This window comes from Mesoplodon bidens (assembly GCF_964165515.1).
Source record: "Mesoplodon bidens genome assembly, chromosome: 1".
In the NCBI taxonomy this organism is placed as follows: domain Eukaryota; kingdom Metazoa; phylum Chordata; class Mammalia; order Artiodactyla; family Ziphiidae; genus Mesoplodon; species Mesoplodon bidens.
The window spans coordinates 37071765-37138699 of NC_138176.1; the positions used below are offsets into that span (position 1 = coordinate 37071765).

Genomic DNA, 66935 nt, shown 5'->3' on the forward strand with positions numbered 1-66935 from the left:
TTTGCAGTGATAGAAGCACTTATCTCTCACCCCAAGTGGATGTCCTATGTAATTGAATGTGAAGTAATTCCAAAGTTGCATCAAAATCTTTTCAGAGTGTTACTATGACAATCAGACTTCTTTTTAAAAAACCACTTCAGTGCAAACTCTCCATCATCCCACTGTCCATTCAGTACAATTTCATCGCATGAAGTAAGTTTTGCTTTTCAGAAAGCTTAGGGGCAGGAGGGGGAATCATTATGCATTCACATTAGCTGCTTCTTCCACACACCCATTCTTCTCCGAGTGGTAACAGGCAGTCCACTCATCCTTATCACCATCTCAGAATGTTGGTTGTTAAAGGCTCTGCCTTCCTAAGACTGGGAATTAGTACAGAAGCCTAAAAGAGAACACACTGAGGAAATAAAGTCACTGACAGCGCTTCCTGCTTATTGATACCTTTCCTGCACAGACTCTGGCAAAAGCAAGAACCTGGGCAGAGATCCTCAGAGGGGAAGGAGGAGGGAAGGAGCTTTATCAATATCTCTAAGGCCTGGGAAACTTTGGAAAAGCATATTACCATTTCTTTCATTGGTTTGGGCCCCAGGCTGATCTTGACATTTCTATTCATGTTAACAGAGGGTGTGAGATCTTTATGTTTATCAAGTGGGGCATGTCTTAGAAGTGGTTGAAGTACACTGGGCAAGTGAAGGATTTACCAGCCATTTCCTGTTTTAGAGGTTTTGGAGAATCAACTTTGTGGTCTGCATGTGATGCTTCACACATGAGTGTTGTTTATTTCTATCTTTTGATTCAGTGGTTTTGAGACCTCAATAAAACTTTAGGGGCCCAGAAATCATTTTGTTCAAAGCTCTCCTTTGATAACTTGAGGAGTTGAAGGGACTTGCTCAACTAGTCCCAGGGCAGAGGCAGGATTAAAAGCCAGGTTCCCTAATTCCTCATCCTACACCCTTCATCCTTTACAACTTCACATATATACAAATGCTGCCTTCCCTGACCCTCCTTGGCTTTGTGCCAGAAGAAGCATATTATATTGCCTGCAGTTTTCCTTAAGTAGCTCAGTAAAACTGAAAACTCCACAAGGGCAGGAGAGTTTGTCTCTTGTGTGCATTGGTATATCTCAGGTCTAAAAAATGCCTGACACATAGTAGGGCCAAATAAATATTGATGAGTAAATTTTATGTGTGTGTGTGTGTGTGTGTTTCCCATAGTCGTGGTAAAGGCAAAGCCTTTCACAATCAGAATTCTGAGACTGGGATAAGGATGGCTTGACTGCTTTCTACATCTTCAAGGATATACGTATGTATATTTATGTACATATTCATTTAAATCTATACCCTGGAGCGGTGTTCTCAATGCTGGGTGGAAATTAGAATCAACTGGAGAGTTTTGGTTTTTTTTTTTCCAAGACAATACCTGGATATTAAAGCAAAGGTTCAGATTTCATTCACCTGGGTTGAGGTCAGGGCATCAGCACCTTTTAAAAGCTTCACAGATGATTCTAAGATACACCCAGCCTTGGAATCACACCCTAGGAAAGGGAACTTCTGAGGTGTCCTAATGGGGAGGTTACATTTGCTGTGGTTAGTTGGCATATGAAAGATGCTAATAAGTTGCTCACACTCCAGAGTAGCTCACCCACTTTAACTACCTTTACCTCTAATTAGTATTAGCAGATTATTTGTTATTTAAGAAAGGAGGATTTAAGATATGTGGTTTGGCTAGAAAAGAATGTAAGACTCCTGCCAGGTGTCAACTAAATATTTAGCCTCACTATGTGTCAGGCACTTTGCTATGCCCTTTAGAATCCTAGGCCTATATTCAGTAATAGGAATTGGTCAGATCTTGTGTTGGGTCATACACGAAAGGTTCTGTCATCTGATTAGACTAGAAAGTTAGCTGAAATCTACTGCTAGAATGGTTTCATTTGCCTCAAGTAAACTTTTTATGCCGGGCACTGTCTTAGGATCTAAATGGCCAGGGGCTGCTTCATTGAGTTTACAGAACAGCCATGTGGCTGTGTGTACCTGTTGGCTGACATGAATCCATATGTGTGGCAGAATTTGGCTAGAGACAATTTACATAATTTACAACAAGGCACCTGCTGCTGTAAGGTGTGGAGGAGAGACCTACAGCCTTCACCTACATCTACCAAAGGAGGCCGCCGATATCTGCAAAAAGGCAGCTTGTACTGGGTTGCTTACAGCAATGTGCATGCACTTTCTATACAGAGCCCTGGATACAGGAGGACTTTGGTCTTGACTCTGTCCTTTGAGAGGAGATGAAGGCAGATGCCACAACCCTGCTCAAAATGTCCCCAGTACGTGCGGCTTTTCAAATGCAGGTGATTCCATCCCTGGTTGGCAGGGGAGGGCAAACAACCTTGAACCTCCTTTGCTTCAGCCTTCTGACCTCCCTTTGGTATTTCTGAGTGTGTAACTGAGCCTGGGCTTCCTTGTAGGGATACTTGGGTTCCTAGTTGCGCAAAGTCTGCTATTTCACTGAGCCAAGAGTGGTGAGTAGCAGCTGGGACTGGGAAGGCAATTAGGAGGGATGGCAAAATGAGCAATTACAGGTGCAACAGCAGAACAATGTGGCTTCTGAGTCAGAATCTGGCTACAGTCCTCCAAGTCCTTCCTTTTAGTATCAGGGTGGGTGCTCTAAGGGCAAGGAGTATTAATAACAATAACATTTTACATGCTATAAAATACCTTGGATTGTAGCAAATAAAAGGACCATTTTGAAAAACAGCCTGAATGTCCATAAATAGGAGCATGGTTAAATAAGCAAGGGTAGGTCCACACAGAGAAATCCGTATAGTTGTTGAAGATAATGAGACAGACTTATCTGTGCTGGTAGAAGATGAGCTCTAAGACAAGGATCAAGTGAAAGAAATCAAGTACCGAATCAACACTCAGCAAGATCGCAATTAAGCAGCCTTCTCTCTGTGTTGTTTTAATTTTCAACAACATATTTATATATTACTTACACAGTCAAGAAAATATAGTAAAAATAAAAAGTCTGAGTAGAAGTATAATATCCTAAAATTTGGAAAGACAAAATTGTCCTTGGAGCTGAGCTGTGGCCCACGAACCCTGGTGGTATCTGGGCAAGTCTCTCAAACCCTGGGGGACAGCAATAGGTGCTTTAGGCCCTGCTTCTCTACCTCTCACTTTCCTCACCTGTAAACAGGGTTATAAGTCTGGTCTTGTTGAAATGCATAAATCCTGAGGGGAGGGGAAAGATTCGTCACGTAACTCTGGCCAAGCTCAGGACTATTCCCCTGCTCATTCCGGCCACAGATAGTTGCCACTGGGTTGCTAAATCATTCTAGAACCAACTTGCAGGTCTGTTGTCTTAATTCATCTTGGTAAGGAAAGGTTATGCCTAGTTTGAGGTTATGATCAAGCCAAATATACAAATTTCAGAACTTATCCCACTAGGGGAACTTTTATGGGAGGGAAGCTCCTGAAAAACAAGTGACAGAGAACTCTCCTCTAGTTGCAAAGTTTGGTTCTCAATTTTGATGAATAAGAATGATTTGAAAATACAATTTTGTCTGATGTGTTGTTAGGGAGCTAAATGTATCTAGAATTTCTTTCTGAAGAGCAAAATCCTCTCATGTTTTATAATGACAAGTTATGTTTTTCCTCGTCTGAAGATACCCGAGGATCTGGCCAGCTGGCTCCTTCTCTAAGTTCTGCCCATTCCATCAACCCTTCCTCAAGCGTCATCCTCTGCAAAGTTTTAATACTTCTTGGACTCTCCTGCATACAACTAGTCAGGTTGGAGGGGATGATTAATTGACCAGAGGAAGGAATGGGCTTGGTGAGCCATCCCACCCACTTTCACTTGCATTTTTTGAGGTCATCTGAACACAGAAGAGCCCTTTAATCAGTTTTGGTTGGGCCCCGAGTGGGTCTAGATATGAACCACCATGGGAAATCTGCTCTGGCCTCAGTGATTCTCTGCTTCTGATGGATGGAATCCAAACTCTTCAACCTAGCATCCACCAACTAGCTGTGTGTCTGCAGCCAGTGACTTAACACATTTCTGTGCTTCAGCATCCTCTCTGTAGAATGAAAGCATTGGTCTTGTTTGAACTTTGAGGGCACTAACAGCCCTGGGATTCTATATACAAGATGCTTAAACAACACACAACCCTTCCCTCAAAGATATCTCCTAAGGCTCCCCTCAGTTTGGGTCAGGCCTGGAACAAAAAGGCATAACACAAATGGTAGGAAAACCTTAAATGACCACTTCTTATTTAATGAGACCAATGAAATTGGTTATAGCTGTCTCCACCTCAAAGAAAATGCCAGGAAATTTCCTTTAAGTAAAACCTTTTAGGATAGAACATTAGGAGACCAGAATAGATAACAGGAGTTATTGGGAGGGTCCCTCTTTGCCAGCACCTTGGTTTTGGGGTGTGTGTGTCAATGTCTCATTCTGAAAGTTCCAGAAAATCCATCAGTTCAAGGGGGAAGAAGAGATTGGCAGCCATGTTTGTTGTGTGGGCACGTTTGAGGGAGTGATAAACACAGGTCAACATAACATCCTGATGAACACACTTGTTCCATTCAGACTCTCACTCCCCCCCCCCCTTTATTTTACTGAGAAAAATTAGGTTTTAAATGGCTTTGGAGATAGTAATCTCAGTTTCTCCTTGAACTATAAAGAGACCTAAGTATTTTCACATAATTAAACACCTCAGAGATGAGAAACCAGAAACAGAGGTCTTTTCACCCCACCCCAAAGCAAAGCTCTTTGCTCCTCTGGCAACCTGTCTCAAGTCTTCATGCATCAGAATTACCTGAGTGTTTTGAAAAATACAGATTCCTAGGACTCACCATAAATCAACTCAGAATGCCTGAGGTGGGGCCCAGGGATACGCATTTTTATTATTATTATTTTTTTAACTTACTAATTAACTTTATTTTTTTCCCAGGAATTTTAAATTTCCCCCACAACTCACACACACACACACACACTGTATTTTATTTTTACAAGAGATAAATAGACTGACACCAAGCATTGTAAATGGATGACCACAACAAAAGCAACAATGATCGCAATTACCAAACACGAAACACCCTCATACTATGTCATAATATTGACATTCAGTCCAGGAATCCTCCACTGTAACAGTTCCTTTACTTTGCAGTGAAAATTGATTTGTATATTTTTTGCCTCTGAGTCCTTGTGGGATTTTTTTTTTATTCAAACGGAAAGTCACAAAAATTATAATCATCCTCATCAGTTCACTCAGTCCCATGTAATTAATTTTTTTTATCTTGATCTTTTGTTAGCACTTTTATGAATTCATCAGTTTTCCATTGACCAGCTCCCACAGGTTAGTCTTTTATCCACAGCACCTGAGCACTTTGGCTCTGACCTAATCAAGGTTATACTGTTACTAATAACCAGTCTCATACAACCTATCTTGGGACATTTTGGAAACTTTTTGAATAAAAATTGCTCCAGTAAGCATGCTGTTTTAGAAGACAGTATGCATGTCATGTGCTAATTGTGGCCTGTGACACCATAAAATAAAAGTGCATTACTGAATGCTTTCAATTTCTTATAATGATGGGAAGGTGGCATGTCATGGGGCCTTTTTAGCCCCAGACATCACTCCAGAGAATTCCAAACAGATATAGACAAGGGCAATTAGGACCCGGATCCTTTCCTCTCAGGCTGTTTACCGATGGGAATAGGATGTCCCGAAGCAACACTTCCCCCAAGTGACGTGTGGATAAGTCTGGTTATCAGAAAGATATTATTGGTGGTGTGATACACAGGGCATTTACATTTTCTTGATAGGGTTAGTCATATGAAAGCTGACAAAGAAGGAAAAGGAGCAGTGGTGTGGTGCAATGTCAACAGACAGCTGTCCCCTGGCTTCCCGATAAATAGGATGACTTGCATTGCTGAGCGGTGTGGTCACTGCCAAAGGAATGGCCCTCTCACATTTCTTCCTGATTCACATATTCAGTGGGGTTACTTGTCATCCCCTCCCTCTCCTGCTTCCCAGACACTGAGTCTGGAATGAAACTTCACCTGCCTCTGAGCTGGCCCCGGGTGGGGGGCAGGGGTGTTACTTGGGTTCCCAGGTTGGAAGATTAGCTCACCCGGCCCTAGCTATATAAGCTGATCAGAGCAGGGGGACTCCCCAGGGCCGACTCAACGTTTCATCCCCCAGGAGGAAAACAGACAGAAGAACTTCAGGTCAACATGATGGTTCTGAAAGTAGAAGAGCTGGTATGTAAAGCACATTATTTCTACGCAGTGAAAAATGGGGCAGCCTTGATTTTTATTTGAAAATTGAAATGCCCTTTTCTTTCTTGCATAATGTGCTGGTACTCTGAAAATGTCATGTATGGAAAATGGTTGGTTTATGTGATGAAATAAGTGAAACTGGAAAAAGGGAGCTGGCAGTAATGAATTCTCTACATATTTCCTATCTATTATCTTCTCCTTTGCTTTTATTACTAAAGTGTGTAATCATGTATAGTTATCAAAATGCCTTAGGGGAGAAGTTCTATTGCAAGAATATATGTCTGGAAACTATAACTCAAGGCAAAGGATCATCAACCTAAAATGAAAGAATTTAAAATAATCGGTGGGGATGGGGAGGACAGATAGTGATTTTCCTAGGAGAAATGTGATTAAGTAGATTAAAAGTAGATTTAAACATTTCAACCTAAGCTAAACCTTGATTTAACCAAGAGAGGGGGACAAGCATCTGAAGGTTATCCTGGAACACTGCAGCAACTCGTTGCTGCCTGATATAGGAGAAGGTGCTGCAATGGAGGCCACTGTCAGCAGGGAGGGAGGACCGGGGGCTGCCTGCAGCATCCTCTGTGGAGAATGACCCCAGGACAGGCCTGCTACTTCTGACCCTGCCATCTTCCCTTGTAGGTTACAGGGAAGAAGAATAGCAGTGGGGACGCTGGGGAGTTCCTTCCTGAGGATTTCAGAGATGGAGAGTATGAAGCTGCTGTCACTTTAGAGAAGCAAGAGGACCTGAAAACACTTCCAGCCCACTTTGTGAGCCTGCGGGAGCAACAGTGGAAAACTGAGAAACAGCGAGAGGCAGAGGTAAGACCCTTCCATGAAATTCATGAGTGGGAGGTTGGGGACGGGGCAGAGGATGGAGGTGCCAGACAGGAAGGAGAAGAGAGAGAAACCAAACAAATACAACCATTCCAAAGCTGTTTCTTTACCAGATTCTAACCTATAAAGAGGCAACTTCTATGGGACAGAAAATAATTGCAGAAAATAATTCTTTGGCAAGACTATGACCTCTGGATTCCGAATCAATCACTGTATGTTCTGTGACTGTGTTTTGATTGAAAGACTTGGAAAGAGAAATGTGTCCAGTGAATTTCTGATGTCTTACACTGTCTAGTTAATCCCAAACAAGGGAGCCTTCTTTTTCTTAGTAATGTGGTTTGTGGTCCATGGATCATTGTTTGACTGTGGCCGCTTTCTGTGTTGACAAAATGTGTTGCTGGGTGAATTTTCATTACTTACTAACCGCAGATAAAACATGCATTTGTTAGCTGTAGTCCAGGATAGTCTATTTCATGAGCCCTGCTTAGTGGGCCACCTGAAAGACACTGGCATTGAAATTTTAGAGCTTAAAACTTATTAGTGGAGTCTTTTGGGTAAAAAAAAAAAAAATTCATGAGCATGATACAAAATTCTACAGAAATCTGGGGTTTGTTTATGGAAATAATTACAAAATCATCACTTAGAGACTAGATCCTATCTCCAGTGAAAAGCTGATGCTATAAGCAAGGAAAGTGAAGATGAAGGCAATTAGCAGGAAAATTTGACCCCTAAGTACTTGAATAAGAAATCACTAAATTCGAGTCAAAGATTTATTATAAATTTTTTATCTTTTTGTGCAAACTGTTCACATACTTAGCTCAGACCTTGCAGATTCTGTTTTGACACAACCAGAATGCATGTCAGTAGAACTCACTGTATTTTGAAACATGGATTTCTTTTTTAGCTCAAGAAGAAAAAACTAGAACAAAGATCAAAGCTTGAAAATTTAGAAGACCTTGAAATAATCATTCAACTGAAGAAAAGGAAAAAATACAGGAAAACTAAAGTTCCAGTTGTGAAGGAACCTGAACCCGAAATCATTGTAAGGGCTGCTTGGTTTTGTAGTATTACACCTCGGCATTAGGCTACAGGGGAATAAATATCTGTGGAGGGTTTGATTGAATGTTGGAAAACCCATGGTAACTCTCACACTGTTTTTTTTGGCTTTAGACAGAACCTGTGGATGTGCCTAGTTTTCTGAAGGCTGCCCTGGAGAATAAACTGCCGGTAGTAGAAAAATTCTTGTCAGACAAGAACAATCCAGATGTCTGTGATGAGGTAAGGCTTATACAAAGCACTGCAAAATCCAGCTCATTAATTTTGTGTTTCTTATGCTTTGCTGCAGCCTTGCTAATCTGGTGCCAAAAATCAATCCACCTGAAACAGTCTCCCCAGCTGTTGCCACATATGCCAATAGCATAACAGGGGAGTGCAGTGGTCCGAAAAAAGAAAATGCTGGATTAGTGCTATGGATTGCATTATTTTTTGCACTCTAATATACTTCTGACTGCTTTTTCAGCTTGTCTTTAATTTTTCGATCTTTGGGATAGACTCTTAATATGGCAGGACCAACGAGTCACCAATGGAGAAATATATTATTAGCATTATCTTTGATTGGACTCAAATACATCAACTCTGCACAGGGAATCTGTAGACTGGAGTTCAAGTGCTAGCTCTATTACTACTGGCCTATTTGATTTTTAGCAGCCAATCTGCATTTTCTGGACCTCAGTTTCCTTATCTGAAAATAGAGGGCATTGGAGTGAAATAATGCCTAAAAGGTGTTCCAGCACAGTCTATTAGCCCATTTATATGAAGCCATTTACCAGAACTCACTAATCCTTTTTGTATCCTTTCCCTCATGAATTGAAATGGGGAATCATTTCTGAAGTTGAATGAAAAATGTCTCCCATTTTCTTAAAAATGAATTGAATGCTTTTTGATATTCAACCTATCAACCATCCCAGATGGAAGAAAACAGCCTGAACTGCATGGCAAATACTATAGACACCATGAAGGCACAAAATACAAGAAAGGGAAATGTCAGCATTTAGGTAGTTTTGAATCTTTAAGCCCATGTGCCTCGATGAAGACCTCTATGCACTTAGAAATGTATGTTGCAGAAGGCGCAAATCCCAGGTGCAGAATAATTGTCCTAGACAACAATTTTAGTAAATTTGACATTTCTAACTCATAAAGAAGCACTCAAGTTTCTATCAGCTAGGTCATCAGAGTCCCCAGCTTCATACTTCTTAGAAAGGATTTATGCTCATTTTTATATGCATTGCTCCCTCTCTCTTTCTTAAATCTCTATTTTGACAGTATAAACGGACAGCTCTTCATAGAGCATGCTTAGAAGGACATTTGGCAATTGTGGAGAAGTTAATAGAAGCTGGAGCCCAGATTGAATTCCGTGATATGGTAAATATATTTCTTTGTTTGGAAGTGAGCCAAAGTAAGTAGACTATATGAAACTTGAGAAAACCTACAATGGAAAAGGGGGCTGACTGTATTGAAAATTGATCTGCAAGAACTAGGCAGAAGCTCGTTTCTCCATACAAAGGGAAGTTGGGAGATGGGACTAGGTCATGTGGGAAGTATTTTCTACACATACTGAAAGGAGAGGAGTGTTCCAGGGAAACGAAGGAAGTGAGAGCTGCTGGACAGAATTCAATATCCTCATCGAAGACTTGGGTCATTATCAAGTCAGTAGCCTTACTGAGAAGTAATACAGTCAACACTTGCCTTTCAGCCTCCATGTCCTTCCACCATATGTGGCCGCCTGCTCCTGGCCCCTTGGCTGCCAACAACATCTCAGAATTCTCTAGCTGCACACCTTATATGATAGATGCTGATTGCCATCAGTGAGGTTTGGGGATAGACTGCATACAAAATGAATTGCATCTACGGAAAGTAGCTGCTATTCAGACCTCAGTAATTCAACCACTGTGATTTCTACACAGACTGGTACACAGCATATTTTATGACCTGAAGATTGAGCTGGGAAAATGCTTTATTTAAATACAGCTCAATTTGACTTTTCAGCAAAGTGGAAAAGGGACTGGAAAAGTCCAAAGGAACTGGACAAAATTGAACCCAAAAGATGTACACACAGAAAAACAAGAAAAGAAACAAAATATAAAGTTTGTATAGAAAGACACAAAAATGCACGAGCATGGGATTTGGAGGGCCAGGGATATACCAAACTTACTCTTATGAGTAAGTGCAGTGGCCACGAGTGATGATGGTCAAGGTACAGAGGGTGTGCTGGCACAAATGGCAGGAGAGAACCAGCGAGGGATGATGAAAAAACAACAGGGACAAGGGAGAGGTGTCAGATCCAGATGAATATCTTTTGGAAGGGACTACTTTTATTCTGCCAGAATTTTAAAATACATTTGTCTAGAACTTTTGAGTGTATCTGGCAAAAGTGGTTCAAAGTTTCAGGCAGACTGTGGGTTGGAATATCTCTTCTGCCACTTACTAGCTGTGTTTCCTTGGGCAAGAAACTTGAATATTTTGGAGCTTTGTTTTTCTCATCTGCAAAACGAGCACAGAATACCCACTTCATAATGTTGCTGGGAGCATCACTGCGTCTGAAGTATGCGGCACTATGTTGGCACGAGGAAATTCCCAATAAATTGTAGTTCTTATCCTCTTTTAAAAAGATTTATTAGGTTTATTAAGAACCTCCTAATGATGCAAACACGCACATAGATACGTACACAGGAGCGCATACACTCACATTCACACACTTAAGAGTTTAGCCAAAACATTTGGCAAGAGCCTTCGACCACAATAGTTACAATTGGCAACCTAGACGAGGACAGCCCAGTGTCACCCACGGATGCCCTAGCAAACCTGGCGTTCCTGGGCTTTAGAAACGAAGTACTAATTCCTCTGTCTAGGGTCTTCTTTCACTAACTCCTGTCCTTTTACCTTCCCGGTATAGCTTGAATCCACAGCCATCCACTGGGCAAGCCGCGGAGGAAACCTGGATGTCTTAAAACTGTTGCTGAACAAAGGAGCAAAAATCAGCGCGCGGGATAAGGTATTTCTCCTCCTCCTGTCCCCCTCCTTCTTCCCCTCCTCCACCCTGTCCCTCCTCCGCTTCTCCCCTTCACACATGCCTTGGGGTCTGGGCAGCCTCTGTCCTCAAGTCCAGGGACACAGCAGGCTCTTGCATTTTGCAGTTGCTCAGCACGGCGCTGCACGTGGCGGTGAGGACCGGCCACTACGAGTGCGCAGAGCATATCATCGCCTGCGAGGCGGAACTCAACGCCAAAGACCGAGTGAGTAGCCCCGCAGAGTTTGGCCTCCTAAAGCTTCACTCATTGACATATTTGGAATAACTGCCCCAGCCGGGCACCCTTGCGGGACCCACTTCCTGGCCTCAGGCTCACCTCGTCTGTTCACTCTGCTTCTCTAGGAAGGAGATACCCCCCTGCATGACGCCGTGAGGCTGAACCGGTACAAGATGATCAGACTCCTGATCATGTATGGCGCCGACCTCAACATCAAGAACTGTGTAAGTGCTCAAGCAAGGGGCCCTGCTTGCCAGCTTTCTAATGAACAAAAATATGGCTCACATACTTGAAAATATTCTTACAACGGTAGATATTTCAGGGGTCTCTTGATGGTTTAAATGCCCCTGGTCACTCCCATGAGGACATTGCTGAGTTTGGCAAGGACTCAGATCACCTGGTCAGAGGTGGGGAAGCCATAGTGCCTGCTATGACCTCGGTGCCTGATATAGCCTGTAGTAATTCTTTAACAATTTGGACTTGAAGATAAAAGATGGCCAAACCGCCCATGCTTACAGACATAAGTACAGTCTGCTTTGGCCATCCCTGGCTGAGCAAGGTCTGGGGTAGTCAGGAATAAAGACACCCACCACTGCTGAAGTTGTCAAAAATTCCACAGTGGTCAATGCAACCAAGGGCCAAGGAACTCAAAATAATCAACATCTAATCCAAGTAATTCTGAATAGTCCTCACCTCCTTACAGCAGCATGACAGGCTACCACTTTTTCCAGGGGGAGCCATGCTTTTGCCTATTATTTTTGAGATAATTTCTGTTCATCCTCCTCTTTGGTTTATCTGCACATCCCTCAAGATACTTTCCTATATTTAGGCCCTGCAAATGCTTGTATAAGTCCCCTTTACAAGTACGTATTAATTAAGCTTCATCTGTAAGCCAGGGAATGTAACCAAATTTTCCTCATGGTCCCAATTCCCAGTCAAGCATCATCTAAGCTTTAAAAATATCACTGGGAAGGGGCTTTCCTGGTGGCGCAGTGGTTGAGAGTCCGCCTGCCGATGCAGGGGACACGGGTTCGTGCCCCGGTCCGGGAAGATCCCACATGCCGCGGAGCAGCTGGGCCCGTGAGCCATGGCCACTGGGCCTGCATGTCTGGAGCCTGTGCTCTGCAACAGGAGAGGCCACAACAGTGAGAGGCCCGCATGTCGCAAAAAAAAAAAAAAAAAAAAAATCACTGGGAGGAATGAGTGTAAAGTACTGAAGAAGTAATTTGAAAGAAGCTTTTGGAGAATCACTTTACAAAGAAGGAAAGAAAACCCCAATCATCTTATACTGTGAATAATTTCTTCCTCTTACTGTGTTACTATAATACTGAGAGAAATACTTCATCATTCAAAAAAAAAAAAAAGAAGTCTTGGTGACAGGAACAAAAAATAAATGCAATAGAGACTGCGTTAACAGTCAGGTCCCCTCATTCTTGATATTGGGATTGGTCTTATCAGATAATTTAAACAAACTATCAGAAAGAGTAGATTCAATGAAATCCCCAAGGCTGCAGAAAATATGATTTTTTTTCAGGCAGTGAGAGACACTACCTGCAGAGATAAATAGCATACAGATTTGGGGAGACTGTGTAAGTAGCCAGGGAATCACGAGATAAATTTCAATACAGAGGAGTTGGAGGAAGTCATGAAAGAATAGCCTCAAATATACAAATAGGGTTCAGGGCTCTGAATTATCAGTAAGACCCCAGCATAAAGGTTCTGGAACTGTTAATGTCACTGACCCAATGGATGGATGTTCCCAAAAAAGATCACTAAGCTATTGGACACCATCTTGAAGGGAACTGGAAACAATACATTACTGTATTGTTGTCCAAAACTCTGTCTTCATGTTTGCTGATGAGTGTCCCTCAAGGTAGGATGCTACAAGGTGAGAAGGTCCAGAATGAAGGTTACAGGGCCACTAACTCAAATCCGCACAGGGCCCAGGCAGATGGCATAGATGACTTACATGATGGCTGCTGGTGCCATGCACACAACTTACTTAAAGGTAGCAGCCCTTCCCCAACTCAGTCCATTGCTGCTCCATGAAACCACGGGAATTGTGCTGCCAGGTCTCCCAGTTTTTTCACAGAGATCACAAATTCAGTTGGGAAATCTCTTAATTTCCAACTGCTGCCAATTAATTCCAACTTAAAAAAAAACACCTAAGCTCTGTTTGGGCCAAAACAGGTCTCTAGCTTTATTTGCATCTCAAAGCTGCCAGTCTGCAATCTCTGGGATAAAGAGAGACTTCTGAATGAATAGAGAAGGAAAATTTTAGGACTTCTCAAATTCAAGGACAAGAATTGAGAGGTGACACAGTTTTAATTGTTGTAAATATCTTGAGATGTATGCTTAAGGTAAAAAAATTTTGGTCTCAAAAGTTATTTATTCATACATCATTGATATCATCTCATTTATTCATACATCACTGATATCAATGTCAGTTCTGAGCAGCTGTGAAAAATATACCCCTTGGAGTAGTACTTGTGTACTTAAACCAAGGTGTTGAAGCAGCTCATTCCCCACCAGTTTTTATCAATCAGGAATCATTTTCCAAGTTGATAGGAAGTGGTGCTTGACCAAGAGGGATACTACTACTTCCCTACACCCATTTTGCAGGATACTGGGTAAGTATGGAGGCATTTTTTTGAGTTTGAAAATGACTTGGCTTACTCTTGCTGTTTAGTGTCTAGGGACTGGGGATTTTTACCACCACCTGGGATATCCCACAGGAAAGAAAACCATTGCTAATCTGAAATGCCAAAAGCATTCCCGTGAGAAACAGTGAAGGGCTGGTTTGAATATAAACTGCAAATCACTCATAATGGAAAACATAAAACACTTCAATAACAGACACCTATCCATTACCTCATTAAATACACACACACACACACACACACACACACACAGGAGATGAATTTATAGATGCCTCCGCCCTGGAAGTAAAATTCCCTCCTCTATTTTGATTAGGCTGGGAAGACCCCGATAGATCTGGTGCTACAGTGGCAGAATGGAACCAAAGCAATATTTGATAGCCTCAAAGAGAACTCCTCCTACAAAGCCTCTCGCATAGAGACGTTCTGAGGAAAACGACGATAGAAGCTTCCATTGGCTGCTCTTCACCACCCCGAAGAGCAACTCATCATGAAAACCAGCTTCTCTTTATCAACCTGTTGTAAAGCGGCACCTAATTATGTTTTGAGAAAGCACAGGGACGTAGGTATTGACATTTCCCTTAGTGAAACCCACTCTATTTATTTGTATTTATTACTGTTTATTTATTTATTTACTGTGATACCACTGACATTCAGATCCTTCGTGATCACCCATTTGGAGAACAAGCTTAGTTTGTATGGGATGCGTCAGAGCCTCTTCCCAATAGGTAGCCCTTAAACCGTGTTAACCAGAATTGCTGTCAGTGCCGACTTACATGTCACCTCGCTCATGGAAGATGTTTCAGGGTGTTTTGGAAAGACAAAAGGGATTGTTGCAGCCCTCTTTTCTCCTGAATTTTTCATGCTGAAGTGTGAGGCCATGGAAAGCCTGTAGCGACAGGAAAGGAAACACAATGAAAGTGATTCTGTGAGGACAGTAAAGCCGGTTATTCGACGCCTGGGCCTGGTAATTCTTACTAGGTCACACGCTGTGTGTACCAAGGTAAAGAGAATGTCTTGAGTGTAAGTGGAAGGAGCGGGCCGCTGGGCAGTGCAGAACTGAATGAGTTCAAAAGAGATGAAAGTAACTGCGAATTGTAAATGTGTAAATGTATATTATGCTGTATGTATATTTTATGTTCATAATAAAAGCAAATCCTAACCCTCTTTCCTCCTTTTAGTGGGAAAAGAATCATGCAAAAAGGCCATTTAGATGGGGTTTTCTTTGTCTTCCAAGTTTTCATATTAGGAGTGTCCTCTAGAACCGCACCTCTCAGTATTTAACGTGTACACAGATCACCTGAGGATCTTGTTAAAATGCAGATTCCGATTCCTCCAGTGTGGGTGGGGCCTGAGATTCTGCATTTCCGACAAGCCCCCAGGCGATGCAGAGGTGGTGGTATAGCATAGCCACATTGAGCAGCATGGCTGTGAAAACCATAAGGATACCCAGGAGTTCAAGCTTTTTTGGCCCCAGTGATGGGGAGAAAGAGACCCCTGCTGGGCAAAATGATTACTGCAAGTTAAGGTGTTCCCTTAAGATGTTCCCCTGGGGCTTAACTAATCTGAGATTTAACAATTATTGTGCACACCGGCGGTGATGTCAAAGACTGCCCACGAGAAAACACACCTGGCCAATGATTGTTGACCTCCAAGGGGAGCTACTTTGCCTCCACGTGCTGGGCCAGGTGCTATGACCTGTGATGAGAAAACCAAATTGTCCCCGTCCTGCCTTCCTGGAATAGATGAATATTAAAGAAATAATCACATAAATAAATATACGGTAACAATCTGCAGTAAGTATATAAAGAAGTAAAAAGTACAGAGTGCTGAGAGTCTAAGCTGTGGAGGCCCGCCATTCGACGGGGAGGCAGCGGAGAGGGTTTCTACAAAGACTTCTTTGAGGTGGGAACCTTTCAGGGGAGTCTGAAGGATAAACTGGAGTTATTCAAGCACAGTGTTCCAGGCAGCAGAGAGAACACAGAAAAGGGCAAGGTTATGGGAAAAGTATGAAGGCCAACGTGAAACACTCGCACTAGTACCCCTCCCATAAAACACCCCAGATAGGATAAAACTCATAACCTCTTTGCTATGCCTCTAACACTTTGAGAGGGCATGTAGGCACAATCCATAGCCAGAAGATCCTCCAGTCAGCTGATCATGGAGTTGTGAGGATGGTTTGAAATATTTTTGTACCTTTTCTATCTAGACTCTGAACAATCTGTAGAGTCCACCTCCTGGGCGTCGGGAGCTTCATTCTCTTTGTTATCTCCCTCTCAATCCCCTTCTGCCACCCCCTGCTCTCCCTTGAGGGTCCTGGCTCTAACCCGTCAGATCCTTAAGGCTTGGGGTCCTTCCGTTTCTTCCAAGTAAAGCACCTACAACACAGACAGCATCTCCACTGCTGCAGTGATGTCTCCCACAGCATAGCTTGGGTGTGTTATTATTTACATGGCTAAGTTTTCTGTTGATGTCTGCCTCAAGTTCTGCTCCCCACAAGAGCTGGAATGTAAAGAAGAGAAGGAAGTAAGGGGTTAAAACACTTTTGTGTTTCTGTATATAAAGATTTGCACTAGTACAGAGGTAGGGGGCACGAGAATCCACATGGAATAAGTCCCATTATAACAAGGCCAACTCAGTGACCTTTGCTAACGGAAAAGATAAACACTTCAGGCAAAACCTTCAAGTTTCTGTCACACTGGCGGTCAACTTTTTTTTTTTTTTTGCGGTACACGGGCCTCTCACTGCTGTGGCCTCTCCCGTTGAGGAGCACAGGCTCCGGACGCGCAGGCTCAGCGGCCATGGCTCACGGGCCCAGCTGCTCCGCGGCATGTGGGATCCTCGCGGACCGGGGCACGAACCCGTGTCCCCTGCATCGGCAGGCAGACTCTCAACCACTGCGCCACCAGGGAAGCCCCTAGCCGTCAACTTTTATAAGTTCCCTGTCTTCCCACCTAAGCCAGACCCACAGTCTGCGTCTTGTATTCTTTTACCAGTGAAGGGAATGTCCCACTGGCCGATGGAGACTCTTGGAAGTTGTTCTAGACTTTCCCTTTGCCTTATCCCTCTTTCAACCAACGACCAAGACTTCTTAGCAAGCATACTACCTAAGGGGTGCTGTAATCTGTCCACTTCCTCTCATCCTAGGGGCCACTGCCCTAGTTCAGATCACCACAGCAGCTCCCGGATTACTCAAATGCCCTCAGCTTACTTCCCTCCAGTCTGTTCCTCAAGTTGCAGCCAGGGTGATTTTTCTAAAATGCAAATATGATCAAGTCATTCTCCACTTCAAAATTTTTCAGTGGCTGCCCATTTCTCTCAGGATGAAATAAAAGTGCCTTAGCGTTTTCTAAAACTCTTGAAATCTGGCTGCTGTTAACACTTTATTCTCATCTATTTCTCATTACTTTCCTCGCTAAACAGCAAACTTCAACTCTACTGAATTTTCAGTTTCTTAAAAAATCCAGGCACTAGCTTTTGTTCTCATATACTGTGCCAACTCCCTGGAAGGCTCTTCTTCCCACCCCACTGCATAATTTCCCCTCATTCCTCCCCTTCAGGGTAGCTGTATGTCCTCCAGGAAGCCATCCTTAACTCTTACTTAGACTTTGTTAGTCTCAAGTGTGTTCCTGCTGTACTTTTTTTCTCCATGTCATAACAACTGTCATACTACCTTTACCCCCCAAATGAAAAAATTTCCTCTCCCCTTGAACAAGCAATACATGCTCATTAAGTATTAAGCCAATTATAGAAACGAATGAAGAAAGCAAACATCACCAATAATCCTAATTTCATGACACTGATTATTTCTGTGCACATTACATACAGGCACTGTACATTTAGTTTTATAACAGTTTTCAATTGAACAACTTATTCTAGACATCTTTATAAATGGTAGACTTATGTTTCAATGTACAATGGATCATTTAACAAATCCTATCATTATTGGGCATTCAGGTTGTTTCCATTTTCCCATTTTAGACATTGTTGCAATGAATATTCTTATCCATGCATCCTTTACACCTAACCAGTTATTTCTGAAGAAATACATTTATAGAAATACCTATGAGGTTGGTATCAAATTATCCCTTCCACAATGTTATTGCCTTTACCCACAATCATGAAAATACTCATTTTGTAAATCTTTTATTTTTTCAACCTGATTAGCAAAAGAAAGATATATTTTTGATGATTTTCCCTTGATTACTAAAAAAGTTCAGCATCTTCCGGTTTATTGAGCATTTTTCTGGGCCAATCTTCCTTGCTCAATTTTCTATTGTCAGGTTCCCTGGAAGCAGTGCTTGAAATAAGGATTCTTGTGGAAGTGATTTCTTGAGAGTGGTCTATAAGGGACCGAGGGAAACATGACAGGGCAGGAGAAGAAAAGAAAAGAGGCAAAGACATGGTTTCAGAAGCCTCTTCTAAACCTAATCCCATAGGGAGCTCAGGAGCATAAACTGCACCACAGAGGCCAGAAGGCCAGGCTGTAAGTCCCTGCATCAGGCATTCACCATGGGCCAACCTCCAGGGGAGGGTGAGGATAAACCATTAATATCCAACATCTTCAGCAGCTGGAGAAGGGGTACACCAGCCTGGTAAAAAGGATCTGGGGTTTCCCTGGTGGCGCAGTGCTTGGGAGTTTGCCTGCCGATGCAGGGGACACGGGTTCGTGCCCCAGTCCAGGAGGATCCCACATGCCGCGGAGCGGCTGGGCCCGTGAGCCATGGCCGCTGGGCCTGCGCATCTGGAGCCTGTGCTCTGCAACGGGAGAGGCCACAACGGTGAGAGGCCCGCGTACCACAAAAAAAAAAAAAAAAAAAAAAAAGGATCTGGATGGACACTAGCAGTATTTGTCATGTTGCATATTTGTTTTTTAAAAGCAATTTCTTTAAAGAAGCTAAGGATGCTACACGTCTCTGGAATATGCACTGTAAATGTTCCTTCCTAGTTGTTTGTACTTTTCTAACACTAAATTTTTATAGACAAATTGATCAAGCTTTTATGTTTTCTGGCTTTGATGACCACGTTTAGGTCTTTTCCAATCCAAGCTTATTTTCTTTTTAAATAATTACCTTTTTCTTTAGTATTTTACACTTTAAAAAAATTTAAATCTTTAATCCACCTAAATTTTTTATGCGTGTGTACTGGGTATGAGATAGGGAATGGACTTGTTGTTTTTCCTAAATGACAGAATAACAGCTGACATTTAGTAGGTACATTCTATATGATAGGTTCTGCTCTGGGCCTTCTATAAATTTTAATCCACTTAACCCTTGCAATAATGCCACAGGGAGAAGAGAAGAAGGAAGTGAGGCAAAGAGTGGTTATGTCATTTGTCCAAGGTTACAGGTAGTAATTACTAGCAAGTTGGAATTTTAACACAGGCAGTGTGTCTACAGTCTTTGTACTTAACTGTACTGTACTGTGCTGTCCTGCCTCTCCTGCCAGGTAACCAGTTGTTCCAACACCACTTACTGAACAATCCATAATTTCTTCCTATAACTGAAGTGTTCCTGACTCCCAGCTCTTTCATTATTCTATATGAATTTCTGTACCAATTATACACTGTTTTAGTTACTAGAGTTCTGTTGTACTCTGTAATACTAACCAGTACAAGTGTTTTTCATTGTTTTTCTACAGAATTCCCTAGCTATTCTCAAATTTTTTTCTTTCAAAATAGCAAGCCTAAAAACAAAACCTATACACAAGCAAACAAAAATACATATAGACACTTTGTTTTGGACTTTGTTAAATTCATATATTAAATTGGGGGAGAAACCATGTCTCCCTTCATGTATTCCAGTCTAATTTCCCACGTCACTTTTATTTAACAGTTTTCTTCTCAGAGTCCCATCATTTCTTGGTAATTTATGTCTTTGTGATTAGGGCCGCCTTTTTTTTCCATTTCAAAGTAGACTTGTTTCATTTTTTAAAAAAATATTTTTTAAAATCTTTATTGGAGTATAATTGCTTTACAATGATGTGTTACTTTCTGCTTTATAACAAAGTGAATCAGTTATACATATACATATATTCCCACATTTCTTCACTCTTGCATCTCCCTCCCTCCCACCCTCTCTATCCCACCCCTCTAGGTGGTCACAAAACACCGAGCTGATCTCCCTGTGCTATGTGGCTGCTTCCCACTATCTATTTTACATTTGGTAGTGTATATACGTCCATGCCACTCTCTCACTTGGTCCCAGCTTACCATTCCCCCTCCTTGTATCCTCAAGTCCATTCTCTAGTAGGTCTGTGTCTTTATTCCCGTCTTGCTCCTAGGTTCCTCATGACCATTTTTTGTTTGTTTGCTTTTTAGAATCCATGTATATGTGTTAGCATATGGTATTTGTTTTTCTCTTTCTGACTTACTTCACTCTGTATGACAGACTCTAGGTCCATCCACCTCACTACAAATGATTCAATTTTGTTTCTTTTTATGGCTGAGTAATATTCCATTGTATATATGTGCCACATCTTCTTTATCCATTCATCTGTCGATGGACACTTAGGTTGCTTCCATGTCCTGGCTATTGTAAATAGAGCTGCAATGAACATTGTGGAACATGACTCTTTTTGAATTATGGTTTTCTCAGGGTATATGCCCAGTAGTGGGATTGCTGGGTTATATGGTAGTTCTATTTTTAGTTTTTTGTTTCTTTGTTTTTTGCGGTACACGGGTGTCTCACTGCTAGGGCCTCTCCCACTGCTGAGCACAGGCTCTGGACACGCAGGTCCAGCTGCTCCGTGGCATGTGGGATCCTCCCGGACCGGGGCATGAACCCGCGTCCCCTGCATCGGCGGGCGGACTCTCAACCACTGTGCCACCAGAGAAGCCCTATTTTTAGTTTTTTAAGGAACCTCCATACTGTTCTCCATAGTGGCTGTATCAATTTACATTCCCACCAACAGTGCAAGAGGGTTCCCTTTTCTCCACACCATCTCCAGCATTTATTGTTTGTAGATTTTTTGAAGATGGCCATTCTGACTGGTGTGAGATGATATCACATTGTAGTTTTGATTTGCATTTCTCTAATGATTAATGATGTTCAGCACTCTTTCATATGCTTGTTGGCAATCTGTATATCTTCTTTGGAGAAATGTCTATTTAGGTCTTCTGCCCATTTTTGGATTGGGCTGTTTGTTATTCTGATACTGAGCTACATGAGCTGCTTGTAAATTTTGGAGATGAATCCTTTGTCAGTTGCTTCATTTGCAAGTATTTTCTCCCATTCTGAGGGTTGTCTTTTCTTCATCTTGTTTATGGTTTCCTTTGCTGTGCAAAAGCTTTGAAGTTTCATTAGGTCCCATTTGTTTTTGTTTTTATTTCCATTACTCTAGGAGGTAGGTCAAAAAGGACCTTACTATGATTTCTGTCATAGAATGTTCTGCCCATGTTTTCCTCTAAGAGTTTGATAGTGTCTGGCCTTACATTTAGGTCTTTAATCCATTTTGAGTGTATTTTTGTGTATGCTGTAAGGGAGTGTTCTAATTTCATTCTTTTACATGTAGCTGTCCAGTTTTCCCAGCACCACTTATTGAAGAGGCTGTCTTTTCTCCACTGTATATTCCTGCCTCCTTTATCAAAGATAAGGTGACCATATGTGTGTGGGTTTATCTCTGGGCTTTCTATCCTGTTCCATTGATCTGTCTTGATGACTGTAGCTTTGTAGTATAGTCTGAACTCAGGGAGCCTGATACCTCCAGCTCTGTTTTTCTTTCTCAAGATCGCTTTGGCTATTCGAGGTCTTTTGTGTTTCCATAAAAATTGTGAAATTTTTTGTTCTACTTCTGTGAAAAATGCCAGCGGTAGTTTGATAGGGATTGCACTGAATCTGTAGATTGCTTTGGGTAGTATACTCATTTTTACAATGTTGATTCTTCCAATGCAAGAACATGGTATATCTCTCCATTTGTTTCTATCATCTTTCTTTCATCAGTGTCTTATAATTTTCTGCATACAGGTCTTTTGTCTCCTTAGGAAGGTTTATTCCTATTTTATTCTTTTTGTTGTAATGGTAAATAGGAGTGTTTTCTTAATTTCACTTTCAGATTTTTCATCATTAGTGTATAGGAATTTAAGAGATTTCTGTGCATTAATTTTGTATCCTGCACTTTACCAAATTCATTGATTCGGTCTAGTAGTTTTCTGGTAGCATCTTTAGGATTCTCTGTGTATAGTATCATGTCATCTGCAAACGGTGACAGCTTTACTTCTTTTACGATTTGGATTCCTTTATTTATCTCTTCAGATTGCTGTGGCTAAAACTTCCAAAACTATATTGAATAATAGTGGTGAGAGTGGGCAAACTTGTCTCGTTCCTGATCTTCGAGGAAATGGTTTCTGTTTTTCAACATTGAGAATGATGTTGGCTGTGGGTTTTTCATATACAGCCTTCATTATGTTGAGGCAAGTTCCCTCTATGCCTACTTTCTGGAGGGCTTTTATCATAAATGGGTGTTGAATTTTGTCAAAAGCTTTCTCTGCATCTATTGAGACGATCATATGGTTTTTCTCCTTCAGTTTGTTAATATGGTGTATCACATTGATTGATTTGCACATACTGAAGAATCCTTGCATTCCTGGGATAAACCCCACTTGATCATGCTGTATGATCCTTTTAATGTGCTGTTGGGTTCTGTTTGCTAGTATTTTGTTGAGGATTTTTGCATCTATGTTTATCAGTGATACTGGCCTGTAGTTTTCTTTCTTTGTGACATCTTTGACCGCTTTTGGTATCAGGGTGATGGTGGCCTCATAGAATGAGTTTGGGAGTGTTCCTCCCTCTGCTATATTTTGGAAGAGATTGAGAAGGATAGGTGTTAGCTGTTCTCTAAATGTTTGATAGAATTCGCTTGTGAAGCCATCTGGTCCTGGGCTTTTGTTTGTAGGAAGATTTTAATCAGTTTCAATTTCAGTGCTTGTGGTTGGTCTGTTTATATTTTCTATTTCTTCCTTGTTCAGTCCGGAACGTTGTACATTTTTAAGAATTTTTCAATTTCTTCCAAGTTGTCCATTTTATTGGCATATAGTTGCTTGTAATAATCTCTTATGATCCTTTGAGTTTCTGCAGTGTCAGTTGTTACTTCTCCTTTTTCATTTCTAATTCTATTGAGTCTTCTCCCTGTTTTTCTTGATGCGTCTGGCTAATGGTTTATCAATTTTGTTTACCTTCTCAAACAACCAGCTTTTTGTTTTATTGGTCTTTGCTATCATTTCCTTCATTTCTTGTTCATTTATTTCTGACCTGATCTTTATGATTGCTTTCCTTTCGCTAACTTTGGGTTTTTTTTTTTGTTGTTGTTCTTCTTCTTCTTCCCTCTCTAATTGCTTTAGGTGTAAGGTTAGTTTGTTTATTTGAGATGTCTCTTGTTTCTTAAGGTAGGATTGTAGTGCTATAAACTTCCCGCTTAGAAGTTCTTTTGCTGCATCCCATAGGTTTTGGGTCATCGTGTTTTCATTGTCATTTGTTTCTAGGTATTTTTTGATTTCCTCTTTGATTTCTTCAGTCATCTCTTGGTTATCAAGTAGTGTATTGTTTAGCCTCCATGTGTTTGTATTTTTTACAGATGTTTTCCTGTAATTGATATCTAGTCTCACAGCGTTGTGGTCGGAAAAGAAACTTGATATGATTTCAATTTTCTTAAACTTACCAAGGCTTGATTTGTAACCCAAGATATGATCTATCCTGGAGAATGTTCCATGAGCACTTGAGAAGAAAGTGTATTCTGTTGTTGTTGGATGGAATGTCCTATAAATATCAATTAAGTCCATCTTGTTTAATGTATCATTTAAAGCTGTGTTTCCTTACTTATTTTCATTTTGGATGATCTGTCCATTGGTGAAAGTGGGGTGTTAAAGTTCCCTACTATGACTGCGTTACTGTTGATTTCCCCTTTTATGGCTGTTAGCATTTGCCTTATGTATTGAGGTGCTCCTATGTTGGGTGCATAAATATTTACAATTGTTATATCTTCTTCTTGGATCGATCCCTTGATCATTATGTAGTTTCCTTCTTTGTCTCTTGCAACAGTCTTTGTTTTAAAGTCTATTTTGTCTGATATGAGAATTGTTACTCCAGCTTACTTTTGATTTACATTTGCATGGAGTATCTTTTTCCATCCCCTCACTTCCAGTCTGTATGTGTCCCTAGGTCTGAAGTGGGTCACTTGTAGACAGCATATATACGGGCCTTGTTTTTGTATCCATTCAACCAGTCTATGTCTTTTGGTTGGAGCATTTAATCCATTTACATTTAAGGTAATTATCGATATGCACATTCCTAAGACCGTTTTCTTAATTGTTTTGGGTTTGTTATTGTAGGTCTTTTCCTTCTCTTGTGTTTCCTGCCTAGAGAAGTTCCTTTAGCCTTTGTTGTAAAGCTGGTTTGGTGGTGCTGAATTATCTTAGCTTTTGCTTGTCTGCAAAGGTTTTCATTTCTCCATCAAATCTGAATGAGATCCTTGCTGGGTAATCTTGGTTGTAGGTTTTTCTCCTTCATCACTTTAAATATGTCCTGCCACTACCTTCTGGCTTGCAGAGTTTCTGCTGAAAGATCAGCCGTTAACCTTATGGGGATCCCCTTGTGTGCTATTTGTTGTTTTTCCCTTGCTGCTTTTAATTTTTTTTTTTTTTTTTTGCGGTACGCGGGCCTCTCACTGTTGTGGCCTCTCCCATTGCAGAGCACAGGCTCCGGACGTGCAGGCTCAGCGACCAATGCTCACGGGCCTAGCAGCTCCGCAGCATGTGGGATCTTCCTGGACTGGGGCACGAACCCGTGTCCCCTGCATCAGCAGGCAGACTCTCAACCACTGTGCCACCAGGGAAGCCCATGTATTTGATTTTTGATAGTTTGATTAATATGTGTCTTGGTGTGTTTCTCCTGGGATTTATCCTGTATGGGACTCTCTGTGCTTCCTGGACTTGATTATTTATTTCCTTTCCCATATTAGGGAAGTTTGCAACTATAATCTCTTCAAATATTTTTTCAGTCCCTTTCTTTTTCTCTTCTTCTCTTGGGACCCCTATAATTCAAATGTTGGTGCATTTAATGTTGTCCCAGAGGTCTGACACTGTCCTCAATTCTTTTCATTCTGTTTTCTTCATTCTGCTCTGTCACAGTTATTTCCACTATTTTATCTTCCAGGTCAATTATCCGTTCTTCTGCCTCAGTTATTCTGCTACTGATCCCTTCTAGAGAATTTTTAATTTCATTTATTGTGTTGTTCATCACTGTTTGCTCTTTAGTTCTTCTAGGTCCTTGTTAAACGTTTCTTGCATTTTTTCCATTCTCTTTCCAAGATTTTGGATCATCTTTACTATCATTATTCTGAATTCTTTTTCATGTAGACTGTCTATTTCCTCTTCATTTGCTAGGTCTGGTGGGTTTTTACCTTGCTCCTTCATCTGCTGTGTGTTTCTCTGTCTTCTCATTTTGCTTCACTTACTGTGTTTGGGGTCTCCTTTTCACAGGCTGCAGGTTCGTAGTTCCCGTTGTTTTTGGTGTCTGCCCCCAGTGGCTAAGGTTGGTTCAGTGGGTTGTGTAGGCTTCCTGGTGGAGGGGACTAGTGCCAGTGTTCTGGTGGATGAGGCTGGATCTTGTCTTTCTGGTGGGCAGGTCCACGTCTGGCAGTGTGTTTTGGGGGGTCTGTTGCCTTATGATTTTAGGCAGCCTGTCTGCTAATGGGTGGGGTCATGTTCCTGTCTTGTTAGTTGTTTGGCATAGGGTGTCCAGCACTGTAGCTTGCTGGTCATTGAGTGGAGCTGGGTCCTGGCATTGAGATGGAGATCTCTGGGAGATTTTAGCCATTTGATATTACGTGGAGATGGGAGGTCTCTGGTGGACCAGTGTCCTGAACTTGGCTCTCCCACCTTAGAGGCACAGGCCTGACGCCTGGCTGGAGCACCAAGCGCCTGTCATCTTCACAATAAAAGGGAGGGAAAAAAAAGAAAGAAAGAAGAAGATAAAATAAAATAATTAAAATAAAAAATAATTATTAAAAAATTTTTTAAATAAAAAAAGAGAGCAACCAAACCAGAAAAGAAATCCACCAATGATAACAAGCGCTAAAAACTATACTGAAAACAAACAACAAAGAAAGGACAGAACTGTAGGAAAAATGGTAAAAGCAAAGCTATACAGACAAAATCACACATAGAAGCATACACAGTTACAAAAAGAAGAAAAAGGGGGGAAAAAAATACATCGTTGCTCCCAAAGTCCACCTCCTCAATTTGGGATGATTCGTTGTTTATTCAGGTATTCCACAGATGCAGGGTACATCAAGTTGATTGTGGAGCTTTAATCCGCTGCTCCTAAGGCTGCTGGGAGAAATTTCCCTTTCTCTTCTTTGTTTGCTGAGCTCCCGGGGTTCAGCTTTGGATGTGGACCCGCCTCTGCCTGTAGATCACCTGAGGGTGTCTGTTCCCACCCAGACAGAACAGGGTTAAAGAAGCAGCTGATTTGGGGGCTCTTGCTCACTCAGGACGGGGGGAGGGAGGGGTACGGAATGCAGGGCGAGCCTGCGGCGGCAGAGGCCAGCATGATGCACCATCCTGAGGCATGCCGTGTGTTCTCCCAGGGAAGTTGTCCCTGGATCACGGGACACTGGCAGTGGTAGGTTGCACAGGCTCCCGCGAGGCGAGGTGTGGATAGTGACCTGTGCTTGCACACAGGCTTCTTGGTGGCGGCAGCAGCAGCCTTAGCGTCTCATGCCCGTCTCTGGGGTCTGCACTGATGGCCACGGCTTGCGCCCGTCCCTGGAGCTCCTTTAAGCGGCGCTCTTAATCCCCTCTCCTCGTGCACCTTGAAACAATGGTCTCTTGCCTCTTTGGCAGCTCCAGACTTTTTCCCAGACTCCCTCCCAGCTAGCTGTGGCACACTAGCCCCCTCTAGGCTGTGTTCACACAGACAACCCCAGTCCTTTCCCTGGGATCTGACCTCCGAAGCCCGAGCCTCAGCTCCCAGCCCCTGCCCGTCCCGGCAGGTGAGCAGACAGGCCTCTTGTGCTGGTGAGTGCTGGTCGGCACCGATCCTCTGTGCGGGAATATCTCTGTTTTGCCCTCCGCACCCGTTGCTGTACTCTCCTCCGTGGCTCCAAAGCTTCTCCCCTCCACCACCCGCAAACTCCACCCACAAAGGGTCTTCCTAGTGTGTGGAAACCTTTCCTCCTTCACAGCTCCCTCCCAATGGTGCAGGTCCCAGCCCTATCCTTTTGTCTGTTTTTTCTTTTGCCCTACCCAGGTATGTGGGGAGCTTCTGGCCTTTTGGGAGGTCTGAGGTCTTCTGCCAGCATTCAGTAGGTGTTCTGTAGGGATTGTTCCACATTTAGATGTATTTCTGATGTATTTGTGGGGAGGAAAGTGATCTCCATGTCTTACTCTTCCGCCATCTTGAAGCTCCTCCCTCAGGGGCATCTTTAAAAATGGTATTTTATAACATGTTATTGTTAATTAAAACTACTGGCTTTTGTATTTATTTTATAATTGACCACTTTGCTGAACTTTTATTGAAGGTACTGTCATCTTGTTGCAACTAAACTAGTTCACGTTCTAACAAAAGCAAACTTTAAAGAAGCCCACTTGCTGTTCTTCACTGGTGACCAGCCATCATGCCCTCCTATTTTGAACAATAGGATAAGCACCTGTTCATAAACAGAAAGCAGGCACAACTGAAAATACATAACAAATGTATTTGAAATACAGGTGCTAAAAAGCACCTGTATTTCTAACCTTTACCCAGTTGCTTTTCTTGAGTTTTTCAAGAAGACTCACATTGTGCCATTAACTTTTCCTCCTTTCTAATATAACATGAATGACCTCAATATTATACCGGGTACAGTTGGGGCTAAAATATAGTCAGTTGGTTGAAAAAGTAGATCATTGTGGGGCATCAAAAAAAAGTTGAACATACATCCTCTTAAACATTTTAAGTTTAAAATATATAAATGTACACTCACGTGCCAATCTTTTAAAGAAAGGTCAAATCCTATTCTTGGAAGTATGGCTCCACTGATGGGAGATCTACATTTGTTCTTGAGTTCCAGTCTCTTTAAAGAAGAAAGAAAAGTGGTATTTCATTTAGCTTTGATTTGCATAATTAGTAATGTTGAGCATCTTTTCATGTGCCTATTGGCTATCGGTACATCTTCCAAAGACATATTGGACATTTTTCAGATCTTCTGCCCATTTTTATTTTATTCGTTTATTTATTTTTGGCTGCGTTGGGTCTTCGTTGCTACACGCGGGCTTTCTCTAGTTGTGACAAGCAGGGGCTACTCTTGGTTGCAGTGCATGGGCTTATCATTGTGGTGGCTTCTCTTGCTGTGGAGCATGGGCTCTAGGCACTCAAGCTTCAGTAGTTGTGGCACGTGGGTTCCGTAGTTGTGGCTCGCAGGCTCAGTAGTTGTGGCGCATGGGCTTAGTTGCTCTGAGGCATGTGGCATCTTCCCAGACCAAGGCCCGAACCCATGTCCCCTGCATTGGCAGGCTGATTCTTAACCACTGCGCCACCAGGGAAGCCCCCTCTGCCCATTTTTAAATTGGGTTGTTTGGTTTTTGTTGTTGAGCTGTATGAGTTTTTTTAATATATTTTGGCTATTAACCCCTCATCAGATATATGATTTTAAAATATCTTCCCATTCAGTAGGTAGTCTTTTTTTTAACCTGTCAAAAACTTTTACACACACACACACACACACACACATATATACGTATATTTCCAGATTCTTTTCCTTTATAGGTTATTACAAAATACTGATTATAGTTCCCTGTGCTATACAGTAGGTCCTCGTTGGTTGCCTTTTCATTTTGTTGATAGTTTCTTTTGCTGTGCAGCTTTTTAGTTTTGCATTTGTTTCCCTTGCCTGAGGAGATATACGTGGAAAGATAATGCTAATACCTATGTCACGCCTGATAGCCTGTTAGAATGGCTATTATCAAAAAGGCAAGAAATAAGAAATGTTATAGAGAGAATGTCGAGAAAAGGGAACCGTCATACACTATTGGTAGGAATGTAAATTGGTCCAGTCACTAAGGAAAACACTATGGAGATTCTTCAAAAAACTAAGAATAGAACTACCATATGATCCAGCTATTCTTCTTCTGGGAATTTATCCAAAGAATATGAAAGCACAAATTCGTAAATATATACATACTCCTATGTTCACTACAGCATTATTTATATAGCCAAGATATGGAAAAAAACTAAATGTCCATCAACAAATGGATAAAGATGTGGTGTGTGTGTGTGTGTGTGTGTATATATATATATACACACACACACACACACACATATATAAAATGGACTACTACTCAGCCATAAAGTTAGAGGAAATCTTGCCATTTTTGACACCACTGATGGACCTTGAGGGTATTATGCTAAATGAGATAAGTCAGATAGAGAAAGACAAATACTATATGATTTCACTCTTATGTGGGAAAAAAAAGAGAAAAAGAACAAACTAAATGAAACAAAAACAAACACATAGATAAAGAGAACAGATTAGTTGTTACCAGAGGGGAAGGAGGGATGGGGGGGAAAGCAAAAGGGGTAAGGAGTCAACTGTATGGTGATGGATGGAAACTTTTGCTGGCAAGCTGTAATGTACACATGAGTTGAATTATAATGTATACACATAAAACAATGTTATAAACAATGTTACCTCAATTACAAAAAAAAAAGAAGAAAAAAGAGAACTTATAAAGACTCTGGTAAAGCAATCCAAGTGCAGAATTTCCACTGGATCTCCTCTAAATCTAGTTGTCTTGCTCACACCTATTTTGACAGTTCTTTTTTTTTTTAATGTTTGCTTTTTTAAAAAATTAATTAATTAATTATTTTTGCTGTGTTGGTTCTTCATTTCTGTGCGAGGGCTTTCTCCAGTTGTGGCAAGTGGGGGCCACTCTTCATCGCGGTGCGCAGGCCTCTCACTATCGCGGCCTCTCTTGTTGTGGAGTACAGGCTCCAGACATGCAGGCTCAGTAGTTGTGGCTCACGGGCCTAGTTGCTCCGTGACATGTGGGATCTTCCCAGACCAGGGCTCGAACCCGTGTCCCCTGCATTAGCAGGCAGATTCTCAACCACTGCGCCACCAGGGAAGCCCTTGACAGTTCTTTTTAATGACTCATCTTTTTCAAACTTTTCAAAAGCATTAATCTTCCAGGGAATTCCTTTTTTTCCTCTCCTGGTTCATCAGTTTTTATAATTTTAAATTAACTTATATTAATTTTACAATGCTAAATACAATGGCATAAACAGACTTGTGAATAAACACACACCTAACTTTTGGTGAATCCAAGTGGGGTGAAGGCAGAAGCAAGCTGGCACTCAAGGAAGTGGCAGACTCTGGGTGTGAGGGCTCAGAAGCAGTGGCCATGAGTTTTATGGAGGGAGTGTAGTAGGCTAATCCATCATATTGCTTAAGAAGAAGTAAAAAATGCTTTATTTTTAGAACCATGATGCTTAATATATATACTATAAAGAGAAATGAACATATACATGTATGTGTGAAATATTCTTCTATTTGTATTTTTTCAAGAGTTTTTATTCTTGTTTATTTTTTTAAAATCAGGAGTGGACTTTAAATTTTATCAAATGTCTTACTGGCATCTATTAAGATGATTCTGATTTTTCTCATTTGACCTATTAATATGATAAAGTGTAGTACATTGAAAAGAACTAACAAATCCTTACATTTCTAGAATAAATCTCACCTGGTTATGGTATACTCTGTTTTACCAATATCTTATTTAAGGATCTAAATTCATAAGTGAGTTTAGTGTAAATCTTTCTCTTTTTAAAATTATCTTTTCTCTGACTCTCAGAACAGTGTTCTTATCTTCATTTAAATGATTTTCTTAATATCAATATAGCATAAATGCAAATATTTACAAAAAAGGCTACTTCTACTTAATATAATGATCCTGCTAATAATAATAAATAATTAAATTAATAATTAAAAAAATTATAATTAATAATTTAAAAAATGATTTCCAAAGTTGATTGAGTCCAGTGCTTTGAGATTTTTACTATAGCAATTAGAAAAATCAATATTAGGTTTTCAGGGGCTTCCAACTCAAAGGAATCCTATTTCAAGGACATCATGGAGGTAAGAACCAGCAAACGAAGAGGCCAAGTGTGATTTTACGTGCACTTTCCCTTTCCTTCCACAAATTTTATAGCAATTCCTTTTTTTTTTTTTTTCTTTTTGCGGTATGCGGGCCTCCCACTGTTGTGGCCTCTCCCGTTGCGGAGCACAGGCTCCGGACGCGCAGGCCCAGCGGCCATGGCTCACGGGCCCAGCCGCTCCGCGGCATATGGGATCCTCCCAGACCGGGGCACGAACCCGTATCCCCTGCATCGGCAGGCGGACTCTCAACCACTGCGCCACCAGGGAGGCCCGCAATTCCTTTTAGAAAGGACTTGGACTTGATGACTATAATGAAAGAGAGGCTTAAAGCAAGAGTAGATCAACTAAAAGCCAACCCCTTAACATAAGTTTTAAGAGTCCTCAAAATAACCACTTTTTGAGTAGTAAAATTAAAAAATAATAAGCCATGTATATCAAGTAAAGCTGAAAAGCATGAACTTTTAAATGAGCAAGAAACATTTTTAAGGAGTCTCTTGAAATATTGAAACATCTTATTCAATTATACCTTCTTCCATTTATCACTTAACAGAAAGGATAAATGAACTAGTCTTTGCTTTTCTCTTAAAATATCTAAATTCATTACAGGGGCCGCCTTTTTTTTTTTTTTAAATGCTTTACTAGGTTTTGTTATTTTAATGGCTTAAGTATAAGACTGCTTTTATAGACTACCAGTATCTAGCTCCAAGTGAAAATAGTGAATCATACGGAGGTTCTGTTTCTGTTGCGGCTAATAGATTCTCAAAAGGCAAAAGGGAGTGTTGACAGAGATGGGGACTCATTTCAGCTCTCACACTTGGCTTTCTTGCAGGCTGGAAGAGAATCATCATCTACTTCTGATGTCCGAGGTTTCTTCACCGTGGAAATAATTCCAAAAGCAGTTTTTCTAGTTTCTATAAGACAAACAAGGAAACCAAAGTGCCTGAAGTTAAGCCATGATTTCAAAAGACGTGGTTTTAACAAGCATCCCCATGTTACTGTGACTTACAGCATGAGTAAATGATGAAACCATAATAGACTGCTATGAGTGTTGATGCCATTTACAGTCCTCACCTTTCCCCACCACCAGCTTCTAAAAATATCTGTATATTTTTAACATCTAGTTCATTCCAAAGGGACGACCCCAAGGGTAAAACTATAGGGCAGGTTATCTTTAATGGTCTGTCCGAGGCATCTTATGTAGCCAGAACCCAAGTTTCAGAGCTTGGTGCAGCACGTGCTTAAAGTATGGTAGAAAGACAAATGAATCAAGACGGCAACTACAACAGTCTGCTTCCCTGGTTGTGTGTGTGCTCACTTCATTTTATAGCACAGACCATTCATTATCTGTGTCCCCCACTAGATCATGATTATACCTCTGAAGAATCAATTGTATGGCGAACATCCAACAATGCCTAGTTATTTAACAGGTGTTTAAGAAATACTTGTTGAGTGAATGAGGAATAACGCACATGGTTATTGATCTCTTATATATTGGTGACAATGAACAAGAAGAATGGGAATTATTAAATGTTTAGGTCAGGTTGCTAGCAGAGTTCAACTTAAATGTAGCTAACTTCTGCTAAAAATGTACTAAGGGGCTAGGCTCTGTGTCATCTACAGAGGATCTTAGGATGCATAACACAGTGCTTCTTCCTACCACACACTGAGATAGCACATCAGGGGCAAATATAATAGGAATGGAGGCACCACAAGAAGTAACTCTGCCTGGATGAATCAGGAAGGTATCATGAAAGAAGTGATGCTAAGAATAGGGAAGAAGGAAAAGGAAAGGAGAGGAAAGTGTTCCTTTGCAAAGGCATAGAGAGAGAGGTAAGAAGAATCTAATATACTTAGGGGACAATATGGCCAGTGTAAAGGAGGAACATGAAAAAATTAGGGGGAAACGAGGCTGGTACTTGTGAAGGGCCACAGTGCCGTGAAAAGAGATTTAAACTTAGTCCTTAGGAAACAGGGAAGGACTGGGGAGGAGAGAAAGAGAGACCCTTTGGATACAAAGGAGATAAAAATCAAAAGGATTTAATAAACATAAATTTAGTTAAGAATTATTTCTTATTTCATGTACAAAAGTCAATTCTAAAAGTTAAACACTACCTTTTCATTTATCAGGATTAATTTACCAAGTCTACTAAATCTTTGCCAGTTATTTAAAAGCATTTTAATTTATAAAAGGGACAAAACTGCTCTCAAGGTCATTAAAATACCAACATAATCAGAGAACCTCAAAATAAACAGAAATTGCCCATGATTTCCAAAAAATGTTACATTTAGAGATGTCTATTTTATCACTATAAGTAAACATCTAAAAATCAGTAGAATGAATAAAAAATACAAAAATTAAATTGTGAGAATCAATACTTTGTAACAAAACAAAATGCATTAGTTTCAAAATTATATTAGTTCCATCTCAGAAATATTTTTTTTACATCACATGAACATTTACTTCTTAATCTAAGACAACGGATTATAAACCACTGAAAAACAAGATTTTCATAATTATCAGATAAAGTAACTCTTTTAGATCTTGAACCTGTCCCCTCTGTCCCCTCCCCACAACCTCCTTAGAATTGCTATTCATTGGTTTCTAGAATCCCACAGGACCCATCTAACTGTGATGCCTTGTAGCAAGTCTTCCAATGTAGAAGGCCAGCTACTGCGTGTCCCAAGTCTTCCGTTTTCCAGGTATCCATTCCTGCACTGCTTTCAACAATTGCTCTCATGATAAGGTTTTCACACCCTCCAAGAATGAACCATCTTCTGGTAGTGCTTCAGTGTAGTGCTGTCCTTCTTAAATGTGGCACTCAGGATGATACAGATGCCAGCCAGGACTTATCAGTGCAGAGGATAATGATGACACTTTGAATCTTCCTGCCTCAGAATCTTGTATTTCTTCTAATATAACCTTAGGCTGAATTTGCAATCCTAGTAAATTGAATTTTGAAACTGCTGTCTCAAATTGATCCCAATGTCAACTAAAGTCAGGGTAATTACAACATCCTGTAGATGTGTTGTTAATTCTGCAGGGACAGCAGGCATAAACTAGGACTGTCCTGGGCACAACTAGAATGAATGGGAATGCTAAAGTCCACAAAGCTTCTTTTAGTTTAGCTTCTGTAAAAGCCTAGCTTTATATAACTTATTTTGAATAGCTGAGTTTTTTGAAGCACAGATCTTCACATTTTTCCCTACTAAATTTTCAAAATTAACTTCCCTTCCTTGTCTCAGTCTGTTTTAAACCACTAATTGTTATCCAAAATCTTGACGATTCCTTACGTTCATTTAAAATAGACAAAAATAATGGCAGAACTACCAGTGTGAACCACCTGTTCCCTAATTTCAAGAAAATCTTGATAAAGTTTTAATTAATTTGGTCATTCCCAGAGCTTATGTGATGGGTCTAGGCTATACAATACAACAATCTCAAACTAAAAATGTTGAAAACAAAAGCAAAATCATCTAATTCATGGTAATACAGTAACCAGTTCTACGAAGTGGAAATCAGATCACTAAAATCCAGACATAATACACAAGCCCTCAATAACCTAACTATTCATATACTAAATCACCCAGTTAATATGTAGCAACCAATTCTGAAGTTTAACATTCATCTGGGTAATATCAAGTCAATTGCTTCTTGACCACTGCCACTAGTGCTAAAAATTACAAAGAGAATGAAGATAAAACAGCAGATGAAAAGTGTAAACTTTTTTTCTTTTAAAAAGCCTCATTTTTATTCTCCAAAGTCCTAGCATATCAAACACTTCTAGTTCAATTTTTATCATCTAATGAATAAGAAATTCAGTGCCTTCAAGTAGTGAAATTAAGGTGAGGAGGAAGATATATATAAATGAAATGTGAGTAAAAAATGTGTAGTCTGTGCATAATTGAACAGGTAAACCAAAAATGAGAAAATAATCACAAGTTGTAATAAATGTGAAAAGTTATGATTTGAGTTTGTTAGCGGGATTTTAAAAAATGTATTTGGTGCTTTTGTGTTCCTCATAACTGGCTTAACATATATTTTGCACTGTTCAATTCTCTAAAACAGTGATTTTCAGCAGGGAAAGCATGTCCCTATGGAGGAAAAAGGGAGATTAGAAGCCTACCAAAATGCAGGCAGGGACACACGTGCAGAACTGGAAAGAATGCATTCAATACTCATTTCTGGAAGGCAAACTATATTCATTCCACAAACTACAGAAAATAAAGCCTGAAGTAAAGGGCGAGAAAGCACTGATGGGTATGGCTAAACAGGTTCAGAAAAGATGATCCGAATGGAACTCTGAAGGGCAGGATAATGAAAGTAGATATGGCTCAACTGTTTCACAGAAATGACTGGCTCTTAACATGACCACTCAGTGTTTTTCTTGGAAGGACTTGCTCACCTCCGTGCAGAAGCACTGCTCGGCAGTTGGTGGACACTGCGGCCTTGGCGTCACTTTCCGACAGCCCAAACAGCAACCCTCTGGGGGGTCGTTAAAGATTTCAACCCAGTGTCAGCTGAGGACAGGAGACTAACAGAAACATAACTGACAATGCCAGTTCACCAGAGAGAGGCACTGAGAGAGACACTTTAATTCTATAGTTCTTAGTCCAAATGGAACAGGCATTTGAGAAAAGACTCATTTAACTCTAAGCTTTTATAGAGTCCTTCTTTCCCCCTTTTTCTATTTCACCCTTAATCTAGAAAACAAAAGGATGAAGTTTTCACAATCTGATATGATTCTGTTTTGAAGCTATTAATTGATAAATTTATAGTAAAAGGTTAAAAAATCTTATTAAAGTATAACATACCAAATTCCAAATTTCCTAAAAGAAAATTTCAATGACTTCTTACTCAGAAAAGGATACAAGTTTGCCACATCATATGGGCCTCTTATTTCTAAAGGCTAAAATAAAATGAACAAAAAATAGATATGAAAGAAGTTATTCATAACATTTCAGTGACTTCATCTGCAGTAAATAGGATGCTTAAGTATCTAAAAACAAGGAAGTCAACTGCATAAATTTAAGTCCTTATAATTTTGACGGGTTACTTACATTTTTGAAAATATAAAAGATCCTTGAAAAGCATTTTGCAACAATTTAAAGGAAAAACTATTTATATAAACAAAATTTGAAGCCCCAAAGGAATGGAGATAAATTTTACTCTTCAGCAATTACAATGAGAAAATGCAATTAAAAATGAAAACATGCAATAAACCTTTATTACGTGACTAATTTAACTTGAAAAGGGAAAAAATAAAGTACTTAATGCCAGACTTACCCTTTCAGCAGCACTAGATATAATTACATTCTACGAAATAGAAAGTAATCAATATTAATCTTAGATAAATGTCAAAAAAATTGAAGTCTTATAATACAAGTAACCAGTAATCAAGTTTTAACATAAATACCAACTTCTTCTAAAGTTAAGGTAAATAAAGTGAAGGATGAAAGACCTCATGTCAAACTAAAGGCAGCCTAAAATAAGAAACAGAACAAGAAGCCTTCCCAACAGATCTTAGAAAAGATGCATTAGTTTAAAAAACTAGTTGAAAAGGTCGTATAACCTTAATTCAACTCAGTGATGACAACTGTATCTAGATGATTCTTTCACAGTAGGTAAACGGCCAATTCTTTACTGAAAGATAAAGACTTTCAACACAACTTTCCCCCCCTCATATTATTCTTCCCTAGGATATTTTTCTTTCTCTTAAAACTTGCAGAGCTCACTGAAATGGGAGAATTTGTTGCTGTGCCTTGAGAACTTTCTGCTTTAAGGAAATGGGGTCAGCTTGATAACCCCAGTATATTAATAATAATGAACTGCTAGGTTTGAAAAATATCCTAAAATTATGGAACCATACCTTTCCTTTGCAGACCTGCATTAAATTGAGGGCGTTGGAAATTGTGTATCTTCTCATTGTGGAGTCTTTGATAGCGGGGCTATAGACAAGTTCAAAGCCCACACCTCGGTCAATTGCCTTCACAGGAAATAAAGAAAATAAACTGTCAAAGCTAAACACACACTGTCTTACTTTATTTTCACTGAACTTCCCCCTCACCTCCCTCCTCACATCCCACCCCCGCACTGCCCACCTCCTGCATGTCCAGGTACAGCCTTGAATAAAGGCAGATTTGTGCCCGAATGGCACCATCTACGGGAGAAGAAAACATATCTGTGGCTCTGTCTCACCAGAGTTTATCTTAGCTGTGGGGAAGCTGACTTTGTATAAACAGGAATCATCAAGAGGCTGAGGAGAGCAACGTCCCAGTGGGGTGGCAGAAGGGCTACTACTCCATGAATTATCTAAAGGAAACCGGAGATGTGTTCCCTACATACAGGATAAACTGTTTGCAAACATAGTACACCAAGTAATTTGACCCAAGAATGAAGAGACAAAGAAATGAGCTGAAAAATGTCCAAAGAACAGGAGTGGAACACCTCTCGGGTAAGTCATTTATTATGCATATGTTGAAGGAAGAAACTAACGGGCCACAGTTGAGTGCCATGTGCTAGGCACTGTGCTAAGAGTCTTATGTATTTATTTAACCCCTACAATACCTTTAGAAGGCACTGTGGCAGAGACAGCTAACTGCCCCACTATCTCTTCTCTTCTCCCCTTTTTCTTTACTAACAGAGCCCCTGATCTGAAACGGGGCTCATGGATGCCCAGCAAAAAAGATGAAAGCAACCTGGGCCCTTGAAAATTCTGCCCAGCTTACCAGACTAGCTTGGCCTTTTACATGAGAAAAAGAAACTTCTTTCTTATTTAAGATGTTCTTAATAGGTAGGCATCCACAGGTAAGAAAACAGCCTGGAAGAAGTGGTAATGGGATCTACTACACTATGCAGTTTCCCTGATGAGTGATTCAAATCTTCATCCATTCACAACAGATAGGTTTTTAAGCCAGCTGTGCATGGGAATGGGTGAGCAAAAGCTGACATGGTCCCCCTCTTGTAAGAGCTTCCAATTTAGTGGGGGAGACCATGAAATAATTACACAAAAATATAAAACTTCCACTGTGCTAAGTGCCATCAAGAAGTCTGGGAGTGGGTGAGGAAGGACTTAATCAAACGACTAGCAAAGAGAGGAGCACTTGCAGAGGGAGGGGGCAGTATGTGAAGAGGCTCTAGGGTTGGAGGAAGCATGTAGCATGTAGAGAAGGTCAAAGGCTGGAAAGGAGAGAATGAGGAGAGCCCTGTGGTGGGAGCGGGGGCTGAAGAGGATGGGAAGTGCCAAATGGAGACAATTAATCTTAATAGCCACACGAAGCATCTAAGGATTTTAGTGTGGAGGGGATAATCAGAGTCAGGAGGACAAAGTCGCTTGGTTGCAGTGGTCTTTCAAAGGAGCAAAGGGGGAAAAGCAGGCAAAGACCAGGCAGTATGGTCCAAGCCTCTGCCTGGCAAACAATTTTCTAGTTATTACCCAGAGGATGAGTTGGGACTGGCCCAGCTGTGACTGCTGGAGGTCTACTCCTGAGTGTTACAAGAACTGGAAAAACCTGTCTTCTTCAGATCTGGCAGTCCACCTTGATTTAATTCACATGTACTGGCAGATTCCTTCCACTTGCCCTTCCTGAACACAGACTTTTCTTCCGCCCCACCCTGCAATCTTCCCTTTCCTTAACTTTTCTGCCTGCCTTGAGGTGCCCAGATTTTTAGATTTCCCTATATATCTGATATTAGTTAAATTAGCATTTACATGCTATTTTCCACACTGCAACCTCCCCCTCTCCCCTTTTCAGACAACTTTTTCCTGCCTCCAATTCTTTGGCTTGTGTTAATTATATCTGGGAATGATGTCTGTTATGATACTCTTTGTGCCATAAATATATACCTCATTCGCCCTGCCTAACTTGTACACTTGAGAGCTGGTATCATGATACTTTTTTGTAACACAGAACTGTCTTTTATACAAAAAGCATTTAATATATTTATATTCTGAGTGAATAAATAGTAGCTTATGGAAAAGAGGTCATGTGATAATGCTGTTCACTATGGATTATCCATCACAAAAGAAACCAGGGTTAACTTGGCAAACTGAAATTCACAGATAAACCAAAACATGTCCTTTAACCGTAGTCTCAACTATCTCCCTGGCTATTTCTCTTACCAAAACTACTAATTAGCCAAAGAGGCTTACTTACAGGTATTTCTTTTCCTCATCCCTCTAGTTGCTGAACTAAAACACAAGTCGGTAGGATGGAGAAGAGGGGACATAAAAGATGTGGATGACACACAGAACTAGGTGAACAGGTCCCAAAGGATTCTGGAAAATTTGCTGCCCGCCCCCCTTGGGGACCAGATCAAAATACAAACTCCTTTTTTGGGGGGGGTTGGAGAGGGTTAGATGGACATAATTATCCACTTATTTTTATTTATTTATTTATTTTGTGGTACGCAGGCCTCTCACTGTTGTGGCCTCTCCTGTTGCAGAGCACAGGCTCCGGACACGCAGGCTCAGCTGCCATGGCTCACGGGCCCAGCCGCTCCGTGGCATGTGGGATCTTCCCGGACCGGGGCACGAACCCGTGTCCCCTGTATCGGCAGGCGGACTCTCAACCACTGCACCACCAGGGAAGCCCCACTTAATTATTTTTTAAGAAAAAAGTTCTGATTCCGATCTTAGTACATTAATCAAATTCACTTTCAAGCTGAAAACTCTCAGAGAAACTGAAGATAATGTGCTACTGAAGGTTGTGAACATTTCTTTCATAACACCTTATTTAAAAATTTTAGATAGATGAAATACAGACTCATTACCTGAGCTCCTGCTTCTAAGACCATTTTAACATTAATTGCCTTAAGCTCATCAACTGATTGTTCATAACAGCCTTTTCATAAAGAATGCCAGTGCCCGCCTGATTGGCTTTTGTTTGCATCTCTGACCAAAGGTTCTGGAATAGGCAGATGATTTCTTTACTAATGAGAAATAAGTCATAATGATCCTACAAACCAAGAACAGGTGTGTGATATTTGAAAAGAGATGGTGGTGGTAAAGTTCCAAGAACTAAGCAAAGCTTAAGAGAGAAAGGAAATAGGGTGTTGATTGCTGGGACAATATACAGATTCCCTGTTAATTTCATAAAAATTAGTTCTTTATTGAATTCGAAAGGATGATACTGTTGGTGTCATTCCTGGTATCATTCTTTGAGACAGGTAACTTGTTCACATGATTCACAAATCAAGTAACATAAGAAAGCAATAAAAAGTCTTCACTGTATCTCTGCTCCCACTTGTCCCACCCACACCTCCCATAATCACTTTCACTAACTTTGTGTCTTTTTCCAGAGTTTCTTCATACAGATACAAGCAAATATGAATATATATTATTATTTTTCCTCTTTCTTACCCCAAAGGTAGCCTACTACATTCTGGTTCTGACTTGAAGGGTTTTCTACGTCAGCTCCTAACTTCAGCATTGCTTTACAGCTGCAGAGTACTCCACTGCAGAGGTATGGCATTTACCCAAGCCTCTACTGATAGATTTTGGGTCGTTCCAGCCTACCTGTAGAATAAACACTAATTTTTTAGTGTTTTGGGGGACAGCTGGATATTATGGGTTCAATTGTTGACCCCCATAAAAGGTTATGTTGGGGTCCTAATCCTCAGTACCTTAGGATGTAACCTTAATTGGAAATAGCATCATTGTAGATGTAATTAGTTAAGATGAGGTCACACTGGGATAGGGTGGACCCCTAATCCAGTAAGACTGGTGTCCTTTATAAGATGATGGCCATGTGAAGACAGACAGGGAGAAAGAACATGTTGTAAAAACAGAGGTAGAGATCGGAGTTAGGCAGTTGCAAGCCAAGGACCACTAAAGATTGTCAGCAAACCATCAAAAGCTAGGAAGAGACAAAGAAGGATTCCCCTAAGGCTTCAGAGGGACCATAACCCCAATAATGTCCTGATTTCAGACTCCCAGTCTCCAGAACTGTGACCCATACACTTCTGTTAGTTTAAGCCACCCCATTTGTGGTACTTTGTTATGGTAGCCCCAGGAAACTAATACACTAGGTCAGAGGGTAAAGCATTTATAGTTTTCATAGTTGTTGCCAAATTACCCACTGCCCCATAAGGATCGTTCCAATTACACTGCTACAGTCAAAGTATGAGCATGCCTGCTTTCCCACAGCCTCACAAAAGTGTACCATCCAACTTCTGGGTTTGTGCCAATCAGATAGGTGATTTTAATGTGAATTTCTCTTAGCATGATGAATTTAAGCATCTTTTCATTTGTTAAAAGGCCATTTGTATTTCCTTTCCTGTGAAATGTCTTTTCCATATTCTTAATCCATTTTTTTGGATTGATCATCTCTCTCTCTCTCTTTTTTTTTTAACCTTATCAACTTCTAGGAGCTCTTTATATATTACAGAGATTAGTCACCTATGATATAAGTGAAACTATTTCTACCAGTCTGTCATTAGTCCTTTTAACTTTGTTTCTGATGGATTTTTTTTTTTGGCCACACAGACATTTTTTTGATACTGACAGGTTTGCTGGCACTGCTCCAAGTGTTGGATCAATGAAGTACTTAACATAGTTCGGTTCACAATATGTGTGATGAAAAATAACGTTTATAGAGCACTCACACCCAACTCAAGGATGTATGGTAAGATTCCTGGAACAACCTCACTGCTTCAGATACTAGTTACTGTATTTCTCTCAGTGGGGACTAACTGGACCAGGAAGACAGAAATGGATTAGGGTTAAAGGAAATGCTGAGGGGAAAACATTGGAAAGAGAGCATAAAACATACAGTCATTGGAAATGGCTCAATAAACTTGAAGTTATTGTTGAATGGCACTAACACTGTTAAAAAAAAATCAAAGGGACGGTGAAGATACGTGCTGATTAAAAAAATTCTTCTCAAAACCTGAATTCATAAAGATCACGTTTTAAAGTATGAAATTATTCTGTGCTTAACAAAGAGCTCTGCTGTGAAGTAATTTTAAATAGCATTTCCCAGTGGGAAATGACAGCAGATTTAGAATCAAAGCTTAAGTACAAATCCCAAGTCAACCTTTGAGAGAGACACGTACCTGTTGTGAGCCACAAGCTACCTGAGTCTCAAAGCCATCACCTGCGTCACAGAAGTAATTCACATCTACCCCACCCTAAAGCTGCTGGGCTAGAGCAGGTGTGAAAGTGCTTAAGCCTTAAAATGCTAAATAATTAGAAGCCATCTGGCTATCCAAGAAGAGGAGCTGAATTCAACTTTTTTGAAACCCAACTATTACATGATAAAATGATTCCCGTACAACTTACTTAAGGCTCCAGAGGAGGTTTGTAGGAGATTTTAGAGGAAATTAACATAATTGAAATTATGGTGCCCTAAGCATGTGGTGAAAATAACAAAAGGATTGAGAGCTGAAAGTTATACATAAGGAGTGCTTTGGTATGTTTTAGCTCCTGGGCCCTCCTTTATAATCCCAACCTTTTTTTTTTTTATAACTTTGTTGAGGGATCATTGACACACAGAATGCATATATTTAAAGTCTACAATGTGATGATTTGATATACATATACTCTACATTGTAGAATGATTACTGAGATCAAGATAATTAACACATCCACCACCTGACATAGTTAGCCTTTTTTTTGTTTGTGTGTGTGGTGATTGTGGTGACAGTGCCTAGGATACTCTCTCAACTACTTTTGAGTTACAGTACTGGACTATTAACTACAGTCACCCACGCTGTACATTAGAGCCTCAGAACTTGTTCTTTTTTTAAGTGAAAATCTATACCCTTTGACCTAAAATCCCAACCTTCTGAGCTGACAATTCTCACATGGCTTATGGCCTCTAGGTTAAAGGCTAATGAATTAAATATCTTCATGCTCCTATTTTTCACCACCCCATCCAAATTAAGATCTGTGCTCAATACAGTGATCCTTATAAAGCCAACCTATCCATTTTTCATGGCCAAAGACAAGTTCATTCCCAGGGCCAAAAGAGCATGCAAAGACCAAGACTTAAGACTGAACTGTTCCCCACATTCACTCCATCCTCTATACTTTCATGGTGAATATATTTCCATACTTTAATCATACAGCTCCATATCCAGAATAGATAGTATTAGGTACAAATAATATACACATACCTATACAACTACTATTATTTACCCTGAACAATAAGGTGGACACCTTTTATTTTATGCTTCTAGCTTTTAATTTAATTTTAATTAATTTAACTTTTAATTCCAGTTTCTCTTAAATAAAAAAGAGGTGAATGAATTAATAGGGACTCTTCTGCTTCCTGACCAATTCACACTGCAGCCTACTTCTACACTAGACGAGGGCTAAAAATAATCCTGCACAGCCTTCCCTCTACTCCATCATCTAGTTTTTATTAAACAACATATGTAATATGTTCATACCAGATTTTTAAAAAAGCAGACACTGTGTTAAATACTGCCTATCCCTCTCACTTGTCAAATTTTTACTTTTCAGAATTCTTAAATTGAAAAATGTGGGAATGAAGCCAAAAATATCCATCAAAAAATAGCACCTTCAGGAACTTACAGATGGAATCAGAAGGTGGGCTGTCCTAGTGCTGCCGCCTCCAGTGCATCTTCTCCTCACGCCGCCCCAATGCCCCACTCCCCTCACAGTGAATGCTGCCTGCCAAGCCTGATAACCAGCTAAGGACTAACGGTTCACAGGATTTGGCTGTGTTCCCCAAGCTGTACCCAGACATGCAAAATTAGACATATACTCATTCAATTGACAGATTTTAGGGAAGACCTCTTATAGGCAAGGTATTTGGGTAATTAAAAAAGGACCATGACACAGCTCTCTAGAAGCTCACAAGCTGGGTTGGACAGCAGGGCACATTCCTAAGAAACCAATCAAAGGACGAAGCCAAAACAGCCACTGGGCAGCTTATCACTGTTGTGGGACATGAGGAATTATGTGCTGTGCACTGCTGTCCATTCCATGGACTTGGCCTTAGCATCACATGCCACTACCTCCCCCCAGCCAAAGACACAGTATCGTATGTGGGTTTACTCAGGCAAAGCCGTCTAGAAAATGGCCTTCCTAGTTCATTAAGGTGAAGAGAAAAGTAAAAAAGTTGTAAGTTTAAGAGCAACTTACGGAGGGTGCCATCTACATGGAAAATGGATTGGCAGTGTGGAGCTGGTAAAAAGCCTTGGCAACCTTCTAGAGACAGACACTACTAGCTCTGGGGAGGAACAATATGTGAGGCCAGTAAGACTGTCATCACCTTGGGAACTGTGTTAATTTGAGCCTTTTATCATGGTAGCTGGGGCACATCGGAGATCTCATCTGATGGGGAGTCAACCAGGTCTGTCCCATCCCTGTGTCTGAAGAGCTGAACAGCTTCTCCTTCTTCATTTTACCACTTTTAACAACATATATCTCCAATTCTAAAATGTGATGATTAAGGGTCTTTTGTTTTTAGTGTTTACTTATTTAAGTACCGGCAAGAATGCGGGAAAACAATGATTTGAGCTTAACCAATATTGTTATATGTTCAGTAGTACTCTCATTATTGATCAGAAAAGAGCTGTTTTATAGTTTGCCCTTTAAGTATATAAAATTTTGAATACTTTTCAAGTACAGCTTTAGTAGCATACAGTTAGGGGTAGAACACAAGCCATCTTAAATTTTTCCACATTGGATTCAATTTTTCCACACCATACAGATCATTTTCTCCTCTCACTGTCTCTCCCTACTCTCAGCATCAAGCTAATTCCTTAGCAGTGGAGAGAGAAACAAAAATTGAAGAACTTGTGATTCTACAAGGACAAAAGAACAGGGGAGTTATCTATCCTGAAAAAAATCCATAAGTTTTTAATTTTCCAATTCTGACAGGATTGGGGATGTAATCTAGACTGTCTGTCAAACCTTTTTTCTCCTTCAACAGCACTTCTTGAGAATGGGAGAGAGCTTTGGAAGCCTCTATTCTAAAAAAGCATCTTAACTCCTCCCAGGATCTGGTTGCCAATGCAAACAGTTGACAGCTCTGCCAACCCTACAGCTCCCATTGTGAAACAATATCACTTTTATGATGGAGGAAGACATAAAAAGGTGTGACAGGTGGAAGATAAGGAGTAGAGGAAAACAAGAGAAATTATGTAGAAAGGTAACGAGAAAAATTCTACAGCAGAGGAAGGAGCACAAGATCTGTTGAATGCATGGTCCCCCTCTTAGGTTACCATAAAGGTAACCCTGGGCTTTTGTGTGAGCCAGCACATTCCAATGCAAATTTTAATTCTGCAGAGACCACGCCTACCGTGCTTTTCAGGCCCTGCCCCCTCCAGTCCCTGCCACCCCACCTTTCCTGTTGGCTGGTGCCTTGGGAACCCTCTCTCTATTTTGTCCTACTCCTTTCTTGGCTGCTCTGTCTCCTTAATGTTCAACATTCAGACTGTAAGTGTCCATCATTATTAGCTCTCCTCTTAGGACATTTCCTTCACAAATTTGAGCTTCTAAGGCCTTTCAAACACATCTTGGTAATTCACTGGATATTTTTTATTTTAAGCTTTCTTTCTACCTTTAGTCAGCTTAGAAAACAAAATCCTCTTTTTAAATTGCCTATTTATTACTAGCCTTTGTTTTTTCCCCTCTAAGAACATCAGTTTCTTCTGCCCCTTTTCCAGTGTGTTAATGCACATGTAGAGATTCACATATAGAATGGAAACTGTGACACTTACCACATTAATAGGGGGTCTTTTGAAGTAAAATGGTAGCTTCTCTGTTACAGTTATGCAGACTAAATCCACATCTAAATGTGTACAAGCAACCTGTCAAGAAGAAAAAAACAGGTAAAGCCAAAAGGAAAATTGGCACATGTTAAGAATGGGGTAGGGTCAAACGTGCTACAAAGAAATGTAAATAGATATGGCTCACTCCTTAGGCATTACATGGTTCTGTGTTCAAATACATCTGTCCCTTTACAAAGTCAATGCTTAGCCATTCCTTCACATTTGGTTTGAATGGTTTAGCTGTAACCTAGCTGAAGCAGAGTGATATGTCTATAGACCATCTCAACAGATAGGGTCTAGAGACCCTCTAATTCATGGTCAGCTACATAAGGAGAGGCTGCTAAGAGAGGCTCAGTTTCTGGAAGGTTACTTCAGATTGTTCTAGAAAAAGGAAACTAACTGCTCTGAAATCCAAGAAAAATAAATAAGCCAAGAGGAATGTATGCATGGTCCACTTACTCCAGAAATTATTTATTTTTGTGCCAGTAATTCGCCCACGCCTGTGGCTCCTATCAGTCTATTGACTGGCCAAAGAAATACATGGCACTACCAATGGCATTTTGTTCAAATGCTAATAGAAACAGAGCATCTCCATAAATGGTCAAAGCAGAGCTGTTATAAATCAAATGACATTGAATGCATTTTTTTCAACTTTTAATTTCCCTTTCCTTTGTTCTCATTTTTGCTATTATTTGTTGATACTCTGCATTTACTTCCAAAAGAGATTTGAAGCTGCTTATAAAAAAAGACATGCAAGATAAAATAAATAGATAAGGAAATCAGGATAAAAGGAAAATCAGGGAAGGTACATAAAGCCAGGGAAAGGTTACTAGCATAACAGTGCAGGCCAAAAGACAGGGCTAGAAGCTGCATACCCGGCTCTCATTTTGCCATTATTTGATTTACAGCAATAAAAGGAATTGGCTGTTTTGTACCATGACAAAAATAAGCCTTACTATCAATGCTGGTGTAATCAGGCTTGACAAACAAATCCAAGCTGCCAGGGTGGCTGTGCTGGCAAACTAACATCCGTGGCACGGACCAAGAGAAAGGGGTCAAGAGGGGGTGACAATGCCCCATAGGGTCAGCTCGACCTTCAGCAGTGACAGGAATGTCACATCTTATCCTTTCTCTTCAGAATCCTCACTTCAGTTGTTCCTACCCCCACCCCAGGGCTCCAGGAAGCAGGTAGTGATCAGAGGCTGCCTGGCTTTAAGAAAGTTGTAGTAAGTTAGTAAGCCTGGGAAGTAAGGCTGGTTTGGCAGAAACACTTGGCTCATAAAGAATCTGCCCCATCCCAACTGCTACAGCTGTCCAACTCATAAAAGAGTCATTGAAAATTTGATAAGAATGGATGAAGTAAAGGTCTGAATAGCAGATAAAACATAAAACACGCTCAGCTTCTGTTTGCCATTTTTAAACTACCAGATTGGCAAAGATCAAAAAGTTTAGCAATATACAGGTGACACAAAAATAAATAAACAGGGACTCACAGAGTCTTTAAATCAGTACAGGGTCTTGAAAAGCATTTCAGCAATAGGTATCACAATTTTATAAGCACACATCAGCAAATTCCTGTAAGTATAGGAATGTATCCTATAGAGACTAGAAATGCATTCTATAGCCATATACCTTACAAATGTTTGAGGATATTGGTGAAAGGACGGTCGCTGCAACACCAATCACAAAAGACTAGACACAACTAAACATCTCTCAATTTTACTTAAAAAAAATTATGGCCCCTTTATGCAATGGAATATGCTGACTCCTTAAACGGAATAAGGTACCTCTCTAGTGGACATTATGGAACCATCTCTGAGATATACTGCCAGGTGAAAAAACCATGGAGGGAGGGAGGGAGGAAGGAAGGAAGGAAGGGAGGAAGGAAGGGAGGAAGGAAGGGAGGGAGGGAGGGAGGAAGGAAGGGAGGAAGGGAGGGAGGGAGGGAGGAAGGAAGGAAGGAAGGAAGGAGAGGAAGAGGAAAATGAAGAAAGGAAGGAAGGACTAGGTAAAAATACTTCTGAAAAGAAACACAAGAACTGGTAGCAGTGGTTGCCTCTGGAGAAAAGGGAGAGGGCGTTTTGGGTGGGAGGAAGGTGTACTTTTCAGTGCATACCTCTTTGCACTGTTTCAATTCATTATTACAAACACAAATTATTTTTCATTTCAAAAAGCTGATTCATTTCTTAAAAGCCTGTTAAACATTCTTCCCCAGAGTAAAGCTAAATTACATTACCTTTTTATTTATGTATTGCTCCTTTTTTCCCTCTTTTATATAACAGTAGTTAATTAAAAAATATCCCTTGTATTGGTTTAAGTACCTGCATTATAATAAACTTTCAGTTACAAAGGATGGCTCCACTTGGCTCCCTCTGACACCTCAGACTTAAAAGGTTTCAAACCAAATTCTTTTGTTATTTAGCTTTCTATGAATCCAAATGTTCAACTGATACATTTAGATAACTATAAAATAAGAGCTAATGTTCACACTATAATGAAATGCTTTCTAAATCATTAAAAAGGTTAAATTACGTCCAAATATATTTGTGGTTAAGAATTTGATTATAGTAGTTTTATGAATTCATATCAATTGTTCTTAACCTTTTCTTTGGCCAAGGATTCCTATGAGGATTTAAGGAAGGTATTCCCCAAACGGCACATATACACACATACATTTATCTTTGATTTTATGGAACAAGTGGAATAAGAGAAGGGGGTTCAGTCTCCCCCACCTTCCCTTCATGGATGTCAGATTAGTACATTCTGATATTTTATTCAAGACAGCCAGGCTTGCCCAGGGAAAGAGACGCCCATAAAGGGGGCCTCCCAAACTAAACTGTTTAAAACAAAAAAAAACCTCCCTGAAGAATTTATTTAAAATGGAGATTACCAGGCCCTACTCTCAGCAGTAAATTCAGTAAGCAGGGTCTAATAATCTGCGTTTTAACAAATTTTCCTGGGAAATCTGATACCAGTGGAGCCAGAGCACACCTTAAGAAGAACTGTCTTGAAAGATAAGCCCTTTCAGTAGCCTCAGGTGTTAGCAGCATATACTACAATAATGCTCTGCAAAGAGTAAGGCATGGATTTTGGAAGCAGGAAGAAAACAGAACTTCTATTTTCATTTATTTCTAATTCCTTCCCTTAAAATGTTTTGTTCAATGTGTACATTATTTCATAAAGTGCACTGATATAATGGAGCATGCAAATAATTTTTTTTATTGGAGTATAATTGCTTTACAATGGTGTGTTTCTGCTTTATAACAAAGCGAATCAGTTATACATATACATATATCCCCATATCTCTTCCATCTTGCTTCTCCCTCCCTCCCTCCCTCTCTCCCTTCCTCCCTCCCTATCCCACCCTCCTAACTGGTCACAAAGCACCGAGCTGATCTCCCTGTGCTAGGCGACTGCTTCCCACTAGCTATCTATTTTACATTTGGTAGTGTATATATGTACATGTCACTCTCTCACTTTGTCCCAGCTTACCCTTCCCCCTCCCCGTGTCAAGTGCATTCTCTAGTAGGTCTGCATCTTTATCCCCGTCTTGCCCCTAGGTTCTTCATGACCCTTTTTTTTTTTAGATTCCATATATGTGTTACCATACGGTATTTGTTTTTCTCTTTCTGACTTACTTCACTCTGTATGACAGACTTTAGGTCCATCCCCCTCACTACAAATAACTCAATTTTGTTTCTTTTTATGGCTGAGTAATATTCCATTGTATATATGTGCCACATCTTCTTTATCCATTCATCTGTCGATGGACACTTAGGTTGCTTCCATGTCCTGGCTATTGTAAATAGAGCTGCAATGAACATTGTGGTACATGACTCTTTTTGAATTATGGTTTTCTCAGGGTATATGCCCAGTAGTGGGATTGCTGGGTCATATGGTAGTTCTATTTTTAGTTTTTTTTTTTTTTTTTTTTTTTGCAGTACGCAGGCCTCTCACTGTTGTGGCCTCTCCCATTGTGGAGCACAGGCTCCAGACGCGCAGGCTTAGCGGCCATGGCTCACGGGCCCAGCCGCTCTGCGGCATGTGGGATCTTCCCGGACCAGGGCATGAACCCGTGTCCCCTGCATCGGCAGGTGGACTCCCAACCACTGCGCCACCAGGGAAGCCCTATTTTTAGTTTTTTTAGGAACCTCCATACTGTTCTCCATAGTGGCTGTATCAATTTACATTCCCACCAACAGTGCAAGAGGGTTCCCCTTTCTCCACACCCTCGCCAGCATTTACTGTTTGTAGATTTTTTGATGATGGCCATTCTGACCAGTGTGAGATGATATCTCACTGTAGTTTTGATTTGCATTTCTCTAATGATTAATGATGTTGAGCATTCTTTCATGTGTTTGTTGGCAATCTGTGTATCTTCTTTCGAGAAATGTCTATTTAGGTCTTCTGCCCATTTTTGGATTGGGTTGTTTGTTTTTTTGATATTGAGCTGCATGAGCTGCTTGTAAATTTTGGAGATGAATCCTTTGTCAGTTGCTTCATTTGCAAATATTTTCTCCCATTCTGAGGGTTATCTTTTTGTCTTGTTTACAGTTTCCTTTGCTGTGCAAAAGCTTTTAAGTTTCATTAGGTCCCATTTGTTTATTTTTGTTTCTATTTCCATTTCTCTATGAGATGGGTCAAAAAGGATCTTGCTGTGATTTATGTCATAGAGTGTTCTGCCTATGTTTTCCTCTAAGAGTTAGATAGTGTCTGGCCTTATATTTAGGTCTTTAATCCATTTTGAGTGTATTTTTGTATATGGTGTTAGGGAGTGTTCTAATTTCATTCTTTTACATGTAGCTGTCCAGTTTTCCCAGCACCACTTATTGAAGAGGCTGTCTTTTCTCCATTGTATATTCTTGCCTCCTTTATCAAAGATAAGGTGACCATATGTGAGTGGGTTTATCTCTGGGCTTTCTATCCTGTTCCACTGATCTATATTTCTGTTGTGCCAGTACCATACTGTCTTGAGTACTGTAGCTTTGTACTATAGTCTGAAGTCCGGGAGCCTGATTCCTCCAGCTTCGTTTTTCTTTCTCAAGATTGCTTTGGCTATTCGGGGTCTTTTATGTTTCCATACAAATTATGAAATTACATGCAAATAATTTAAAAGAAAATAAACATACACATACTGGGGATGTTGGATCACTATTTTTTTAAATTGATACAGTACACACTCAAGGTAGTTTGGAGACCAATGGACTAAATAACCTTAATTCTCCTCACCCTGTCTTGTCCTGAATGGGAGTAACAATGGAAAAGAATATGAAGAAGAATATATATGTCTATAACTGATTCACTTTGCTGTACAGAAGAAATTAACACAACATTGTACATCAACTGTACTTCAATAAAATTTTTTTAAAAAATCCTAAATGGGAATAACTAACTCAGAAGCTCCTGAAACTTCTATGTATCTCTCTCTGCCACATTCCCCCGCCACCCCCATCCTAAGAAGCCCCAGCCAATGGACTCTGCTTACAGCCTTTCATCTTTGCCTTATCCCCTGGGGTAACTATGGAGAAAAAGGATTTATCTATGAGATATCTTCCAGATACTCTGAGTGGAAAAGAGTATATTATTTCCCATGGAAACAACTCTATTTAAGGTGGTTAGATTTTATACTACTAATTGTTAACATATGTGTATAGGAATGCTTTTATAACTCATTTTGGAGACCTTAGTTACAGAATATCATATCTACGGACACTTGTTTACATTCTAGATAATCAACTTACAAACCTAACAAATAAAATCACTTAACAGAACATAACCTGTTAAGCAACAAACTGCTTGCATTTGACCCAATTCAAAACCATGGTATGCTTACAAAAGCTTTATAATTAAAAGAAAAATGTCTTTTTAAATTGATTTTCTATATAAAACAGGGAGAATGTCAACTTCAACTGAATCTTAAAGGATGGGTAAGATTTGTAAAGGTAAGATGTTCTGATTTTAAAAACTGTTTTCTCTGCAGTCAATTCCAAACAAATACTCTGTCAATTATTTACAGCTTTCTTCCATCTTCCAGAATATTTCTGACTGTTCCACGCATCATCATGAATTATGTGTTCACAGTTTTGAATTAAAACTTGTGAATAATCTGAGAAAAACAAGTAATAAGATAAATTCACTAAATCAAATTATAATGTATTCTAAGGCTCCAAAGTCCTATCTCTATGACATAACTACCTTAAGTTTAGAGCAAATCATTAAGCCTAAGTCTCAACTTTCTCTTCTACAAAATGGGGATAATAATAAGCCTTTGTCCCAATTATCCCCAGGATTGTTGTTTTCTCTAATCACCAGTAAATGGCTATGGAAATTTTAAGTTGTATGCTCTTCAAAATCCATTCAAAAACAAGTGTACAATACAAAACTGGGTACACTACCAACTTTTAGTCTATAGTATAACTGAGTTGTTAATATTTAATAACAAAACTAAATTGCTGTTTAACAAATTTGGACATATCCATGGTCCATCTTAGGGTTTCAGCACTGAATCAGAATCCCCTGTGGAACTTAAAAAAAAAGATACCCAAACTCAACCCCAAACCTACTGGATCAGAATCTCCAACAGTGGAGATCTGAACGTGCCTGATTTTAAAAGGTTCCACAGGGGTCTCTGATGACTAAGAACTACTCAATCCTACTCCCCTTTTTTCTGAAATGAAATTCTTGAAAATTACTATAATGGCGCATTTTAGAAAAGGAGTCACCAAAAAACGGGAATTCATAGATAACTTGTACTGTTTCTCTGCATTAATACAGTAAGTCCCCTACATCCAAACCTTCAAATTACAAACTTTCAAAGATGCACATGCATCCCAGTATGCCAGCTGTTGTACTGTACTACTGTACTTTTCAAGGTACTGTACTGTAAGATTAAAAATGTTTTTATTTTTTGTGTTTGTTAGTTTTTTATGTATTATTTGTGTGAAAAGTATTATAAATCTATTACAGTACAGTACTATATAGCCGATTGTGTTAGTCGGGTACCTAGGCTAACTTTGTTGGACTTACAAACAAACTGGACTTACGAATGAGCTCTTGGAATGGAGCTCATTCGTATATAGGGTACTTACTGTAAAAACAATTAAGAATTGTTAATATGCCTTGAAAACGAAATTTGCCACACACAAGTCTCCTTAGTCAACAACTCCATCTACTGGATAAACTTAGGGAAAATCTTATAATTTTAGAACAGACTCTGCTTAAAAACAAATTATGCTGTAAAATTAAAACATCAAAGACCAGTGCTTTCTTTTCTCCCCATAATACCCCTTCGGTGGATACACTTTTGGTAGATGGCTACCTAAATAAAGACAACATTCTGAACTTCCTAAAAGGAGCTGTACCTCACTTTACACAGTAAAACATATTCCTGAAAAACTATATTACAGTTGATTTTTTCTTTTCTGTGATCACTTACAATGTCTAGTGTGTTCTGTCTCAAGTTGACAAAATGACCCTACACATTAAACAATTTTCCCTCCTGAAAAGTCATAGAAATGGCCATTTGAAAAGGACAAAAGAAATTAAATTCATAAAGGTTCTCTTATACAAAAAGGAACAGTATCAGCAGATGGTTGATTCTGAAGGATTTCTAGAAGACCAAAGGCTGACATGATCATGCTGGCACATGGACCACACCTCAGAGCACACAAACGGGAAAGCTAAAACAGAGAAGGGATTTTTATGCCACAGTAGAACCTTGCTCCCTTCTTCTGTCATAGGCAGCAGCAAATAGTAAGAAGGGCAGAAACTGAAGTGCTTTTAGGGCTAGAAAGAGATGGACCATCATTTACCTAAGAGAAGTTTCAAATGAATGAATGAAGCAGAGATAAAGAAACAGAAGAAAACTTGATGGACTCTTTTAATCTCAGCCCATCAAATATCTAGCAGAATAAATAAAACAAAACAAAATATGTCACCCAAATACACCCTTGTGCAATTCCAGAACACCAAGTACAAATGAAAAATCTTCAGAGTTTCCAGATGAGATGATACAGGTCACCTCCAAAGGTATAACATGACTTCTTATATAAAATAATGAGTACTATTTTCTTTTACTATCTGTTACTTACATGAAAAAGTTTTTCTGTCTTTGGAAAAACTGCAACGATATCATATAGCCGGACTCTTGAAGAAGTTGCTCTCTAGTAATATAAAAAGAATGTTACCATACATATGCAACAACAAATGCATATGGAATTCTGACTAGTGTCCTGGCTGCACTTATATTTCAGTTGTGTAACACTTCTAATATACCACTGACATTTCTGCTTTGCTTTGTATGTTGTCACAAAAGACCTTCTCAGCACATGAGACTCCAGATACCAACGTCCATCCCACCAAGGAGGAAGGAATCATCCTCCTTCCTCCCTTCCCACATTGTTATGCTTTAACTGTGTACCAAACATATTGTTTGAGATACAAAAATCAAATTAGATAGCTGCTGCTCTTACAAGCTAGTGGAGGAGCTTGCCAGAAATTTACTGAGCACCTGCTGTGTGGGGGGCACTGGAGATACAAAATCATTTAAGGCATAGGTCTGCTCTCAGTGGAACGCACCATTTTTTGGTGAGACAAGAAATACACGTGACTAAGTGTGATGTGATTAGGTTCACAATGAGAATACTGTTAAATACAAATTAAACTGCTAAGCATGCAAGACAATACCCGAGAGTCCTAAGACAGAAGAAGAGGAATTTATCCGTTAAAGATTGTTTATAAAAGAAAGTCTCAAACTTATATCATATGTGTGTGCATGTGAAAAGGCTGGAATAATATACATTCAAGAGTACAATCTCTAAATGATGAGATATGTGATATTTCTTCTTTGCCTGTTGGCACCTTTTAAAATTTTTACCTCTTATTCTGTCAAAAGAAAAGGCATGATAAAAATTAGAGGAGGAAAGAGATAGGTTGAAGAGAAGCAGCAGGTACTGTGCTTGAGCAGGTAAGAAAACCTGCTGGGCAGGTGTATGCTGAGACAGGGCAGGCTCCAGGTCTCAGAAAAAGTCAGGATCCAGGACTCTTTGTCCTCTGCTTGCCCACTCCCACCTGCAATGTGGACAAATAGGGGCCACCAGGATGTTCATGATAACAAGAGAAAATCAAACTCTTCGTGACCATAAAAAGTCAGCTCCATTTATGTCTCCCTGGGCTTAGAGAACCAGAATGCTGCCTGCAGTTGTATAAAATCCCAAAATTTGGCTTTCCATAATTTCTTTAGCAATGCTTATGTTAGAAAGGAGGCCAGCCCTTCCTTGATTACTCCTGTTCTATGAGAGAGGAGGCCATTCCAGCTAAAGATGAAACAGCTCACCTTCTCAGATATCTCACTTTCTCTCTCCCTCACTGGATCCATCCCATCAGCTCCAGACATTCTCAAGTCTCCATCTAACAAACAAAACCTAGACAGCAGGTTCTCATCCACCAGCCTCCCTATGCCTTCTGTTCCTCCACAGAATCAAGTTTCTCAAGCAAAGTCAGCAGCACACACTGGCTGCATGTTCTCATTTCTGTGGAAATGGCTTTTACTAAGGCAACCAATGACCTCCACGTCATTAGGAGACTTGCCCATCCAACACATGTTTTAGCCCTTCTCTGACTTGACTACTCAGGCACATTGATGCTGCTGAGCCTTCTCACATTCCTCGTTGTCCACCTACTCCTCAGACAGTCCTGCCTAAGTCTCTAATCCTAGCTCATCCCTCATCCTTTACTCCACCATTAAATACCACATTTCCTCAGGGCTCTGTCCTAGACCTTCTCTTCCCACAGCATATTTTTACCAAGGAGTCTCATCCAGTCTCATGATTTCAATTACTCTCTACAGGGTGACCACTTCCAAATCAGTATCTTTAATTAGGGTCCCTCTTCTAAGGGCCACACCTTTTTTTCTAACCCCCCATTTGACAAGCTCCACTGGAACTCTCACAATAACCCATCATGTCTGAAACACGATGATCTAAACTTACTTCTCCTTCTAATGTCCCATCTCAGGAAATGGTACCATCTACTTACCTGGCTGCTCAGGCCAAGGCAGGGAGTCATCACCTTCTATCCAATCAACAAATCCATCCAAATCCTGTCAATTCTCCCCTCTCCCCCAGCCCCAATGCCTCTTAAATCCCATCCTTTATCCCCTCTAATCTATTCTCCATTATGCAAACTTCATAATTGTACTCCCTTGGTTAAAACCTTCAAAGGCTTCTTCTAATTGCTCACCCAGACCCACCTCCCTAACCTCATCCCAGGATAGACAGCTCATCAGGCTCAACTCAATTGGTGTTTCATTTTCCAGAATGCACCATGTTTCTTCTTGGATTCAGGACCTTGCATAATCCATCCTGTCTGTGGAAACTTCTCTCCCTCACTTGGCACCTGTAACACTGATTCTTCTGGCCCCTGTTTGAACATCAGCTTCCTTGGTGGGCCTCCTGTTGCACATTCCCTGGACATTCCTTATTTGCTACCTCCCACTTTTTAAACATTCCTCCGTGTTTTTTTTTTTTTTTGTGGTACGCGGGCCTCTCACTGTTGTGGCCTCTCCCGTTGCGGAGCACAGGCTCCGGACGCGCAGGATCAGCGGCCATGGCTCACGGGCCCAGCGGCTCCGCGGCATGTGGGATCTTCCCGGACCGGGGCACAAACCCGTGTCCCCTGCATCGGCAGGCAGACTCTCAACCACCGCACCACCAGGGAAGCCCCCTCCCATTTTTAAAAGGATTGTATCTGTATTATTCATAGCAATAACCCCAGTACCCACCTAAGTCTACTTCATGTAAGTTCAATGAATACCACTTGCCGAAAGATTCTTTAATTGTGGTATTCTTATACATGTGCCATGAGTAGAAGAGATTCTGTTATACTATGTGAATTCTGAGCTAAGGAGAGCAGTCAAGTGTCACACTGGGGGTCGGGGGAGATGTAAGAATGGGAGGAGCTGGAAAAACAACAGTATTCCGCAGAAATCAATACAACTTACAAGGCCAAGAGAGAAGAAAAATAACCTACCAAAACATTGCAGTGAGATGGATCCGAAACGATAACTGTCAGTCTAGTTAAAATCTTAATTGGTTTTGATTTTCCCTGTAATCAAAAAAGCACAAAATAGAAATGACTGATTTTCCTCCTTAGCAGTGGAAAGTACTCATTTAAAGGTACTAACAATAAAAGATAGTGAAGATCAGTAAAACCTAGTCTTCACTCTCAAGGAATTTATAATACAGGCGTACCTAGTTTTATTGTGTTTTGCTTTGTTGTGCTTCACTGATATTGCAATTTTTACAAATCGAAGGTTGGTGGCAACCCTGTGTTGAGCAAGTCTATTGGCGCCATTTTCCAACAGCATTTGTTCACTTCATGTCTCTGCATCATATTTTGGTAATTCTCCCAGTATTTCACACTTTTTCATTATTTTCATATTTGTTATGGTGATCTATGATCAATGTGAACCCGGGCCCTCGCAGTGGAAGTGCCGAGTGCTAACCACTGGACTGCCAGGAAACTCCCTGATCACTGATCTTTGATGGTACTACTGTAATTGTTTTCAGTGAAAAAAAACATACCCATATAAGACATCGAACTTAATCAACTGTTGAAATGACAACAAAGGATTCAGAATATCATATAAACTTAGTTGATAAAGCAGTGGCAGGGTATGAGAAGACTAACTCCAATTCTGAAAGATCTGCTGTGGGTAAAATACTATCAAACAGCGTTGCATGCTACAGAGAAATCATAGTGAAAGGAAGAGTCAATTCATGCAGCAAACTCACTGTTGTCTTATTTTAAGAAACTGCCGCAGCCACCCCAACCTTCAGAAACCACCACCCTGATCAGTCAGCAGCCTTCAGCACTGAGGCAAGACCCTCCACAGGCAAAAAGATTACAACTTGCTGAAGACTGAGACGATGGTGAGCATTTTTAAGCAATAAAATATTTAAAAATTAAGGTATATACACTGATTTTTTTTTTTTAGACATAATGCTACTTCACACTTATTGAACTACAGTACAATGTAAGCGTAAATTTAATATACACCAGGAAACCAAGACATTCGTGTGACTCGCTTTATTGTGGTGGTCTGGAACCAGACCTGCAATATCTCTGAGGTATACCTGTACAGCCAGAGAAAAAGAGATGTACATAATGTTTCGTGGAAGAGCTGAGTCTTCATGGAAAGGTAAGACTGGTAGACAGAGGAAGGGGCAGTACAGATTAGAGAACCACATATATGACTGGGCATGTCTGAACTGGATGAATAAGTACTATATTTCTTAAACAAAACACTTACCTGTACAATTGGCAAAGTTGTAAAGAGTTCAGAAACAGCTACTGGTTTTTCAATTTCCTACAACAAGGAAGAATATTTTTTAAAAAAAGCTAATTTCTGGCACTCAGAAACACTAAATAAGTTGTGTGTATGTGCATGTGTGTGTTTTTGTTTTTGTTTTGTTTTGTTTTTGCGGTATGCGAGCCTCTCACTGCTGTGGCCTCTCCAGTCGCGGAGCACAGGCTCCGGACGCGCAGGCCCAGCAGCCATGGTCCACGGGCCCAGCCGCTCCGTGGCACGTGGGATCCCGCCGGACCGGGGCACGAACCCGTGTCCCCCGCATCGGCAGGCAGACTCCCAACCACTGCGCCACCAGGGAAGCCCTGTGTGTTTTTTAATGAAGAAAGCTAAAGCAGAGAAGCAGCTGAGAACATCAATGGATAGGAGGGATGAACAATAGTTTTTAGAATGAAACAATCTGTAAGGAACAGTTGTTGGCCTAAAGGGAGATATACATATTTACTAGTATGTTTGGGAGGGAAATCAATTAGTAATGAGTCCATGACAGTACAATAAAAAAGATTAAATATTGTGATTACAGTTTAATCAATAACAATGCACTTTTAAGAAGTTACTGAAAGTTAATTAACATCAAATCAACTTTAAGAATCCTTACACCATGCCCTAGCACTTCACAAAAAACTATCATTTGTACAAATACGCATCAGCTCAACTATTAACATTGAAATAAGATAATGCACAAAGAGTGCTCGTCTGTAGCTTCAATATTACCAATATACACAAAATAACTATAAATGCTGGTTATTATTAACTTAAGAAATTGTATTTTACCTGTTTCTTCTCCTTAAATTCAACAACATGATTGATGGCAACAATTGAATAGCCCACTGAAAAGAAAAATTGAACATTCTTGTTAAATACAGCAACCTCTTTTACACATAAGCTCATCCCAATTCATGTCAAGACTAGAAGGTAGTAAGAAGAATGGTTATGGGCTCTGGAGTCAGACGGCCCATTTTCAAATCTAAACATTACTACTTAGAAGTTACTTAACCTTAAGTTTCAAGTTCTTCGTCTGCCAAATGGTGATAATAACAGAACTCACCTTATACGACTGGCAGAATTCAATGAGATAACACACAAAGGACGTTTTAGAACAGTAGCTGGCACAGAGTCAGGGCTTTGTTTGACTTTGGTGGTGTATTATTAGCATTATACCAAAGACAGGTTGCCCAACTCCTTTAAACCATCATTCTCCTTCGTGTCCTTTTGTTCATTTTCATCCCATCACATGTATACTTTATCACCTTCATTCTTACTCATTTCTTTTGCTTTGTACCCTTTCTACTTCAAAGGCCCTTTTGCTAAGGAGAAATGTAGTAACGACTCCCTCACACCACTGTCCACATATGCCTTTGAGCTACCCACCAAGAGACTGGGAACTCTTTGAAGCCAGAGCCTTGCTTTATCAGCCTCAACACAGTCCTGTTTTGGACATGTGGACTATCAAAAACATGCCTAAATCATGACTCCAATCTTTAAGTTATTTAAACACCAGTGGGAACAACAGGATATTAATATTAAAAGATAATGCATATTAATGCCAAAATAGTGGTCCCCCCCTCTCATTACTTTGTCCAGTTTCCTTCTTTTCTTCCTCCCTCAATTATTTACTGAGCAACCATTACTTAACAGGCCCTGCAGAAACCTCTTTGTTTTTAACTCCCTCTATTCCCACGTAGACATTTTACGGTCTAAGGAAAGAGACAGCAGTCGCGATTAACCCCAGTAATTAAAATGGGGTCTTAACTCTCAGAGCTTTTGCTTCTCTTGGATTCAAATATGAGTAACATTCTAGCATTTTGGCCATGCTGCTCCCCTCTCACCCTCCTAGTATGTCCTCCGCCCCCACCAACCCTCCCTCTACATAATATAATTCAAACACTCGCGACCCCATATCCCTCCCTCACTTCTCGGACCCACAGGTGCACCAGCTTTCTGCATTTGAGTGTCAGAACACTGTCGTGAGACGCAGGAAGGGGCGATATTAAAAGCACTGATGTAGGAGACTACACTTAGAAGCCCTGGCTTCTGCCATCCATCAGCTGTGGGGCCCTATGCAAATCCCCCGCCCTGTCAGGGTCTCAGTTTCCTCAATTCGCAAGAAATAAGGAGCTAGACTGGGTAACAGCTCCCCAGTGCTTTCGAGTTTCCCGCGCCCGGGATCAGAGCAACACCGCAGGGGCCTCAGCTTCCAGGGACAGCCGGGAGAACCCATGAAACCGGAACGAGGCCCGCCTGGGTCCCTCCCGAGCGTGGCCTGACAGTCTGGGGGGCACAGCGAAACTGGGCAGGCACCGCGGCCCGCGAAGCCGGGGAGACTCACGGTGAGCGGCATTCTCCACTAGCCCGCGCAGCACCTTCAGGTCGGAACCCGCTCGCAGGTCCAAATCCGCAAACGCCGCCATGCCGAAGTCACGTGACGGCCGCGCGCCTATCTGCGCAGCCGCCGGGCCCGCCCCCTCGGGCATGCCGGGAATTGCAGTTTACCTGCGCGGTCTGCCCCTCTCTCCCGTGGACTACGGTTAGCAGGTTCCTCGCTCGCCTTCAAGTACCGGCAGAAATTAGTGTGTGGGAATCTACAGCCTCACTTCAATCCTTCTTCGTCGTCTTCCGAATGAGAATGTTTGGTTTCTCCCGGAGGAGTTCACATCTTCCACCGTTCCTCCTATGAAATAATGTAGAAAGTGATTCTTTCAAAATGTACGTATACAGCATTTATTGAGCGCCTACCGTGAACCAAACCCTTTTGCTAAGGGCCGGAAACGCTTAAAAAGTAGTAGGGAACCCGTTTTTCTTTCCCTCCCCTAAAGTCCATTCCGTTGTTTATAAAATGGACTTAACAGGGAAATGGAGAAACTGACCTAAAAGAAGACTACCCGAGAAAAAGGTCTTTTTGCCCAATCACAACTGGCGGTGCCACAGCACGCTACTCTTTCTTACAGTCAACGTCCTCAGCCACAAGATGACAGGGTTCTCTCTAGGATGAGCGGTTAGCTCCAACGCTGGTTTAGCCAAAAACCGGTTAGACAAGGAGGGGCAAAATTGAAATGTTTTACAGTTTTCCATCTAAGAAATGTACAATCAAATCCCACACATTTGACGTTTCCACATTTTTGAACTTCGTGTAAATGAACTCTTCTTAAAGATTGATAAATCAGTGATCCGAGAACATAAAACTGTGGAACTATAGTTTACATCAGTGCTTCTCAAACGTCTGTGATGATGGGCCAGGTCGCCGCCCCGCCCCCCACCCCAATTCTTCTAGGACCAGTACGTGGTCCATTGTGCATTACCAATAGGCAGATCTGTCCTCAAAAGACTAATCTAACATCTGAACTGCTCTGTACTCAGCTGAATAAGAAGAGTCCACTAACTGGGGGCTTGGGCATCCAGACAATGCCTCATGGCTGTGAAAGTTTCTAAACATTTCCAATTTCTGTGCTAATTTACCACAAACAATACACAGTCTCTGGTCTATAGGGCCACATCTTGATTTGTACTCCTCTTCACGATTTCTTTCTTGGTCTCAGACGAGAATTTTAAGAGGGATCTGTCCCATGTAATAGCATGTAATTCTCCTTTTGGTTTAATTTAGTAAAGAAGAAATCTATTTCTTTCTCAATACTTGGTATTTCCTGAGTAGGAACAGAAGAAAAGTGTACTACTGCAAATAGAACAAAGTCATATAAAGCAAACCCTTTGCTTTTCATCAGAAAATCTGGTGTTAATTTCACAGGTCTTCACCTATGACCACAAAATCTAGATTGGTCAGAAATATGTGTGGTGAAGGTGAATAAGATGACTCATTATTTGATGCCAGCATTAGACTACAGAGAGCTTCTTTCTTTGAAAGTCATGGTGTTGTTGCTGTGAATTGTTCCCTTTAGACTTCTTTTCTCATCTTCACCCTGGGCTTAGGTGACAAGGAAGAAAAAGGGCAAGAAGGAAAATGGATGGATAACACTTGAGCACTTTACTGAGGGCAAGCCTATTTGCTAAGTAATTACCTACATATCTATTTAATTTTCAAGGCAACTGTGAGTTAAGTCCTGCTTTTTAGCAACATCTGCATTTTACATCTGAGTCATCTAAGGCTTAGTTAATCGTGGTAGACCTACATTTGGATCCAGGGAGTTTGGTTCAGTTCTCACTTGGTGTACTGTCTCCTGGGCAAAGCAAGCAGAGAGGAGAGTTGGAGGATGGGAAGGGAGGAGGGAGAGAAGAAGAGGGAAAGGAAGAAGAGAATGGAGGGCTGGGGGAAGGGGAAAGAGGAAGTAGGGAGGGAAAGGGGAGGAAAGGATGGAGATGGAAGAGGGGAGGAGGAATGGGAAGAGGGAAAAGGGAAGATGGCATAGGGGAGAGGAGCAGGGAAGAGGGGTCAGAAGTTGGCCTGGGGCGGGTGGGTTCCTAGAGCAGAAAGGATCTGGAGTTAGAAGACCTTGGAAATTTCTGACTGGAAGATAACAGTATTGTATAATTACTCTACATACTTCCTATCTACTGTCTGATTTAATCCTCACAACCAGCCAATATTGTTATTGTTATTCCTATTATATCAAGTAGGAGTCCTGGGCTCAAAGAGGATGACTCTTCAGTTATTTCCTCTTCCTTAGGGAGCTAAGAAAGAGAAAATGGGCTTTAGCATCCAAAGCAATGTTCCAGCCCTTTTGGGTCTCCCTGAGGACCTCTCTTTCTTGTGCTGGCCCCTCAGTGTCAGTGCATGCTCAGTTGGTCTATGCCCTTATCCTCTTCTGACTTGGCTCACCCTTCCTGAGTGAGCTGAGAAACACTCCTCTGGGCTCCCTGTCCTCTGTCAGCTTAAGGCTGAGGTGGGGCAAGGCAAGAAAGCAATATTATAACAAGGCTTGCACAGGTGTGTCAAAAACATCTGGCAGGGTCTTCTCTTCCACATTGAGGGAGAAGTTTGGGAGATTTGGAGAGGAGATGGGACAGTTTCCTGGAGGAGATGATGCTTGAATTAAATTTTGACGCATGAAATCGAGGAGCAACAAGATGCAGAGGTCTGACATGTATCCAGAACTGGCATAAATTAGGTAGTACTCAGTAAAAAGTTGCAGATTTAATAAATGAACACATGACCTCTTGTTTACCTTCATACCCATGTCAATCCAGTTGTAGCACTGTTGGATGTATTCAATTACCTAAACACATGGCCAGAAATTCACTGAACTATGCATGCGGTAGACTGGCATGATACACCAGCAACCCAAATAGAACACTCCCTCTTGTTCCCAATGATGGAGCACTCACTGGAGCTCCTGTGCCGATCAAAAAAAGATGCCCTTCCTCTGACCAGACTCACATTTGCCCCTACTTATCACATGGCTGGTAAGTCTGTACAGTGAATCACCTGCCCAGCTTTTCCCAGGGGCCCTGGTAAAGCATACTAGAGGAGTTAATTGCTAAGTCTAGAACTCAAATTGGACTCCACAGGATATCACCAATTCAAGGAGCCTCTCTCAATAATTCCTCCCTCAGAAACTCCCCTTACTGACCTGAGAGCATAAGGGTTTGTCCATCTTCTAGGCTGTGAGTATCCCTGCTTGCAATGGTAGGGTTTTTTGTTAAAGTGCAGTTAAGATGAAAGTGAATTTTTTTTATATTTATGTTTCTATCAAAAGTTTGAAAACGAAACACAGGTGAAGAAGTCTAGTGTATTATAAAAATGATCATTGTAAAAATAAGGAGTATTCCTACCCTTTTAAGATGCAAAGTATGCCTGTGATAAAAGAATACAACTTAAGATGTTATTACGAAAGAAATCAAAAGAAGAACTATGATTGGCATCTGGAAAAGATATGTGATGGAAACGAATGGAAAGAAAAGGGCTCAAATTTCGATATGGTTGTTTTTTTAATGCAAGTAAAATAAGTGATTGTATTAGTGTCAGGGTCCTCCAGAGAAACAGAACCAAGAGTGTATATGTGTGTGTGTGTGTGTGTGTGTGTGTGTATATATATCGTGAGAGAGGGAGAGAGAGAGAGAGAGAGAGGGATTTTTATAAAGAAGTCGACTTGTGTGATTTTGGAGGCTGACAAGTCCCAAGATCTGCAGTTGGCAGGCGGGAGACCCAGGAGAGCTGATGGTATAGTTCCACTCTGAAGGCAGGCAGGCTCAAGATTCAGGAAGAGGTGACATTTCAGTTTGAGTCCACTGAAAGGGGAACACCCCTGACTCAGCTTGAAGGCAGTCAGGCAGGAGGAATCCTCTCCTATTAGAAGGGTCAGTCCTCTTGTTCTATTCAGGTCTTCAACTGATTGGATGAAGCCCACCTACATTATGGAGGTTAATCTGCTTTACTCAATCTACTGGTTCAAATGCTAATCTCATTCAGAAAAAAACCTCAAATACACAGCCGGAATGTTTGACACTTATCTGGGCATCAAGTGGCCTAGTCACGTTGATAGAACCACTGCAGTGATGCTGCCTTGAATTGTTGTGTATTTTTTGGGGGGGTATAGTTGTTTTACAATGTTGTGTTAGTTTCTACTGTACAAGGAAGTGGAGTTCCCTGTGCTATACAGCAAGTTCTCATCAGTTATCTATTTTATACATATTAGTGTGTATATGTTAATCCCAATCTCCCAGTTCATCCCACCTCCCCTTTCCCCACTTGGTGTTCATACGTTTGTTCTCTACATCTGTGTCTCTATTTCTGCCTTGCAAACTGGTTCATCTGTACCATTTTTCTAGATTCCACAAATATGCGTTAATATACAATATTTGTTCTTCTCTTTCTGACTTCACTCTGTATGACAGTCTCTAGGTCCATCCACGTCTCTACAAATGACCCAATTTTGTTCCTTTTTATGGCTGAGTAATATTCCATTGTATATATGTACCACATCTTCTTCATTCATTTGTCAATGGACATTTAGGTTGCTTCCATGACCTGGCTATTGTAAATAGTGCTGCAATGAACATTGGGGTGCATGTGTCTTTTTGAGTTATGGTTTTCTCTAGGTATATGCCCCGTAGTGGGAAATTGTTGTGTATTATGTGAAGAAAAAAACTGCTCAGGCAACTAAAACTTTTTTTTTTTTTTTTACTGAAGACTAGTTTGCAAAGAATATTTATAGAAGGCAAAAGAAAGAACAGGTCCTAAACAGAAACTAGCATCTGCAAACTCTATTCTCAGTATGTTGGAAATATAGCTTAGAACTTGCAGGGTAAATTGCATGAAAAAACTAGGTTATTTCTGGCATTTTCTATTACAGCTGATAAGCAAGTAGATATATAAAAGTTGTGTTGAGAATTTTGATATGACTAAATATCTTTTGGAAATGGTGCTCAAACAAGGCACATCATTAGGAAGTGGCTTATTTTTGTGTATGGAGAAAAATTTTGAGCATTTTAAAGTAGACGTGTTAGAATTGGTAACCATGACTACAGATGGGACTCCTGCAGCGGTCAGTGTTAACATCAGACTCATGAAACATAAGCACAATGCGACATTTTGTCAAGACACAGAATTTTAGCCAATTTATTATACTATAGGCCAGAACCACTTTGAGCTTTAAACTTAAAAACTATACAAATAATAGTCATCATAATTGACCATGACCCACACAGTCTGTGCTCACAATAGCTGTAGTGCATATAGTGGATGCTGAGAAAATTTTGAACTGAAAAACTATACAAATAATAGCCATCATAATTGACCATGACCCACACAGTCTGTGCTCAAAATAGCTGTAGTGCATATAGTGGATGCTGAGAAAATTTTGAACTGAAAACCCATACAAATAATAGCCATCATAATTGACCATGACCCACACAGTCTGTGCTCAAAATAGCTGTAGTGCATATAGTGGATACTGAGAAAATTTTGAACTGCTGAAAGAAATTTACTTACTGATGCTATCAAGGAAAAAAATATCCACCTCGGCTCACCAGTGGAGGCTGGACCAGATTTGCTTCTTTTGTCGAGGCTATAACCCCTTTAAATACTCTCTCTCCCCACCTTTTGAAAAAGCATATAAACTGATTTGTTCATATATAGCAAAATTGTGTCTTTGGGAAACTAATCTGGCTAGGAATAATCTAGCTCATTTTTGGCATAGAAACTGGTTTCCAGATGTGAAAATTGTGGTCTAACCTCATAGTGCAGCACCAATGTGGAGTTGAAGACTATGATCCAAAAAAGATACTGTGATTTAAACCTTGAAACTTTATGACAATCTGCTTAATTTGCCCTTCTCAATTAATATCACTAATGTGATTAAAAATTACAAAAGGAAGTTTTTCTATTTAAACACCTACATAATAGCCTCAATTTTGCATCTTGGCCCACAAAACCTAAAATATCTACTATCTGTTGTAAACTACAGAAAACATTTACTGAACCCTTCATTATTTTTTTTAAATTATTTTATTGCAGTATAGTTGATTTACAGCTGTAAAATTACAGCTGTGTTAATTTCTGCTGTACAGCAAAGTGATTCAGTTATACATATATATACATATATATATACATATATATACATTCTTTTTCATATCCTTCTCCATTATGGTTTATCACAGGACATTGAATGTAGTTCCCTGTGCTGTACAGTAGGACCTTGTTTTTATCTGCTCAACCCTTTTTAAAT

The 66935-nt window shown here is 40.5% G+C and overlaps 2 protein-coding genes across 2 annotated transcripts; one reads left to right on the plus strand and one right to left on the minus strand.

Moving 5' to 3' along the window:
* Nucleotides 1-6029: 6029 nt before the first annotated feature.
* Nucleotides 6030-15239, plus strand: ANKRD1 (ankyrin repeat domain 1). The gene is made up of 9 exons (XM_081247748.1): nucleotides 6030-6261; nucleotides 6922-7101; nucleotides 8021-8158; nucleotides 8287-8394; nucleotides 9439-9537; nucleotides 11069-11167; nucleotides 11310-11408; nucleotides 11546-11644; nucleotides 14394-15239. Exons 1-9 carry the CDS (start codon nucleotides 6235-6237, stop codon nucleotides 14505-14507), a joined length of 963 nt encoding a protein of 320 aa, XP_081103874.1. The 5' UTR covers nucleotides 6030-6234; the 3' UTR covers nucleotides 14508-15239.
* A 14086-nt stretch (nucleotides 15240-29325) lies between these two features.
* On the minus strand, nucleotides 29326-60740 carry RPP30 (ribonuclease P/MRP subunit p30). Its single transcript, XM_081250027.1, has 11 exons — nucleotides 60647-60740; nucleotides 59092-59147; nucleotides 58261-58317; nucleotides 56979-57053; nucleotides 54041-54112; nucleotides 45900-45989; nucleotides 37075-37191; nucleotides 36492-36521; nucleotides 36077-36114; nucleotides 35611-35690; nucleotides 29326-32118 (listed from the first exon to the last, which is right to left on the minus strand). The coding sequence occupies exons 1-11, from the start codon at nucleotides 60726-60728 to the stop codon at nucleotides 32009-32011; spliced, it is 807 nt and encodes a 268-aa protein (XP_081106153.1). The 5' UTR covers nucleotides 60729-60740; the 3' UTR covers nucleotides 29326-32008.
* Between the last annotated feature and the right edge of the window lie 6195 nt (nucleotides 60741-66935).

Coding starts and splice junctions, on each gene's coding strand:
- ANKRD1 (XM_081247748.1), top strand. CDS start 6,235: ATGATGGTTCTGAAAGTAGAAGAGCTG. Junction 6,262..6,921: donor TTCTGAAAGTAGAAGAGCTG/GTATGTAAAGCA, acceptor CTTCCCTTGTAG/GTTACAGGGAAGAAGAATAG. Junction 11,168..11,309: donor AAATCAGCGCGCGGGATAAG/GTATTTCTCCTC, acceptor TGCATTTTGCAG/TTGCTCAGCACGGCGCTGCA.
- RPP30 (XM_081250027.1), bottom strand. CDS start 60,728: ATGGCGGCGTTTGCGGATTTGGACCTGCGAGCGGGTTCCGACCTGAAG. Junction 58,318..59,091: donor AATTTAAGGAGAAGAAACAG/GTAAAATACAAT, acceptor TCCTTGTTGTAG/GAAATTGAAAAACCAGTAGC. Junction 45,990..54,040: donor AGACAGAAAAACTTTTTCAT/GTAAGTAACAGA, acceptor TCTTCTTGACAG/GTTGCTTGTACACATTTAGA.